Raw genomic sequence first — 72089 nt, 5'->3', positions numbered from 1 at the left:
ACAGGGGAGAATCTTTTCCTGGACCACAACAAACTAGTAAGACAGGTGGTCCAGAGATTGTTATGCCACCAATAACATGACCCTGTCTAGTAACAGCACATCGAGTGGCCAATCAATGAAATCCTCCCCTGATGTAGGAATGAGCCTTGCTAGCACCACGGGAGAAAACGGTCATGAAATGCCTCCCAAACCTCTGTCAAATTTGTGACCAAAGGGGGAAATTGTAAAACAAAGAATGTTGCTCACCATCCAGTTCTGCAAGGATAAAGTCATTAGCAATGCGGTCACTTACCAACAGTGCACCCTGAAAAAAATTCAGGACAAAAACCAGGATAAGGCACTCTGTGCTTTGGAAAAAAACCAGCCTCTTAGAAAGTTAAAGATACCTTGGGAAAGAAAAATTAACGAACCCCAATTCTTGCATCTTCCCATACCCAGAAAAGCACTAACATCATTAACAGAAATACCCGTTCCTTGTGACTAGCAGTAACTTTTATTGAGATGTGTTTGACTGCACGTATTCCCCGGCTAAAATCATATATATATATGATATATATATATACTGGCCACTTTCCCTGCCTCTTGGGGGCAGTTCCTCAGAGCTGTCTGCGAGGCTGTCCTCAGTAAGACACTGAATGAAACTCAACTCACAACTCTTCAGTTGTGTGTTTCTTTCAGTGGATATATGTCACATATGTGTAGCCTTCTGAGAAAGGAAGGCAATATTTAGACTAATAGTGAACGTGCAGCAATCAGAATAGTTTATGGTTGAGAAAAGCAAGAAACCGCTGTCTATCAGAATAAGCAAATATTAGTTTTGAAAATGATTTTATTGTCTCCAAATAGGCAAGCCTTGTTGATTGAACCTGCTTCTTTTTAGTTGTACACACAGTTATTGCTTTGATCCTGGTCAGTGGTGTCATTTTTAAAATAAAATGGATATGTTGAAGGTTTACAAACAACATTTACGTCATAGTGATTTGCATTAAGCAACCACATTTATGCCTTTTCCCACATCACTCACTTATCATTCAGGCAAATACAATACACTGAATAACGGCAGGTCTCTACCCAAATGCCAATTCTATCATCGCCACTGAGCTATTATTCATAAACCTTTATACCGTTCTCTCTTTTTCCCCCAATTTCAATTTTTTTTCCTAGGATAAAGTAAATACTAAGAGGTAGGCATATGAAATTTGCTTCAAAGCCATTACCATTTCTAAGTGTAAAGGAACACTATTATTTGATGATTCCTCGTTATTTGGGATGCAGAATATCTGGCAAAAGCTTGAAAATCTTAGTTCTTTTATTTTCTCTGTGATTCTATGTTCCTGATGAGTTCAATAATAAGCTTATTCCGAGTCTTACTTTCCCAATTAAGAGTCCTTCAAGAAACTTTCCAGGCTATACAGATTTATCTCTACATATGTATGATAAGTGGTTTCTTCCCATTGGTTCAAATCTTTTAAAATCTGTATACGTATTGATTTTCTATAGTTGTTGCAACACATTACCAAAGACATGGTGGATTAAATCAATACAAGTTTATTTTACAGTTCTTGAGGTCATAAGTCTAGAATGGATGTGCAAGGCTGTGTTCCTTCTGCAAGACTAGAGGGAAAACCACGTCCTGACCTTCTTCCAGCTTCTAGAGGCTGCCTGCATTCCTTGCGAAGTGGCCCCATTTCTCCCTGACCTCTGTTTCCGTCATAATACCTCCTTCTCTGACTCTGACTCCTCTGGCTCCCCCTCTTAAGGGTTCTACGATTGCACTGGGCCCGCCTGGATAATCCAGAACAATCTCCCCTTCTCAAGATCCTTGGCATGATCAAATCTGTAAAGTCCCTCTTGCCATGCAAGATCATTTTTTCATGGGTTTCAGGAGTAGGACAGAGACCATTGTGTGTGGGGGGACTTATTCGGCCCCAAATAAAATCTCTCAGTAAAGCTTTTACGTTGTTTTCATTCAGGTCCTGTCCTCTTCTTATTTTATTTCTAGTTATGTTATCGTTACTGCTATTATTGCTGACTATGGTTTATACTTAGATTTTCATCTAACATGGGGTCTTTGGTAGCTGGGAAAACATGACTTTCTTCAATGGCAGGATTCTATAAAGATTCTCAATTAAATGCAAGAAATGAGCTGTTTGCACAGAACACTCCTCAAATCCAAGAAAATATTCCCTGAAAATATCTATCATTCCATCTTCATACAGCTCTGTCAGTATTACTTATGTCCTCTGGCTTGAAAGTGTTTCTCTTGTCTCCAAAATACCATTCATCCTCTCTTGGTTTTCCTACTTCACCAACAGCTCCTTCTCTGTCTCCTTTGTCATTTTATCACATCCCCTCTCCATGTGTCTGTACAGTTCTCACATTGCTAATCTCCCTAGATGTATTTATTCACTATCTGGATAATCTCCAATCTCATGGCTTTACACCATCTAGGGGTAGAAAAGGCCTGAATTTATGTGTTTAGCTCTAACCCTCCTTTTAACTTCAGACTTGAAAATTTAGCTGCCTTTTTGACATTTTCATATGAATGTCTAGTTGGCATTTCAAAGCTAAATATCCAAAGTGACACCTCTGAATTTCTATCCAACACTCCTACCAAACCATCCCCCTCCACCCCAGTCCTCCCCATCTCAACAAACGACACTCTCTCTCACCCAGCTAAACACGAACTCACACACACACGTGCACACACAAACTTGGAAACATACTTGACTCCTCTCACATCTTCATCCAATTCAACACCAAATACTGACAGCTTTACTTTGAAAAATATTCAGTGGTTTATCACTTTTCATCGCCTCTATCATTAACATTCTAGTCCAAGACACCATTATCAACCAGTTAGGTTATTGGAATAACTTCCGTGTGCTTTCACTCTTGCCCCCATACAACATCCAGAGTGTTTCCCAAATATTCAACAGGTCATATCATCTCTCTGTCCAAAACCCTCTGGCTTCTAATATCACTCAGGCTAAAAATTCATTCTTTGGTGTGTGGGTATATTTGGTGTATTGACTCTAAGAGGACGAAGAGCCTCCACTTGAGATGATTACAGAGCAAGTAGTATTTTTTTTTTTTTTTTTTTTTTTTTTTGCGGTACGTGGGCCTCTCACTGTTGTGGCCTCTCCCCCCGTTGCGGAGCACAGGCTCCGGACGCGCAGGCTCAGCGGCCACGGCTCACGGGCCCAGCCGCTCCGCGGCATGTGGGATGTTCCCGGACCGGGGCACGAACCCGCGTCCCCCGCATCGGCAGGCAGACTCTCAACCGCTGCGCCACCAGGGAAGCCCTCAAGTGGTATTCTCGGAAAGGAAAATTTTCTAGACAGCAAAAGAAGTATTCCATGAAGAGCCTCAGGATGTAAACAAATGATTTGTCAGGCAGAGTAGAAATAATAGATGAGTTGGGGAAAATATTAGGAGTCTGTACTTGGGTTGTAACAAGTGATGTCAAGAATGTGAAACATGGTGGGGGTAGCTACTTCTGAGACTCCAAATTTAACGCAGATGTCAGTTTAAACAAAAGGTCCACAGATTTAGATTTAGGCTAAGAATCATGGCAAAGGTGTTTGTATGCTAAGTAGAAGCTCTTGGAACCAGCATATTCATGGCAGTGGAATCAAATAGAACCAAAGAGAGAAGGCAAAAATCAAGAGGACATAATTGGTGCCCCTTGGTTCAGAATCTGCTGACTCTCCAGTCAATGCCAGCTGCTGGAAGTTCTGAGTTTCATTTTACTTAAAGGGGTCATTTCATTTCTAAAATCAACTCTTCTTCTTTATTTTCCTTGAACTCTTGTCATATCCATGACCCTTTAAATCTCTTCCTTCATATCCATTTTTCCTTTTAGTTTTTAATTTTAGAATTAATTTGTTCAGAGAACCTCCAATAAATAGGGAAAAATAGGACAGTAGGACCTCTTCCAGTTTTGTGTTTTTCAAGGATGTGGCCTCAGTACTTTATAAGGCCATAATGTTCTTCCCATGTACAAGTGTGTGTGTTGGTCATTTAATAGGCTTTTAAGCCATTAGTACATTAAGGCAGTTCAATTTCTCATGATTCATGTTCACAATTACTGTGAGTATCTTTAACCCTGTCTCCTAGATGGTAAGTTTCCCAGGACAAAATCTTTTTCCTGGAATCTGACACTGTTATATTTAAACAACCCATAATGTTATCTTCATGTAGAGATATCATTGCACTTGTACCCTTTTATGACCTATCTTAATTATAATCTTAAAAGAAAAGTAGTATAGGGAAGCAAACAGAAAAATTATCTGCACAGTAATGCTTTAGGGCTATAAAGCATTTTTCTCATGTACAAATCATTTTCACCTACATTCTCTCTGGAGTTCAGAGTAACACTCTAAGCTAGACCCATACCTATTTAGAGAGAAGATATGAGTCAACAGTGTTTAGTAGCTTGCTAATAAGTGTCAGCAACAGAACCGGAGTCCAGACCTTTTGATTCTTAGTTCATTCTGCTTTACATTTTGTGATAAAATGGCCATTCAATGGTTAGCCAGAAAAATCCATGAGAAGATATAATTTAGGATATAAACTGTATTACATTGTAACTATTATGTTTTTTCCCAGTAGAGATTCCTTTTCAATTCAAACCAAATCAGAAAATTACTCTTATGCCAAACTTCGACATAATGGAAGGGAGGATAAAATGTCTTCTCGTGGCAGCAGCACAGAACGAGCAGAGAACACTGGGGCATCTGGCCAAAGAACAGAAAGCACTAGAAGAGAGAAAACCAGCCAGTCAGAGATGCTTGCAGAAAGCTCACCTGTAAGACTGGCAAGAGGTATTTGCAGAGCATAGTGGAGAAAATGGAAGCCTCACCAACAATACAATAGGTAATGACTGTACTTTAAATGAACTTTGTGTGGTTGCAGGATTATAATCTAGTTATTTTCTGCAGAGACTTAAATAAGCTTTCTCTAAAAGGACATGGCACTCAGGCACAGGCAGGTGTGAGAGAAGAAATGTGGAAAGCACACACAAGAATCAGTGGGGCTCAGAAACAAAAGAAGGAAAATAGGTACTAGATAGAAGCAGAAGTGATTATCATAACCTCACTTGATTAAGGGTTTTCTCAAATTCCTAGAGAAATGGAAATCAGCATTTCATGGTCATTAAATATATTTTGTAGTGATTTTGACATGTGTACCAATCATGTGTTCTCAGTTGGAAGAAAGAAGTCAGCCGAGGATGTGTAACCAAGCAGGACCCTATGGGGCCTTCCTGGGACAAACCCTGCCATCCCCCAATGTCCTCTGCCTGCCTCTTGTCTGTAGAAAAACTTTAGCCTCCTAGGCCTTCCCTGAGTTCCAAAGAGTAAATTTAATCAGAGATGTGAGAAAATGCAGAAAGAAAGGAAAACAGCCAAGCAAGACAAAATAATAATAGTTGAGCCATTAAACACAGTCAAGGACTTTTACTTCCTCCTCAAGGGCTGTAGATAATGTTCTGAGCCACGTCCTCTGAGCTGTTCTGCAGAGACTGAAACCCCCATCAGGTGGGAGAAGTGAACTGTATGCTGCCCACAAGCATGTAGACCCCAGACTGATTGGAACCAGAAGGTTGATGATGTCGACTCCCGATTACCTCACCGCCAACCAATCAGAAGAACTTCCACGAGCTGATCACGCACCCCACAACCCCACTCCTTACCCTGTGTTTAAAACCCTTCCCTGAAAACCTTCAGGGATTTGGGGCCTTTTAAGCACTAGCTACCTGGACTCCTTGCTTGGCACCTGCAATAAACGCTGCACTTCCCTTCACCACAACCTGGTGTCAGTAAATTGGCCATACTGCATGTGGGAAGGTGGATGTAAGTTTGGTTCTATAACAGATGAGCTCTCCCTTTAGTGTTGGCGTGCAGGCTGTGCCCCGCTCGTCTCTAGGGGGCTCCATTTACACAGACTGTGCTGAGACTCAGTTGTGAATGCACTTGCTTAACTGTTTTACAGCTGCTCTTGTACAGCAAGACTTACCTCTCGATCCTCTGCTCATATTAGTTTTATGTGTGTGTGGTGTGTTCACCTTCTTATCCTTGCTTCAGTCAGTTATCATCTCAGAAAGACTTTCTCTCACTACTTGATTGAATATCCTCTCCAACCCCAGCCAAGCTCCACTTTCTCACCCAATTCTATTGCCTTCAAAGCACTGTCCACTACCTCAAATTATCCCGTTCACGCATTTATTGTTATTTTCATTTTCCTGCTCTGTGAGTGCACACTGCATCTCTGTGAATATGCCATAGCTACAGAAGAGTGTTTGGCACAGAATAGTGCTTAAAAAAAAATTGTTGGATAAAATAAGTGAATATCATATCACATAATGTTTTGAAAATTAAATGAGATAATGAAAGAAATCTTTCAGGCACAAAATGTTTGAAACTTACTAAGCAATAATTTACTAATTTATTCAGTTATTTATCTATTTAGCTAATTTTTATCTATTTATTTATTTCTGTGTTCCAACACTCTAACAGCTTCTTTACCTACAATCTCAACCTCTTTACCCGTTTTTGTTTCATCATGCTTCTTGGAAAAATTCCAACACTAGTTAAATCCAACTCTTCCCTGCTGCACCCACACATCTGAGTGTTGCTGGAGAGAATCACACCTCAGGACTACTTGGTCTCTCTCTAAATTCATTACTTAAACTCAAGTAGGGCCCTGGAGGTGCCCAGCAATCCATTCACATTTTCTGGTTTATTTTCTCTCTCTTCTACTCTCCCTAAATGATTTTGAAATTTCTTCTCTCTCCTGAAACCACCACCATCTCTTCCTCCTTCTGCCTCTCAATCAAAAACCTTAATTTATTGAGAAAATAAAAGTTATCGGAAGAATTCCACAAACTCCACTAAGACATCTGCTCATCTGTCTCCATCTGGGCGAGAACATCCTTCATGGGTGTGAGGCCAGTGCAGTCACACAGGGACCCACACTCAGACGGGTCTTGCTCTGGGGCTTTCATGCTCTGTGGTACCTGTCTTAAGACACAGTTCTTCATAATTTTCATCCTTGAATTTGTGTTTTGTAAGTCAACTTCAAAAGGATAATTGAGCACACTTCAGGGGCTCAGAACCTGGGTCCTGACTCTCATGGCCTTTCTGTCTCCTCTAAATGGTTCCTGATCTCTCAGTCCTGCCCCCAGTCTTTCATTACCCCTCCTGCTCTCCTATCATCCTCCTGCCACCACTGCTTCCATCCTCAAGCTAGGGCTGCAAGTTGTGTTGAGCTGGCAGTCTGCAATCCACCATCAGCCTCTACCCCAGGCAGAACACCTGGCATTGGGTCAATGTGGGTCAGGGCTGGGCTCACACCTGTGACATCTTGGGGTAGAGTGAGGCAATGGCTGGTCTGGCAGCTCCTTCAGCAGGTGAGCAAGCAGGAGCCCTCTATCCCATTCCTGATCCCAAGACTGAGCACGGCTCAGGGAGACTGATCTCTTAGTAGTCAACCCATATGATGGTTTAATTTATGTGTCAACTTGGCTGGGCCACGGTGCAGTGAAACATCATTCTGGATGTTCCTGTCAGAATGTTTTTAGATGAGACTAACATTTAAGTGGGTGGACTTGGAGTGAAGTGGAGTGCCTTCCTTGATGTGGATGGGCCTCTTTCTGTCCGTTGAAGTCCTGGCTAGAACAAAAGACTGACTTCCTCCAAACAAGAGGGAGTTCTGCCAGCAGAAGGGCTCCGGCCTTTGTATGGGTCAGGGTTTTCCGGAGGAACAGAACGAATAGTATATATGAAGCTATATGAGGAGATTTATTATGGGACTCGGCTCACGTGATTACGGAGGCCGAGGAGTCCCATGTTGCTGGAGCCTCATGAGAGACGGTGGTCCAGAGCACACTTCTGAAGACCCAGGGGGCTGAAGGCCCAAGAATCAGCTCCGATGTCCAATGTCTGCAGGCAGGAGAAGATATGGGTCCCAGCTTGGGAAGAGAGGGCGAATTCACCTTCCTCTGCCTTTGTATTCTATTCAGTCCTCAACGCACCGGTGGGATGTTACTGGCTTACATTGGCCAAGGCGATCTTGTTTACCCAGTTGACTGATTCAAATGCTAATCTCTTCCAGAGACACCCAGAAATACGTTCCACCAGCTACCTAAGCATCCCCGAGCCCGGTCAAGTCGACACTTTCAACAAACCATCTCAGGCTTGAACTGAAATGTTGGCTCTTTATGGGTCTTCAGCCTCTCAGCTGGGTTACTCTACAGATCTTGAATTTACCAGACTCCATAATCATGTGAGCCTGTCCCTTGAAATAAATCTCTTTATGATTCTATGTATGTGCACACATGCATGCAAACACCCTACTGGCTCTGCCTCTCTGGGCAACCCTGACTACTATGCTTCTTCACCATGGGCTGGAGCCGTCAGCTTCTGGTAAGGGGAGATGGACTTCTCCGTCCTTGGTCAGAGCCCTGCATTTTCATTTTTCACTTGGACCACAAGGTATGTAGCCATCCCTGACCTGGCCGTTCTATTTCCTGCCTCTTTTCTTGTTTCTGTAGATGAATTTTCCCCTAAGGGTCGCCACCCTGCTTGTGCACCAGACCTCACTGTCTTTCATCTTCTCAAGGATGTGGCTTCAACATGTTTTCCACCCTCTCCTGTGTAATTTTCCTCCTCCTGAGTCATCCCATCACCAGGCCAACTTGCTGCAAGTTCCTGCACCTTTGGAAAAATTCCTCTTCTGATTTCATATAGCTCTTCAGCCACACCTTATTCCTCCCTGTCCTTCAGACCGAAGCTTCTTCATGGAAGCATTGATACTGGCTGTGCCAACCCTTCCCTTAGTCTAGAACTAGCTGGCTGGCACAGCGTTAGCTAACCTGCCGGCCTCTGAGGTATCAGGGACGTCCTACAGCAACCAGTGCCGATGACCATCATCTTGTTTCAGCTTGCGTCTTGACCTTCTGCACGTGCTGTCCCAAGGCAGTGAGAGGCAGTGAGTAAGAGCATAGGGCGCTCCGTGGCACAGAACATTCTACAGATACCGACTGCACAGGGAGTACATTGAGAGGAAGACAGTACGTATGATCCCTAGCCAAGCTCACAGCGTACCCCGTCTACGTATCTTACGACAGGATTTGGCGACTTTTCTAAGGCAGTGCAGCGTAGAATCTCAAATCTTCATTTTCTTTATTTTATGAGGCAAAAGGGAAGTCAGTCAGTCCCTACATCTGTAATGAATAGCATCCTATGCGGATCTCTGTTCAGCTGGCATTTTAGTGCTTTCTGAAAAGAATAGCCTGTTAAATTTATCTTTGCTTTTAGATGACTACAGCAGCAGCTGCCAGAATAAATAACGTTTGCACTTTTGTTGGTCAAGGGGATGTCAGTTTTCTATACTGTTTTGTGAGTTGAGAGACCTAAAGCTATAACTGATTTTGGACTGGAGACTTGTTAACGGGTGTTTTATAATGGAGCATTTATTCCTGGGAGCCACATGCCCCAAATCTTCAGGGTTCAGAGTTTACACTTGCCATTTCTTTTCTGCTGGAGAATAGAGACAATGCAAGTACAAAGAAATGAGACAAGCCGAGCTAAAAGCAGGATGCACACTTGGAAAACTACAGGAGCGCATGAAAGGAGACGAGGCAATGAGCAACAGCGATCCAGCAACGTAAAATCTGCTGAGGACACGTACACACTTGGCCTCAAAGGGCAAGTAAATATTGGATAACAATCAGTTATGAAACATCTTTGGGGGAAAATTCCTGCTCCTTTCTTTCTTCTCTATGTCGCTGTATCTGAAGACGTTCCCTCTTTCTGATTATGTTGTTCTTTCCTTTAAATTTGATGATTTAACATCTTGTTCTCAACATTCTGTAACACTCAAGTATACCTATACAAATAGATTTTATTGTCTTGGAACTCCTACTCAGAGGAGAACTGAGATTTCCCTTGTACCCCCTGGGCCTGCATGGACACAGACTCCTCACCGTCAACACCCCCTGCCAGAAACATACATTTGTTATGATTGATGACCCTTCACTGACACCTCATTATCAACCAAAGTTCGTAGTTTACATTAGGGTTCACTCTCGGTGTTTTATATTCTCTGGGTTTTGGCAAATGTACGGTGACATATATCTACTGTTATGGTACCATGTAGAATAGTTTCGTGGCCCTAAACGTTCTCTGTGCTGTCTCCCCCCACCCCATGCCTGGCAACCACTGATCACTTTACTGTCTGACCTTTACCAGAATCTCTTATAGCTGGAAGCAGACTGTATTTAGTGTTTTCAGATTGGCTTCTTTCACTTGGTGATGTGCATTTAAGGCTCCTCCCGATCTTTTCACGACTTCGTAGCTCATTTTTTAGTGCTAAATAATATTTCATTGTCTGGTTGAAGCAAAGTTTATCCATGTTGCTGACTGAAGGACATCTTGGCTGGTTCCAAGTGTTGGAAATTATGAATAAAGCTGCTATAATTATCTATGTGCAAGTTTTTGTGTGGGTATAAGTTTTCACCTCATTTGGGTAAATATCGAGGAGTGTGATTGCTGGATCATACGATAAGCATATGTTTAGTTTTGTGAGAATTTGCCACACTGTCCTCCAGAGTGGCTGTACCATTTTGCATTCCAGCAATAAATGAGAGTTACTCTTTCTCTACGTGGCTGCCAGCATTTGGTGTTACTCCTTCAGGTTTTAGCAATCCTAATAAGTGCATGTAATTCACCCTTTATAGTTTTACAATTTAATTCACTGGTATTAGGCAATTACCTCTTGGGAACAGAAAAAGTTTAATTGCTCTGGTTTGATTTCTCTCTTACGTTTTTTTCCTTCTCTATTTGGGCCTTTTATTCCTCCAAATATAACTCTCAGCAGGGAACTGGTACTTACATTGTTTTTGAATCCGTGTGTCCGTAGGGGAGAAGGAAAGTTCAGGGCTTTCTATTTTGCCATTTTGCTGATATCGTCTCCTCCCCCAAATTAATTTGAACAATCTTCTATTAATGGGCATTTTGATCATTTGCATTTTTAAATTATATACAACTTTCCATGAATATCTTATTATTAGTTTTGTGTACATTCCTGTTTATTTCTTTACTAGAATTTCCTGGAATAAATTTTCTGGATTAAAAAATATAAACATTTCTAAAGTTTTTGAGATGTATTTCCAAATTATACTCCTGAAATCCTGTAAGGATTTATAGACCTTTGAGAAATGCACAAGAGTTAGCAGACAATATTTAAACCATCACCTACTACCTTTTAGGGATTCCTAGGATTAGACACAGGAAAGGCGCCACCATATGGTAGATAAAACAGTTGGGTTGGAAGGAAGGTGGGCAGTGAATCTAAGCCTTAGGACATGTAACTGGTCTTCAGATTGCAGAGAACACAGGCCATACATTTTTTTTTTTTTTTTTTTTTTTTTTGCGGTATGCGGGCCTCTCACTGCTGTGGCCTCTCCCGTTGCGGAGCACAGGCTCCGGACGCACAGGCTCAGCGGCCATGGCTCACGGGCCCAGTTGCTCCGCGGCATGTGGGATCTTCCCGGACCAGGGCACGAACCCGTGTCTCCTGCATCGGCAGGCGGATTCTCAACCACTGCGCCACCAGGGAAGCCCGACCATACATATTTTTACGAATTTATTGTGTTCTTGGATTCTTGTGAAAATCTTGTTCTCCTAACATTCCTACCCTGTAACATCATGAAAATCAAAACGACACCATCCTGGAAGCAAAGGACATGAGCGCTCACTCTATAATTTTACTCTTAATAAACCAAACTATGAGAGTCCTCTTTTCTAATCTACTCCATCAGTAGTGAAACTATTCAGATAAGATGGTGGTTAAGAGTCCATTTAGCTTTTGGCCAAAAGTAATTTGCTGTTGGAATTCAGTGGAGATTCTGCTATAACACAGTCTTTTCCTTAGTGTGGGGAAAATTGGACAATTATCACTTTGGGATGATTTATACAGAGAGCTGCCAGAGAGCTGGTGCCTGCCAGCTTTGCAGTAATATGGCTGTCACAAGCCCAAAGTGCCGCTTTCATCTACCTGGAATTTTCTTTTTCTTTCTCTTGGACCAGGCTGAAATTGTATGTTAAAGAGAAAAAGAAAATATTAATGGGAATAATATACAATGCTGAGGAATGTTTCTGCTTTTTAATCAATAGCTGTTTTTTGTTTTTTTGTGTGTGATACGCGGGCCCCTCACTGTTGCGGCCTCTCCCGTTGCGGGGCACAGGCTCCGGACGCGCAGGCGCAGCGGCCACGGCTCACGGGCCCAGCCGCTCCGCGGCACGTGGGATCTTCCCGGAACCGGGGCACGAACCCGCGTCCCCTGCATCGGCAGGCGGACTCCCAACCACTGCGCCACCAGGGAAGCTCAAGAATCTTTTTTTTTTTTTTTTTTTGCGGTACGCTGGCCTCTTACTGTTGCGGCCTCTCCCGTGGCGGAGCACAGGCTCCGGACGCGCAGGCTCAGCGGCCACGGCTCACGGGCCCAGCCGCTCCGCGGCACGTGGGATCCTCCCAGACCGGGGCACGAACCCGCGTCCCCGGCATCGGCAGGCGGACTCAACCACTGCGCCACCAGGGAAGCCCAATAGCTGTTTTTAGTCTTTCTAATTTTTTGTTCCATGTTTGGTGCAGAAGTGTGTAAACATTTTTGGCTCTAGCCTTGATCTGGAAATTGCAGAAGAAAGGTAAAGAAAAAAAAAGAAAAACAAAAGTGTTAATCCATGATTGGAAACCCTTGGCTGATGGGAAAACACACGTCTGGGACACAGCACCACGAAATGAAGCGCGTGAGAGAGGAAAACGGATGTCTGTGTTATTTGTAAGTATGCCCGTGTGTAGCCACTTCATGTGAGCTCTTGTTTTCTTTAATAAAGAGATCATGTGTGTACTCTGAGGTTGCACTAGCATCGGATGTCTGTATTATTTGTGAGTATGTCTATATATAGCCACCTTATGTGAGCTCTTGTTTTCGTTAATAAAGAGACCATGTGTGTACACTGAGACTGCACTAGCATCATTCAATTTGTAACTTCTTTCTAGGTCACATCCATAGTTTTGTAAGTTCTCAGGCTGTGCCTACTTATATTTATCCTGATGTCATTTGACAGTTACTCAATTTTTTTATTTTTTTATTTATTTTTTTTTTTGCGGTACGCGGGCCTCTCACTGTTGTGGCCTCTCCCGCTGCGGAGCACAGGCTCCGGACGCGCAGGCTCAGCGGCCATGGCTCACGGGCCCAGCCGCTACGCGGCACGTGGGATCTTCCCGGACCAGGGCACGAACCCGTGTCTCCTGCATCGGCAGGCGGACTCCCAACCACTGCGCCACCAGGGAAGCCCAGTTACTCAATTTTTTAAATAAAATGATAGTTTATGCTAATCTAGTAGCTACTTGTACTCTTCTGAGAATAATTAGCTGATCTTGCTGTTGTATGTAGCGCTTTGGGGAAACCCTTCTAGCACCTTTCTTCAGGACCTGGCATTCTTCACTTTTCACCAGGACAACATGACTAGTTAAAAAGAAGTGGCTAGCAATAATAAATCTTCCAGGTGCTGGCTTTGCTTTATTATGTTTTAAGATACATCCCTTCCCTCAAACCAGGTTGCTAGGGTGATATGTGACCTCTTTGTTTAAAAAGTGAACTAAAGCCAGCAAGACTCTTTTTAGAAGAGTACAGGCACAAGAAGAATTTGAAATGAAATGTGCAAGAGAAACAAGAAAACGCTAATGGAGTACAGCTGATGCTCTCTTTTCCCAAATAGATAAAAACATCTACAGTGAATAAGAGGTCTTGCGATAAGCAAGTGATTTATGTCCTCTTGAACTCTTGAATAGATTCTTAATTTTCAGCCATTATATATTTAATTGAAATGTTAGACGTATTAACCATTTGTGTGTATGCACTTTCAAAACCCTATGAATTTGCCTCAGAAGAAAAATAATAAAATAATGTAATAAGGGTGATGTGATATTTATTTTGAAACATTAAGATGAAGTTCACTGCTGAGAAAATCAACTGATAACAATAGTAAAGGAACTGAGAAATTTATTTTTATTTTTAATGAAAACGGCATATTCTCCAAGTCAAGTTTTTATTAAAAAAAGAATAAAAGAATAAAAAAATTCAATATATCTGTACTTCTACTTTGCTTAAAGAACCATCTATTAAAATGGTTTTGCTTAGTCTATTAAAAACAATGCGAACATACTGTATAGCACAGGGAAGTCTACTTAATGTACTGTGGTGACATGAATGGGAAGGAAGTCTATAAAAGAGGGGATCTATGTACATGTATAGCTGATTCACTTTGCTGTGCAGTAGAAACTAATACAACACTGTAAAGCAGCTCTACTCCAATAAAAAGTAATTTTAAAAAACCAAAAATATGACAATGTCCAAACACGAAAGTGCAGATTTTCAGTCAAAAATTTCCATATGGCCATCTGTACTTGGAAATTCATTGGAGAGAAAAGTTTATGATTCTAGAGAAACACAGCATTAAGAGTACTTCTTTGAAAAAGACCAATAAGGGGCTTCCCTGGTGGCACGGTGGTTAAGAATCCACCTGCCAATGCAGGGGACAAGGTTCGAGCCCCGGTCCGGGAAGATCCCACGTGCCGCGGAGCAGCTAAGCCCCTGCGCCACAACTACTGAGCCCGCGTTCTACAGCCTGTGAGCCACAACTATCGAGCCCACTTGCCACAACTACGGAAGCCCACGCTCTGCAACAGGAGACGCCACCACAATGAGAAGCCCCCGTTCGCCGCAACTAGAGGAAGCCAGCATACAGCAACAAAGGCACAACGCAGCCCCAAATATAATTAATTAATTAATTTTGAAAAAGAGTGATAAGTAAATCATGTATTCATTTATTTATTTCAGGTTTTTATGAAAACCATCGGGGAAGCTGTCCCCTGGCATCTCTGTCCTGATGCTAGGACCAGCCAGCATGTCTTGATGACATCATGCACCCAGCTAGCACGCTGGGAAGACCTTCCTCCAGCCCCGGTCCGCCCCTCCCACACCCAGGCGGCACTGCCCCTTCCCCTGCAGTGCTGCTATTTTACACTAATTGATCATCAAGCCCTGGGTCAGAACCTGGGTCGGGTGCAGGGCCTGGTCGGTAATCCCTAGTGTCAATTGTCTCCTCGACGTTTTCTGCCCTTTTCTTTAAACCTGAACGGCCTTCTCAGTCCCGAGCTGATCACTGCAGCAGCAAATTATAAACAACAGTTAGAGTTACAGAGGGGTAGCTCATACATCTTCTCTATCCTAAGAAATGAAGAGAGAAATGTCAGAGCCTCTGGAATTAGCCAAAAATTCTAATGAAGGAATTAAGTCTCCCGATGAAGCATTGCAGTCATCGTAGAATTTCAGCAAAACAGGTGAACAAGTAAGATAAAGGATCTGAAAGAAACCAGAGTAGAGGTATTTCCTAGTTTGATACTCCTGACTGCGTCACTATTTCTCTTTTATTTTTTTTTTGTTTTTGTTTCTTTTTTTGTGTGGTACGCGGGCCTCTCACTGCCGTGGCCTCTCCCGTTGCGGAGCACAGGCTCCGGACGCGCAGGCTCAGCGGCCACGGCTCACGGGCCCAGCCGCTCCGCAGCACGTGGGATCTTCCCGGACCGGGGCACGAACCCGCGTCCCCCGCATCGGCAGGCGGACTCTCAACCACTGCGCCACCAGGGAAGCCCAGTATTTCTCTTTTAAACAAGGTTTATTGCTAATACCAGAGAAGTGCTTTTTATTGTTGTTGAATTTTAAATCAAATATAAGCCTGAGTCCACATATCTCAGGCTTTCCTCAGTGAGGGGCCAAGAGGCACAGTCCAGAAATCCAAGGGTAAGAAAAAGGAAAACTAACACTTAACCGGAGTAGCTTAGGGCACTAATGCCGGTTAATTTGTAACCAACAAAACCTTTCTAGCCTCATTCATTTCATACATAATGTAGTTTGGAGACTTGCAGAGGTTAACCCCTCAAAGTTCACCTAAAGCCACCTGTCCAGTTTTCTCTCTCTCGCTCTTCTTCTCCCTCTGAGGTCAACTTAACCTGTTAGACTTACTTCTGAATTATGCCTTAGCTCTCTTTGCTGTATAGGTTCTGCATCACAAACAAAACCAGGCAAACACAGAATATTACTTGAGTTAGAGATTAGGGCGTACAATATGAGTTAACAAAGACACTCTAAATTGAATTAATGCATCGTTTACCCTCTGTCATCTAAAAGCTGTTATTTTAGGGAAGTAAATACAGCACAACGCTTCAGTAGCGTTTTGCTGTGACGCAAGTTTGGATATCATGGGACTGTCATTTAGTGCACGTCCTTATCCCACATCCATGCTCAAATGGGGATAGGCTGGCCTACGGGGTTGCTTGGAAGTGACTGCCTTGTGGTTATTTGGGGTGGGACTTTCTCAATTCAAGGTGAGGTCATTTGGGGTCACTCACGGTTTTACTGTCTTTACTTTGCACATTTATGACCAGGCAATCCAACTGAAAAATAGTGGGGTTTTTTGTGTGTGTGTGTTTTTTTACTTACCATTTCACTAACATGACATACATTTTAAGAAATTGAATTTTGTGGACCCCATTTATACTGTTATGGTAGGATTTACCTTCAATTGGTTATGTAAACAACACACGCTCATTATGAAGAGTTAGAGTAGTACAGAAAGACAAGAGAAGAGAGTAAAAACTTCACACCAAATCTTATCACCTAGATACAAACAACTGGGATAAGTGTTGACTGAATAGTATCCACACTTCTCTCTATCCAATACCAGGGACTTTATACTTCAAGTAACAAAAAGACTTTTAAATAACATCCTCATAAAGAAAAAGCTACCTGCAATCGATGTATCCTAGGGGTCTTACCTGCACTACGAGGTAATAAACTTCTATCACAGACTGTCGTGTAAGAAGGGTCACGCTCTCTCTGTGAGCATCAGATAAACTCAGAGCTATGGGACGTTAGCTTACAGCCTGGTACCCGGCTCATCTCAATAAAGTGTTTAGGTTGTCAGTGTCAGACTCCAAAATGAGGAAGGCTTCCAGAATGAAGAAGGCATAGGCTCCAAACGAGAACAGAGGCCCAGATGCTCACGCCCAGGAATCAGCAAACCAGCAGAACTGCAGCCCTTGCAACATGGGGCTTGAGCTGGGCCCCTGTGGTCTGGGTGCTGTACCCCTTCCAGCAGGTTCTCCCTGCCCGTGGGGTGAATAATTTGCCACCTGCCCATAATCCTTATGGAGTTTAATTACCCCCCTAAATATGCAATAGTAAATTAGATGGGGATCAACTCAGTTGTTTTATTTAGGACAAGGAGGTACCAGATTTTTCTTAAAAAGTAAACATAGGATGCAACCAAGAGAGAGCAGGGGCCTTGAACTTAGATTGCTGAGTCTCATAGCCCATCTCTGCCATTAGCCAGCTGTTGACATGTGTAAGCAATTTAGTCTTCTAAGTCTCAGCTTCTTCATCTCTAAAATGAGGATAACATCTCATTAAGTTGTGCTACAATCAAAAAATGGGCAGAACACCTAAATAGCTCCAAAGAAGAAATACAGATGGCCAACAGGCACATGAAAAGATGCTCAACATCACTAATTATTACAGAAGTGTAAATCAAAACTACAGTGAGATACCACCTCACACCGGTCAGAATGGCCATCATCAAAAAAATCCACAAACAATAAATGCTGGAGAGGGTGTAGAAAAAAGGGAACCCTCCTACATTTTTGGTGAGGATGTAAGTTGGTGCAGCCTTTATGGAAAACTGTATGGAAATTACTCAAAAAACTAAAAATAGCATTACCATATGATCCAGCAATTCCACTCCTGGGCATATATCCAGTCAAAACTGTAATTCAAAACGATACATGCACCCCTATGTTCATAGCAGCACTATTTACAATAGCCAAGGCATGGAAATAACCTAAGTGTCTCTCTGATGACAGATGAATGGATAAAGAAGATGTGGTGCATATATATAATGGAATACTACTCAGCCATAAAAAAGAACGAAATAATGCCATTTGCAGCAACATGGATGGACCTAGAGATGATCATACGAAGTGAAGTAAGTCAGAAGGAGAAAGACAAATATCATATGATATCACTTATATGTGGAATCTAAACTATGACACAAATGAACCTATCTATGAACAAGAAACAGACTCGCAGACATAGAGGACAGACTTGTGGTTGCCAAGGGGGAGGGACTGGGGGAGGCGTGGAGTGAGAGGTTGGAATGAGCAGATGTCAGATTTTATATATGCAATAGATAAACATCTAGGTCCTACTGTATAGCGCAGGGAACTATATTCAATAACCTGTGATAAACCATAATGGAAAAGGATATAAAAAAAGAATATATATATATATATATAACTGGATCACTTTGCTATACAGCAGAAACTAACACAACATTGTAAATCAACTATACTTCAATAAAAAATAAATAAAATGAGGATAACATCTCATTAAGTTGTTGTCACAATTAACTAGAGCAACAAACGTTAAAATTCAGTTTAATTTCAACAAGTGTTACTATCCCTAGTTCATCTCACTCTCTTTCCCTTTTTTCAGATTTCTGATTAATGCCATTATGCTGCAAGAACATAATATGACATATCTCCGTTGAGAAAGTTAGGTCAGATTACCCAGATGGTTAGGTACGACTGGAAAAATAAACTGTGTCTCCCAACCTCCCTGTCTATTTCTCTATCCTCTGAGGTATATTATTTATTTTAAGGGCCTTTGCACTCTCCTTCAGTCTCTCTTAAGAGTAGGTTCTCTTGTAACTTACTGGTGGAAAAGACTGCTTTTAGCTTCACAGCATGAAAGAGGAAGAAATCTTCTGTGGCTTGCCCAGATAGTGAACCCAGCGGTTTCTCAGAAAAATAATTCAATGTGTCCTAACAGGTAAAATTCATTCATGTGTGTCTAGTCCTCAGGAACTGAAGGTCCCAGATCATTAAATGAGAAGCAGGGAAGCTTACTGGGGTCAGGACAATCTGATTACCAGCAGGTTAAAGATGCTGAAGAGAAGAAAATCCAGGGCTTCCAAATTTCTGAACAGTAAAATTCATAGTCTTGCTGGGTACTGGTGAGGACACCTATGTAGCCAGTTTTTTTTTTTTTTTTTTTTTTTTTTTTTGCGGTACGCGGGCCTCTCGCTGTTGTGGCCCCTCCCGTTGCGGAGCACAGGCTCCGGACGCGCAGGCGCAGCGGCCACGGCTCACGGGCCCAGCCGCTCCGCGGCACGTGGGATCCTCCCGGAACGGGGCACGAACCCGCGTCCCCTGCATCGGCAGGCGGACTCTCAACTACTGCGCCACCAGGTAAGCCCCAAATTCTCTACTCTTAACCAGCATGTTTTGCTCCCAATTCTTCCTTTTTTTTTTTTTTTTTTTTTTGCGGCACGCGGGCCTCTCACTGCTGTGGCCTCTCCCGTTGCGGAGCACAGGCTCCGGACGCGCAGGCTCAGCGGCCACGGCTCACGGGCCCAGCCGCTCCGCGGCACGTGGGATCCTCCCGGACCGGGGCACGAACCGGTGTGCCCTGCATCGGCAGGCGGACTCCCAACCACTGCGCCACCAGGGAAGCCCAAGAATCTTATTCCTCTTTTTTTTTTTTTTTTTTTTTTTTTTGCGGTACACAGGCCCCTCACTGCTGTGGCCTCTCCCGTCGCGGAGCACAGGCTCCGGACGCGCAGGCTCAGCGGCCATGGCTCACGGGCCCAGCCGCTCCGAGGCATGTGGGATCCTCCCGGACCGGGGCACGAACCCGCGTCCCCTGCATCGGCAGGCGGACTCTCAACCGCTGCGCCACCAGGGAAGCCCCCACAGGGAAGCCCCCACAGGGAAGCCCCCACAGGGAAGCCCCCAATGTAGCCACTTTTGAACAGCTTTTTGTAGAAAAATCCAAGTGGTAATTTTGTGATGACAAAGACATGAGACCTTGTTTCTATATATGGACTTAAAAATAACAACTACAAGCACAGAATGCATTTTGAGAAGATAAGGTGATCAATAAGAAGTTAATCCACAGGATCAAGGTGGGTGTACGGAGACTGCAGACACTTTCAGGAATTCTTTTGTCCTATACACATCCTCCATGCACAAATGAGCACAGCTCCTTTGTTCAATTCTGACCTTTAGAAGTTTGGAATTGCAGAGTCCACCTTCTGTAGGAGTAGTGGTGGAGGTCATGGTGGAGGTGGCTTCAATAGTGTTATCATTTCCTAGCCCAGGCACCCTATCCAGAACTTTCCATACCCTCACATATTTAATCTTTACAATGCTTAACAGCAGCGATGAGACAATAGTTACCATAGACTGTAGGCTTCTTACGTACAGAAACTCTGCTAAGTTTCTTCTATACACAATCTCCTTTAATTTTCATTTTAATTCTGTAAGGTGAGTCTCATTTTCTGCTTCACAGATGCAGAGACTTAACTTTCAGAGGTGCTAACAATGTAAGTAACTCACCAGAGGTGTGAACGTATTCTGTGTATTTACAGAGTTTGTCATTGGTGTAGCTGAAATTGAAATGCAGATCCATGTGAACCCGGCCTGAGCCAGGTTTTTGTCATTATGTTAGACTGCGTAATTCAGACATATTTTATTATTGCCTTTGTCATTAATAACATAATTTTTATTTGGGTCCTACTCATTGTAGCTCGCGTATTACTAGATGCTTTATTATGTTATCTTGATTCCTGTTCACACTTACCTATATTATTGCTTTTATCCCTATTTAATAGATCAGGATACTGAGGTTCAGAAAAATGGAGACCTCAGGGCGAGTTTACACATCAGTTGAATGACTCTTGTGAGATACTGATCCAGGCCTGTGTTGGTCCACAGTCTGTGTCCTTTCCACCAAACTTGACTGCTAAACAACCTAAGGGAAAAAAAATAATGGTGACTGCATTCTTTTTTAGGTATAAGATATCTAGTAACATAGTTAAAATAACTGTTAGGTAAATCTCTAAGACTAATATGTCCTATTAATTGTGACTAATATGTCCTATTAATTGTCCTATTAATTAATTATGTCCTATTAATTGTGATTAATTATTAATTAGTCCTATTAATAGGACTGATATGTCCTGTTAATTGTGAAATCACTAAGCTGCACTGACATACAAAGAGAAAGCAAATTCCCAAATGCTGGCACTATCTTTTTAATCCTGCCCTGTTTAGTTGCCACTAATCATTAAAACCTCTGTCTGATTACGTTTAAAATACCCACCCCTCAAATTTCACCTCATAAATTCAGGTGAAGTGAATAAGACATGTATTGTATTTTGTTGGAATGATAACTTAGACACTGTATGTAGTGTTACAGGGGTGACGTGACAAGTCATTTATTTACCTTATTTTAGGTTTTGCGTACCAAAGATAGGTTTGGTTGTGTGCATAGAAAATAAATATGAATACTTGCCCCCTGAGATTGGCAAAAAGACAAGGATGCTTGCAATTGTCGAATCTATTAACATTACACTGGAGGACAAGCTAGTGTCCTGTGTCGAGGACGATAAACAACATGAATGAGGATGGGGAAGGAAGAAATAAAACTGTCGGTATTTGCAGACAATGTGACAGTTGGTACCTCTAGAAAATCCAAAATAATCCACATATAAACCATTAGAATTTATAAGCAAAATTAGTACATTTACTGGTTAGAAAATCAGTATAAAAACAATATCTTTATATACCAGCAATAAACAGTTCAAAAATGAAATGTTTATAATTTTATAATTAACACTGAAAATAACTTTCAAAAACACCAAACACTTCGGGATAAATCTAAAGGAAATCATGCAAAACTTCTATGCTGAGAACTGCAACACGTAGCTGAGAGAATTTAGACTATTTAAGTAAATATGAATTTGAAAATTTAATATTGTAATGACGTCAATTCCACTAAACTGATTTATAGATCTGTTGCAATCCTACTCATTATTCATAATAACATAATAAAATACATTACTTTATTATTGTATTCTGGTGTGGAAGTTCTAACATTTATTATAGAGATAAAAAGGGCAAAGACTAATCAAGGTGAAGGACAAAGCTGAAGAACTTACCGACAAAACATCAACTCTATGGGGAAAGTATGGCCTTTTCAATAGTGTGGGGTCAATGGAATATCCATATGGGGAAAAATAAATCTCAGGCCATACTCAAAAATAACTCCAGGTGAATTGTGGTTGTACATGTGAAAGGCAAATCAATAAAGCTTTTAGATGAAAACATAGAAGATCTTTGTGACCTTAAGGCAAAATTTCTCAATCAGACCATAAAAGCGACTTACCATAAAGGAGAAGATTGATCAATTCAAATTAACTAAGTTAAGAATTTCTATTAAATAAAAGCGTGAAAAGACAAACCACAAAATGAGAAAACAAGGAAGGTATATATTCACAGGAAGAATGTATAAAGAGCAATAACTCAATAAATAAAGACAGACCACCCAATGTAGAAATGGAAAAAACCTGGACAGGCTTTTCACAAAGAAGAATATCCAAATAACTGATAAACATGAAACATGTGTTACTCTGCTAATAGTCAAAGAACTGCAGGTTAAAACGACAATGTAATAACACTAGACACTTTCAGGAATGGCTAAAATTTAAAATAAAAACATAAAAATGAAAAGTCTGACAATACCCAGTGCAGGCAAGGAAGGATCTGGAGCAAATAGAACTCTCAGACGCTGCAGGGCTGGTGGGAAGGTACACCTGCACAATCACTTTGGAAAACTCTTTAGCAATATCAACCAAAGCTGATATGTGTACAGCGTAAGATCCAGCAATTCTATTCCTGAGTATAGACTCAATCAAAAGGTGTAAGATACATTCAGGTGCAAAAATATTCCTAGCGGTGCTATTTGGAATAGTCCAAACTGGAAACAACCCAAATATCCATCAGTTCTAGAATGAATAAATAAATTGCCCTATAGTCAACCAATGAGATACAACAACATTGAAAATAAACCCCTAATACACACAGTGAGATGAATGAACGTCACATGTATAATGTGAACAAAAAGGTAGACACAAAAGAGAAACTATATGATTTCATTTTACAGAGTTCAAAAATTAGTAAAAGTAATCTACAGTAATAGGAGTCAGAATAGTGATTACCTTGGAGGAGAAGGCAGGTGTTGTAACTAGGATAAGGTAAGCTTCTGGGTGCCAGAAAGCTACTCTCACTTGATCTGAGTGGTGGTCCTATGGATGTGCTCTTTGTGAAAATTAATTGAACTGTACACCCATGGTTTCTATATGAATGCTAGACTTCGGCAGCAAATAAGTCAATGGAAACAAACAAAACCAAGAGTTTGGCCTTTTAAGATGGAAAATCCTGTGGAATGTTTGATGTACAATAAACTAGATGAGGTACCTCTACAACATTAGGTAAGGAGATAGTGTAACCAGACTCAGAAAGAACAGGTTTTAATTGTAAGAAAAAAATATATAAATTCGTTTGAATATTTTTTAAACGAGGTATCTTTTTAAAGAAATGTGATTGAGAGAAAATCTGAATAGTGTAAAACCAGAAAAAATATGAAAGTTTGTAGAAAATTAACTCCTTCAAGGGCAAAATATCAACCCCTTCAAGGGTTCTGAGTCTAGATGGATGGAAGGTTTTATACAACCTAAGGTAGCACATTATAAAAAACTATGAAAAGTATTACAACTAATTAATTAATATATTAATAATATAGTTTATATTATTATCAAACATTGATAAATTAAATATTTCTTTCACAGTTTTTTGTCAGACATGATATTTATTGAAACAAAAATAAAATGGAACGAGCATAACATAGGCTAGACAAGTCTAATGAAGTCTTAGCAAACCATGTTCAGCGATATTAATACACTGTGGTAACGCTGGACTCGTTCTAGGATGAAACCAGGAAGGTGCCTCAACCTTAACTATACAGACTGTGAAGATTGTTTCCAAATAATATGAAATTGGAATTCTGCCACAGGGACATTCCCACTTGCCAACTTTTTCTGTCCTCATGCATGGACTTGCCGTTCTGGGACTCTATTTAAAGACCAAAGTCAACTTGCCACATAGCAGCAAGAGGCTGCAGAGCCTACATTCCCACTTTTGAGGTAACCCTTTTCACTGAGAAATACCTGAGCAGTGAACAATTAAATGAGTGAATTCTCTTCTTTGGGGATGCGGGAGAATGGGAAGGATTTAGGCAGCCAATCGTCTCCCTTTGTAGTTACTGTAAATACCCTCAGCTCAGAAGTGAATTCTTATTTCCAGTTACATCATAAAATAAGTTTCAGAGGTGGGTTGGAATCAACCCGTACCATCTCATGAGAACTCACTGTTAAATCTGCAGGGAATTTGGAAGTCAGTTGTTAAAAATAGCCACTTTAAAAAATATATAAGCTTACAGTTAAATCACCTTATAAACAAAGGTGATAAGTCGTCCCCATTTCTCACTTTCTAATTATTTCCTATTTTCTATGCTCTGGAGGTTGTCTACACCTTTGCTGTCTGCATGGTGGGAGTCCTGCATAACGCCGTGCTCGTGCACACCTCACCCCAACCCCGCGTTTAGTGAGGTCGCGCGATAGCTTGAAATCCATCACGGTACATAATCGCGAGCACGGCAAATCAGGGCACTCCCACCCACTTGCAGAAAGTTAATTTTTCAGTGTTTACCAGCACATCCTGAGAGAGTGGCAAGGATGTAAATGTCCTGATCATAATTCTGGGCTGTCAAATCGCTGGCAGTTGTTTTCTGGACGACATGACTACGCATCTTAAATACATCTGCTGTCGCAACCTTGTTATTAACAGTACTCGCTTTCCATTCTAAAAAGTGTCCCAGTTTCGATGATAAATGATGTGGTTACTTACAGAGCTGGCTTGCTGAGCCTCAGCATTATCGACGCATTGGGCTGGATAATGCTTTGTCGTGGGAGGCTGTCCTGTGTGTTACAGGATGTTAAGCAGCGTCCCTGGGAACTGTGCTAGATGCTTGCATTCCCTTTCCCCCGGCTGTGACAACCAAAAATGCCTCCAGGAATTGTAAGAACCGCTGTCCTACAGTGGAAGGGTAAAAACAATTCTAAAGACAGTATGAATTTCCTCTGGTGCCAAAACAGAGAGAAGTCCCCTCTTCCCAGATAAGTTTGTAAAGAACGTCATTGTAAACTCTTTCTCTGTCCCTTTGATTTGTAAGTCTTTCAAGAAGCTAAAAAAAAAGCACCTTGCAATTTTACAACTCAGGGACATTTCTCTTAAGGGCCTTGGAGCCCTCTCTTTGAGTTGAACACATCAAGGATGGCAGCCCACCTCCCCACCTCTATGGGAATTTACCAGAGATACCCGGCTCCAAATCGTCGCTACCTGAGATAGAGGGCACTTTATTTTCTGTTGGATAAAAACAATCAGCTAACACAGATGTCGTGCCAATACCAAGTGACCTTGAGGTGAACCGCACAGAGCAAATGGTCTGTCAAGTCGCCATACCTGTGTGCAAGTTATCACTGGTCCTGAGAACACGGAGGTAATGGATGGCTCATGCCCGGCTGCTTTTATAAAAGCGTGAGACTTTTTTTCCTGTCTTTACAATCTCTTTAGCAAACTGCCGAGATGCTCAAGTCTACTTTAATGCTTATTCAGTAACACAACTGCTAAATTCTCTTCTGCCTTTGCAGAAAGGATTCGCTGGATTGACAGGAGATTTGATTTTATTTTTTTCCCCAGAAGAACAACATCAGGAACGAAGAAGAATGGAGAAAGTTGCAGCCACGTGCGACAGTGGGGTGAGTGGAATTCTATCAGCCACAGAGACGAACACAAGCAGCCCTTAATCTTAAGCGTAACCCTTTTGAGGGCCGCCTCCACCTCTCACCTGGGGGGCAATGTTTCGTTTTCCCGCCCGCACCTGCGCCTAAGTGAATACGCATCCAACACTGCTTCCCATTATGACCTGTGCCCTCACCGGTGTCCTCTGCTCCTGTAGCTTCAACCTCGCTACGTCTGGGGTCCCCTCTCATGCAATAGCATTCCATTCGTTCACCCCCTCAACAAACCCTCAAGCGAGACTACTGCGTCTGTAGCTTTTCACGAGGAGATGGGGAGGTGATACTGAGCAGGAAAGCCGCACCACAGTACCTCGGAGCTTGCAGTAGAGAACGGCCCATGCGGGCAGAGACAGACAAATTACGTGCGGTAACACTTACATGGGGAGCCTGAAAACGGGCTACAAGTGAACTTGTCTACAAAACAGAAATAGAGTCACAGAGGTAGAAAACAAACCTGTGGTTATCAGGGTGTTGGGGAGAGGGGAGGGATAAATTGGGAGATTGGGACTGACATAGTCACACTGCTACGTGTAAAACAGAGCTACGGCACAGCACAGGGAGCCCTACTCAGTACTCTGTAGTGGCCTCTATGGGAAAAGAATCGCAAAAAGAGTGGGTACATGCATATGTATAACTGCTTCACTTTGCTGTACAGCAGAAACTAACACAACATTGTAAATCAATTACACCCCAATTAAAAAAAAATTTTAATTTAAAAAAAAAAAGGAAAACTGACCATGGACGTCATTAGCCTGAAGGTTCTTGTTAACTTGCCACAGGGACTTTCCCACTAGCCAGTTTTTTTTCTCTCCTCATCTGTGGTTTTACCAGCTTGGACCTCCTGCCTCCTGACCCGGGGTAATAAAGGATGCCCTGAACATCTCTTTTGGTGTGTGGCTATTTTGTCAGTCTGCACAGTGCCTAAAAATAGCATGTATCTAGGCAGGTACCGATTGGTCGCAATTATGAAAAAAATGATGCAATTAGCCCTATCAGTAAAGTCAAGAGAGTGCAATTACGAGTTGCCATGTATTACATTTGAGATCCTCAGGTGCCGCTGGGCTTGGGAAAAGGGGTGAGTCATAGCAAGCTGAATTTTGGAGAAAGCAGGAAGGGAACAGATGTACAGAGGAGGCTGGACGCATAAAGAGTTTATAGTTACAGAGAGAGAAGCAGACACATGGAAAATAGTCAGGTCACCTCAGTGGCAGGACCCTAGATTGAAGATTAATAGTGCCTTGTGACTGAGAACCCCAGTGCTTCCTAGACCCTCTTAGTTCTCAAAATGTATTTAATTCTTTGTGAGGATTTACTGTGTGTCTGTTCGTAGGTTTGGTCTTACAACACTTTTTTAAATTCACTTTTTATTGAAGTATAGTTGACAGCCAAGACATGGAAGGAACCTGAATGTCCATCAACAGATGAATGAATATGTATATGTATACCACATGGTATGAGTATATATACACCACATCTTCTTTATCATATATGTTATATATAATATATATGTCATATATATTACAACACTTATTTATTTATCGCCTGTTCCGTGTCAGCGTCGCAGTAGACTTTGGAGAGAGGCTGGTGAATAGTTAAGACAAATCTCTCTTCTCACCGAGCTTTATTCTGAGAGAATATTCTTCAGAGACTCCCTAGCTCCCTCTTGTCACATATGCACCCTTAGAGTGAATCCCATATCATTTAATGTAACTTAGGCTCTTTATGACTAATAAGCCTAAATTAAGCAAGCATTAGACAAAGGTAAAGAGTTGAAGAAAATAAATCTTCTTCTTAGAATAGTCTTAAACTTCTGTACCTTGCCAATATTGGAAAACTTCCTGACTTTTATTTATAAGTTGAAGTTTATGGTGTTACCATTTGTTGTAGGTCAAAATGATTGAATAGTGGCATTTTCATGGCGTTAAACTTAATATAGTCTTCTTTATATCTAAAATACTAAAAGAGGAAATTTCCTCTTTAAAACTCTTATTAACATTAAAATTGATTTTCAATATGATTCTTTGCTTCTGGCTAAGTAATCAAAAATACTTGAATGAAAGTAAAAATTTCCTAACATAAGTAATTTTGAAAGAAAAGAACACAATGTAAGGAATTCCTCGTGCTGAGGAATAAAAGAATGTGAATGAAAATTGACACTGTAAGATATGCATGTGTTCACGTAGCACTTTAGAGATATTAACTTGATCTTAGGGGGTGAAGTGAACCCCCCCAAAATGACAAGGACCGTGAGAATTAGATGGAGCAACCTTAGCACCCCAGTGGTTTCTATAGAATAATGAAAGCAAACATCTGGTTCTTTGGCTACATGGTTTGCTTACACTTAAAAGGAAATCAACTTGCATTAGAAATTCTACTGCCCCTAAATTTAATGGCATTGCATTATAGGCAGTGGATCTATAATTCCAAATGTGAGCATTGAAATAGCACGATTGGGTGCACCTACAGGATGGTGGAAAGCACCTCAAGGAAGACTGGAGTCAAAACAACGACAAGAAGTAAGTCCAAGAGTGCGTTTCCAGGCCCTGAAGAATTTCTCCCTCTCATGGGTCAGTTCAAGGCAGTTCTGGAAACTACGCCTATTTCACGTGTAGTTGACACTGATGTTTGGAGGGAAAAGACAGAGGCTAATGCTCCTGTTCTTCTGGGTGAGATGCCCAGAGCTGGAAGTCTGCTATTTAGCTTGCTATTCCTGCCCTTGTCACACACCAGAGACGCCGGCTTACCCCGAGCAGGAAGTGATCACGAAAATTATTTGGGATTACCAGAAAAGAGGAAATGGTATGCTTCTGTAACACCTAACTTATCTAAAGCCTAAATCAAGGAAAATACACGAAAGATTTCCAAAGTAACAATACTTAGAAGCACAAGGATTAAACGATAATATTGTTTCATAATAAGATGAAATAATAAAAACAGCCTGGGGGAAATGACAAATGTATTAGAGTAGAAAGAATTTTTTAAAACAAGTTTAATTTACCATGAGACCAATATAGGTATAATGAGAGTTCCAGAAACAGAAGAGAGAGCAAAAAATTCACATGTAAATGTAAGAACACAAAATACTCTTGAAAAGGAACAAAGTTGGATGTATATTCCTTAAAGGATTGAGGAATGCAAGGAAGAATCCAAATCCAGGTGTCTGCTGTTTAAACTCTGATTATCAATAAGGTGATCTGGAAAGTGTCGCTGTTTCGGACACAGATCGCCCATGAAAACCGAGTCAGGTTCAAACAAAAACCAAATCTTTCCTTTATCATGTTCTAAGAAGTCATAGAAGGAAACTCTTTCTTAAAAATCCTTAAGGAAAAATCATCAACATGAGGGCAGGGAACAATCTGTCACCGTTTTTTTTTTTTTTTTTTATGTGCTCTAACAGAATCTGTCACTGTTTTAATCAAGATGCATAATAGAATAAGAGGAAAAGATGTAGGAAAAATAGCAGAAAAAAAAAAAAAAACCTGAAGTGAAAGATGCTTGATTAACTCTAGGAGAAAACAGAGGTGAGACAGATTAACTGGGGAAGAGGACTTCAAATCTGTTATTCTTGAGTGTGGGAAGCCAGAAGCAGACTTGAATGGAGAAAAAGAGCCACAAATCAAAAAGCCCAAGATTACGATGAGCCTGTTTGCCCTTTTCTTTTCTATCTTCTGAATTGTCACCAAAACTTTTAGCTCAGCACTATAGAGACTGCCAAAGCTGCTGCTTAACATAATACAATATATAATATAATATTTTATTTTATGGGCAGGGGAAATACTATTTTAAAAGATCTTTAACAATATTTGCTATATCTCTAGGGAGATTTAGATTTTTTTATATCTACCAAATAATACTTTAACTTACTTTAAAATAACTTGGAATATCTTCACAAATTAAAATAATATTTTTTGATGATAGGTGTATGTTAAAATACAGATTTAAATTCAACTAAATAGTTATGAAGTCGATAATATGTTTTAAGGGCTCCCCTGGTGGCACAGTGGTTGGGAATCTGCCTGCCAATGCAGGCGACACGGGTTTGAGCCCCGGTCTGGGAAGATCCCACGTGCCACGGAGCAACTGGGCCCGTGAGCCACAACTACTGAACCTGTGCCCAAGAGCCCGTGAGCCACAACTACGGAGCCCACGTGCCACAGCTACTGAGCCTGCGTGTCTGGAGCCCGTGCTCCACAACAAGAGAGGCCGTGATAGTGAGAGAGGCCTGCGCGCCGCGACGAAGAATGGCCCCCGCTCGCCACAACTAGAGAAAGCCCTCGCACAGAAACGAAGACCCAACACAGCCAAAAATAAATAAATTAATTAATTTTTAAAAAATAATATATTTTTTTAAAAACCCGCTTTCATAACCTGATGTCTGGAATTGTTTCAATTTGCACTTCATATATTCAACTTTTTAATAACAATACTTTTGTGTTTTGATTCTAAATGATTAAATATATTAGAAATTTAGGCTTCTATTTATAGAGCACTTTACTCCAAAGCTTTAGCATGGATTTGGATCATCTTTATTCCTAATAAATATCAACCAGGCCCAGTTACTTTCTCATTTTACTAATGTTTTCATTAGGTTTAGAGACACCGTAATGTGCCATATAGATTTTGGAATTAGATGGCGAAAACTTCTAAAGCTGCCAGTAGCATCCTGAGACATATTTGCAAACTTCTCGTCGTGTTTCTCCTCCTCATTACCTTGTAGTTTAACACAGTGTTCCTTCTGCTTCCTATGAAACAACGGCCCCGATTAAACAACGTAAGTCTCAAAACAAACTTCATAATGGTCCAAGCACCCCTGTGGTTTCGAGTGTTCAGCTAGGCACTTTATCAGCTGAGCGACTGTGTCACCAGCAAGCTCTTCTGGCCTGAACTTGTGCTCAGAGCTCATCTACGAAGAGAAAGGAGGTTAAATAATAAATATTATTTAAATGGACTTGTGTGTGTGTGTGTGGAGGAGGAAACACGCTATTTATTTACAATTCCTTCACTTTATCCACGATGTCCCATGCACACATGAAAACCGAAAAAATAAAACCATCCCTCGGGAGCACAGGTGTCTTTCTTTAATTCGTCCTGTTGAGGGAGGGTCACAGCCCTCTCACGCTGTGAAGGAACTCTCGAGGCTCACTGGAGGGGGAAACGAAGAGAGCTAGAAAGAAGCGGCTCCAGACTCGCCAGCGTGGTGGCCTCACCCACAGGGGACGCTGCCTGGCTTCCCGAGAGGGGGCTGGCTGCTCGCCACCACGCGCCACCACGCGCCACCTCTGCGCCACCCAACACCCAGCACGGGTCGCACACCCTCTGAGCGGCGTGGGGTGTGATGCTGAGAGTGGGGGACGCCGAACGCCTCTCCCTGGGAAGCGCCCCCAACCTCGTGGACACACAGGAAACCCGTTTCCTTGGCACTGACAGCCAGGCGCAGCTTCTGTCTTGAATACGGTGCTGACTTAAAAACTGTAAAAACAAAAGCCCTCCCCAGATTCCAGGGAAAGGCAGGGACGAAAAACATGCAGAAGGACTTCTGCCTCTGTAGTCTTCTCTCTGCGAGGCTGCTAGGGGTGAAGGGCGGACTCCCATTCGCTTCCCTAAAGGGAGGGTGCCCAGAAAGCAGCCTGCAGGCGTGGAAGTTTCCCGTCTGGCCACTTCATCTGCGCTAGTGACCTAGATGGCTTTCGCATGTTGATACACATGGTGACTATAAAATCACATCTGCTACAAAGAGGACATACATCTACCTCTTTACCCATATACCGAATAACGCAATGTACACATAATATCTTGGAGTGGGTCGTTATGGAAAAAGGGTTTGGAGAGGTAAAAAGCCCCTTCTCCCTCCCCTGCCCTGATGCTGCTCAAGGGATGCTTGTGTACTTGGTCACCGGGGCCCTTCCCAGCTGGTTGCCGTGGGGCTAGTCTGGACACAGATATTCAGATGTGCAACTAACTGCTGCTGGGGGTGTATACCCACATACACACACAGATCCGGGCATACCTGCAGACATCTGGTGAGAAAAGGAAACATAAAATTCCTAGCCCTTGGGTGTAGGTCTCTTCTCAAGAGTTATTAGCATCAGGGCCTCCTCCTCGTGAGAACGATGGTCTTAAGAGGCTGCCCCCCACTGGCTCAGCCTTGGGCAGAAGGGGAGGGGCTAGGAATTGGGGGCAGAGGGGAGGGGCCAGGAGTCTTTTGAAAACATAAGGTGTTTTTGACCCGTGATCAAATCAAACTATGTCACAAAAAAGCAACTGTATCCGCTGAAGCTGGGAGGCAAGAGACAGCCAGTCCAGAGCAGGGCGATGTGAGCTGAGATCTGAGCTTTCCCCTCCTTTCGTCCGGTTTCTTTTAAAGGGGCAGACAACCTGTACCTCCTTTTCTGTCCTCTCCCAGAGCTGGGCCCATCCACAAGTCATGGATTACTGATAGCGGTCCAGGAGACCCATCTGGGGACACGGAGGGGCGGACAGGCTCGCCAGAAAGTTAAGACCCGGGCTGTGGATCTGGGCTTTTGACTGCAGGAGTGGCTCCCGGCCGGGGTCCGTGGCTCGCACGGTGGCCACAGGGATCACAGTGTCATCAGAGATGGGGGCAGTCCGGGTCCTCGTGGGGAGGCAGCACGTATCTGCGGTAGAGATTGGGGGCACCCGTCAATACGCCTTGGCAAGGAGCCCCCCAGTCTCCGTTGCCCCGTTGTATCGGTCGTAGGTAGGGGGACGACGGACTGGAGAGGGAGTGACTGCTGTTTGTGGAGTGCGTTCCTCAGGCACGTATCCCTGGAATTTCTGGACAGCTGGGCATCACTACTGGACTTTATGACCTTGTAGCCGGCAGGAACTTCGGATATCGTCGCCTGGGACCGTTCCGCTTTCACCCTCAGCTCGCTATGGTTTTCCAGCACTTGGGCAGCGGTTGCCAAAGCAACCTTTGAGTTCAGAGTCTGGAAAGAAGGAGAGGAAGAGTCCTCTGCCTCATCATCGCCGATGTCGCAAGCATCACTGGTGTTCCAGGCAAACTCATGAAAAGCTGGAGGCCTTGGGACTTTCCTGGAAGTCCAGTGGTTGGGACTTCGCCTTCCAATGCCCGGGATGCCGGTTCAACCCCTGGCCTGGGAGCTAAGATTCCCACATGCCTCGGGGCCAAAAGAAACCAAAACCGAAAACCATAAAACAGAAGCCACATTGTAAGAAATTCAATAAAGACTTTAAAAATGGTTCGCATCAAAAAAAAAAAAAGAAAAAAGAAAACTGGAGGCTTTCTTAATTCTTCAGAGTAACTGTGCTGACTTTTGACCATTCCTTAATGAAGATTTTGATGAGCCGAGAGGGTCCAGAGAGGGTGCTGTGCTCCTTACACAGGCTGGATGCTCCCCGGAAGCTTGGTGCCCCCCTTCCAAAACTGCTTGCTGTTCTCCACGGCCACTGCTCCGGCCCGGGGAAGGCCTGGCAGGCAGGCCAGGGCGGGGACCCAGCAAGACACACCCAGGACCTCACAAGCCCAGGCCGCTTCCCCCACGGCCGGCCACCCGCTCCCAGCTCCGGGGCACGGGGCAGCTTGGATCTAAACAGACATTTAAACAGCACCTGTTTGTACCTATAGTGATCTTAATGGCCCCAAACACCTCACGAGCTCTGTGAAGGCCCGTAGACATGGTAAGGAGACACTGAACCAAAGCAGTATCAGGTAGTACTGTTCTTTGTTTTTTTCTTCTTCTTCTTCTTAAGAGCTGCTTTATTTCTTTATTTTTATACAATTTTTATTTTTTATTCATTCAGTTTTTTTTGATGTTTTAAAAGTCTTTCTTGAATGTGTTACAATATTGCTTCTGTTTTATGTTTTGGTTTTTTGGCCACGAGGCATGTGGGATCTTAGCTCCTGGACCAAGGATCGAACCCGCAACCCCTGCATGGGAAGGTGAAGTCTTAACCATTGGACTGCCAGGGAAGTCCTTTTACAATTTTTAAAGGTTACACTCCATTTACAGTTATTACAAAATATTGGCTATATTCCCCGTGTTGTACAATATATCCTTATAGCCTATCTTACATACCCAAGAGTTTGTACCTCCCACTCCTCCACCCTATATAAGCTCCTCCCCTGCTGTTCCCACTGGTACCACTAGTTTGTTCTCTGTATCTGTGAGTCTGCTTCTTTTATATTTTATTCACTAGTTTGTTGTATTTTTTAGATTTTACATATAAGTGATATCATACAGTATTTGTATTTCTCTGTCTGACCTATCTCAGTACAATGCCCTCCAAGTCCATCCATGTTGCTGCACATGGCAAAATTTGATTCCTTTTTATGGCCGAGTAGTATTCCATTGTATATATGTACCACATCTTCTTTATCCATTCATCTGTCGATGGACACTTAGGTTGCTTCCTTGTCCTGGCTATTGTAAATAGAGCTGCAATGAACATTGTGGTGCACGTCTTTTTTGAATCATGGTTTTCTCAGGGTATGTGCCCAGTAGTGGGATTGCTGGGTCGTATGGTAGTTCTATTTTAGTTCTATTTTTTAAGACACCTCCATACTGTTCTCCATAGTGGCTGTATCAATTTACATTCCTACCAACAGCGTAGAAGGGTTCCCTTTTCACCACACCCTTTCCAACATTTATTGTTTCTAGCTTTTTTGATAATGGCCACTCTGACCTGCATGAGGTGATTTTGATTTGCATTTCACAAATGATTAGTGATGTTGAGCATCTTTTCATGTGCCTCTTGGCCATCTGTATGTCTTCCTTGGTGAAATGTCTGTTTAGGTCTTCCGCCCATATTTTAGCTGGATTGTTTGTTTGTTTTTATATTGAGCTCCATGAGCTGTTTGTATATTTTGGAGATTAATCCTTTGTCTGTTGTGTCATTTGCAAATATTTTCTCTGGGTTGTCTTTTTGTCTTGTTTATGGTTTCCTTTGCTGTGCAAAAGCTTTCAAGTTTAATTAAGTCACATTTGTTTATTTTTGTTTTTATTTCTGTTACTCTGGGAGGAGGGTCAAAAGAGATGTTGCTGTGGTTTATGTCAGAGTGTTTTTCCTATGTTTTCCTCTAAAAGTTTTATAGTGTCTGGTCTTACATTTAAGTCTTTAATCCATTTTGAGTTTATTTTTGTGTATGGTGTTAGGGAGTGTTCTAATTTCATTATTTTACATGTAGCATAGACATTTTCACAATATTGATTATTCCAATCCAAGAACATGGTTTATTTCTCTATCTCTTTATGTCATCCTTGATTTCTTTCATCAGTGTTTTATAGTTTTCTGAGTACAAGTCTATTGCCTCCTTAGGCAAGTTTATTCCTAGGTATTTTATTCTTTTTGTTGCCATGGTAAATGGGAGTGTTTCCTTAATTTCTCTTTCTGATTTTTCATTGTTGGTGTATAGGAATGCCAGAGATTTCTGTGCATTAATTTTGTTTCCTGCAACCTGACCAAATTCATTGATTAGTTCTAGTAGTTTTCTGGTAACATCTTTTGGATTTTCTATGTATAGTATCATGTTATTGGCAAATAGTGACAGTTTTACTTCTTCTTTTCCAATTTGTATTCCTTTTATTTCTTTTTCTTCTCTGATTGCTGTGGCTAGGATTTCCAAAACTCTGTTGAATAACAGTGGTGAGAGTGGACATCCTTGTCTTGTTCCTGATCCTAGTGGAAATGCTTTCAGTTTTTCACCATTCAGTATGATGCTTGCTGCTGGTTTGTCATATATGGCCTTTATTATGTTGAGGTATGTTCCCTCTATGCCCATTTTCTGGAGAGTTTTTATCATAAATGTTCGTTGAATTTTGTCAAGAGCTTTTTCTGCATCTGTTGAGATGATCATATGTTTTTTATTCCTTAATTTGTTAATGTGTGTATCACATTGATTGATTTGCATTTGTTGAAGAATACTTGCATCCCTGGGATAAATCCCACTTGATCATGCTGTATGATCCTTTTAATGTGCTGTTGGATTCTGTTTGCTAGTATTTTGTTTAGGATTTTTGCATCTATCTTCATCAGTGATATTGGTCTATAATTTTCTTTTTTTGTGATATCTTTTTCTGGTTTTGGTATCAGGGTGATGGTGGCTTTGTAGAATGTATTTGGAGTGTTTCTCCCTCTGAAGTTTTTTGGAAGACTGTGAGAAGGATTGGTGTTAGCTCTTCTCTAAATGTTTGATAGAGTTTACCCGTGAAGCCATCTGGTCCTGGACTTCTGTTTGTTGTAAGATTTTTAATTACAGTTTCAATTTCATTACTTGTGATAGGTCTGTTTATATTTTCTAATTCTTCCTGGTTCAGTCTTGGAAAATTGTACCTTTCCAAGAATTCATCCATTTCTTCATGGTTGTCCATTTTATTGGCATATAGTTGTTTATAGTAGTCTCTTACAATCCTTCGTATTTCTGCAGTGTCAGTTGTTATTTCTCCTTTTTCATTTCTATTTTGTTGATTTGTGTCTTCTCCCTTTTTTTCTTGATGAGTCTAGCTAAGGGTTTATCAATTTTGTTTATCTTCTCAAAGAACAAGCTTTTAGTTTTATTGATTTGCTATTGTTTTCTTTGTTTCTATTTCATTTATTTCTGCTCTGATCTTTATGATTTCTTTCCTTCTACTGACTTTGGGTTTTCTTTGTTCTTCTTTCTCTAGTTGTTTTAAGTGTAGGCTTAGATTGTTTATTTGAGATTTTTCTTGCTTCTTGAGGAGAGGTTGAATTTCTATGAACTTCGCTCTTAGAACTGCTTTTGCTGCGTCCCATAGGTTTTGGGTCATCATATTTTCATTGTCATTTGTTTCTATGTATTTTTAAATTTCTTCTTTGATTTCTTCAGTGATCTCTTGGTTATTTAGTAGTGCACTGTTTAGCCTCCATGTATTTGTGTTTTTTACAGTTTTTTTTTCCTGTAATCAATTTCCAATCTCATAGCGTTGTGGTCAGAAAAGATGCTTGATATGATTTCAGTTTTCTTAAATTTTCTGAGGCTTGATCTGTGACCCAAGATGTGATCTATCCTGGAGAATGTTCTATGTGCACTTGAGAAGAAAGTGTATTCCGCCACTTTGGGGTGGAATGTTATATAAATAGCAATTAGATCTATCTGGTCTATTGTGTCATATAAAGCTTCTGTTTCCTTATTTATTTTCTGTCTGGATGATCTGTTCATTGGTGTAAGTGGGGTGTTAAAGTCCCCTACTATTATTGTGTTATTGTCGATTTCTCCTTTCATGGTTGTTAGCATTTGCCTTATGTATTCAGGTGATCTGGGTGCATAAATATTTACAATTGTTATATCTTCTTCTTGGATTGATCCTTTGATCATTATGTAGTGTCCCTCCTTATCTCTTGTAACAGTCTTTATTTTAAAGTCTATTTTATCTGATACAAGTATTGCTACTCCAGCTTTCTTTTGATTTCCATTTGCATGGAATATCTTTTTCCATCCCTTCACTTTCAGTCTGCATTTGTCCCTAGGTCTGAAGTGGATCTTTTGTAGACAGCATGAAGTCTTTCTTTTTGCATCCATTCAGCCAGTCTGTGTAACTTGGATGGGGCATTTAATCCATTTACATTCAAGTTTATTATCGATATGTCTGTTCCTATTACCAGTGTCTTAATTGTTTTGTGTTTGTTTTTGTGGGTCTTTTTCTCCTCTTGTGTTTCCTGCTTAGAGAAGATTCTTTAGCATTTGTTGTAGAGCTGGTTTGGTGGTGCTGAATTCTCTTAGCTTTTGTTTGTCTGAAAAGCTTTTGACTTCTCCATCAATCTGAATGAGATCTTTGCTGGGTAGAGTCATCTTGGTTGTAGGTTTTTCTCTTTCATCACTTTAAATATATCCTGCCACTCCCTTCTGGCCTACAGAGTTTCCACTGAAAAATCAGCTGATAAACTTATGGGGATTCCTTTGTATGTTATTTTTTGTTTTTCCCTTGCTGCTTTTAATATTTTTTCTTTGAATTTAATTTTTGTTAGTTTGATTAATGTGTGTCTTGGTGTGTTTTTCCTAGGGTTTATCCTGTATGGGACTCTCTGTGCTTCCTGGACTTGGGTGACTATTTCCTTTCCCATGTTAGGGAAGTTTTCCACTATAATCTCTTCAGATATTTTCTCAGACACTTTATTTTTCTCTTCTTTTTCTGGGACCCTTATAATTTGAATGTTGGTGCATTTAGTGATGTCCCAGAGGTCTCTGAGACTGTCTTCAATTCTTTTCATTGCTTTCTCTTTATTCTGCTCCTCAGCAGATATTTCAGCCTTTTTGTCTTCCAGCTTACTTATTCGTTCTTCTGCCTCCATTATTCTGTTATTGATTCCTTCTAGTGTATTTTTCATTTCAGTTATCGTGTTGTTCATCTCTGTTTGTTTGTTCTTTAGTTCTTCTAGTTCTTTGTTAAACATTTCTTGTATTTTCTCAATCTGTGCTTCCATTCTATTTCCAAGATTCTGGATCATCTTTACTATCATTACTCTGAATTCTTTTTCAGGTAGATTGCCTATTTTCTCTTCATTTATTTGGTCTTGTAGGTTTTTACCTTGATCCTTCATCTGTGACATATATTTATGCCGTCTCATTTTTTTTTTGTTTTTAATGAGTCGGATTGTGCTCCTGTCTTACTGGTTGTTTGGCCTGAGGCTTCCAACACTGGAATCTGTTAGCTCTTTGGTAGAGATGGTCTTGGTGCTGAGATGAGGTACACTGTGAGACCTCCCTCCAATGAATGTTCCCTATGGTCTGAGGTTCTCTGTTAGTCCAGTGGTTTGGACTCAGAGCTCCCACCGCAGGAGCTCCTGCCCAACCCTGTGTTCGCAAATCAAGATCCCACAAGCCACGTGGGGTGGCCAAAAAAAAAAAAGGAGAACAATAACAAAGTAAAAACTAAAATTAGACTAGGAAAATAACAGATATGTTAGAAAGAATGTAAAAATAAAAATATAGATGAATCAATAACCGGAAGGTACATCAGTACCACAATAGTAAAAAAGTGGAGGGAAAAGAAAAAAAAAAAAAGGAAGGGGGAAAGGCCTTGGCTGTGGAGAGGGGGGTCTAAGCAAGTGTGAAGTTTGGGTGGTGGGTGGGGCCAATGCTCAGGACCCACAGGGCTGGAAAAGGCCCTGGGGGCCATGGGGAGTGGGGCTTAGGCTCAAGGAACAGAAGGGGCCCAGGCGTGCCCCCCAGCCCTGGTCTCAGAGGACAGGGGACCTCACATGGAAGCCCAGCAGGCTTCCTGGGCTCAAGCGGGCAGGGCAATCGCCCTACTCTCTCCCACTCCTCCTGGAGGGCCCCTCCTGCCTGCCTCTCCTGATCTCCCCTCAGCCTCCTTCCTATGCCCCCAGGACCCACACAACCTGGAGGGGGCTTGGAGGGCAGGGAATCGGCCTGGGAGCTCAGCAGGCTCCCCGTGCCTGAGTGTGCAACCAATCGCCCTGGTTCCCCTCCTGCTCCTCCTGCAGGGCCCCTCCCTCCTGCCTCTCCTGATCTCCCCAGCCTCAGGGGCACCAATCTTGTCTGGTCTCCACTTCTCCTCCCCCCTCGGTCCCCCTACATCCTACTGGTTCATTCTGGGGTTCCTCCCGTCTCCTTGGGTGTCAGAGTTCCCCCCAGCTGGCGGCAGGCACCCTAGTTGTGGGCAGACGCTAACCCCGCATCTTCCCATCCTGCCATCTTGACTCCTCCCGGGTAGCACTGTTCTTGATGGTGATGTTGCAAACAGAATCATTCATGTAAAGAGCCTCCAGTGGTGTTTTGTAACTAATAAGTGTCTATTGTTGTTGACGATGATGATGAAGAAGATGACGATAAATGTGCACTCTGCTTTTTAATTACTAGAGTGGTGCTTTCTAAGTGTTAGGTTTAATTCAATTGTTTGTCTTTAAAATTTTTATTGGAGTATGATTTACAATGTTGTGCTAGTTTCTGTGGTACAGCAAAGTGAATACACATATTTGTATGTGTATACATACACATATATCCACTCTTGTTGGTTTCTTTTTAAGAGATACTACAGATTGTGCCTGAATTAGAGGACGAACCAGAGCACAGTCAGCAATAATGCTCCTCTCTGTTCCGGCTTCTTTTCCCTCCAGGGAAGGTGCTGCAAGGTGTCTGAGCCCCCAAGACTAATCAGAGTTGTTATGCCTGCTGAAAACTACTGCTGCTCTAGAGGTCTCATCTTAAGGATTAGGGAGTTTAAATGGCAGTGGTTGCCCAAGCTCACATGCAAGAGAAGGATGTGAAGTTTAAAACAAGGAGAGAACCAAGAAATTTAGAATTGTGTGCTGGATCTACTAAGACTCCCTTTAAATACATACATACATACATAAGGGATAAAGAGATTATTCATAGAAATGATTTGCTAAATAAATATTTGCTAATGTGGTTGATGGGGAAATCAAGTAAGTGGTAGATGCATAGATTATATATCCACAAAACAATTCAAAATCTGGGGTCAGATGTGTTTAGAAAAATAAATATTAGAATATCTATACCATATATTATTTACTGACACCAGTATGGTCTGAGGTAGCATTCTATAATAAAAATATTAATATGCAAGACTATATCTGTTAAATGGTATATATAAAACACATAATTAGTTTCATGTAAGTTTAGATCATTTCAGGTCTGAAATTCTAGATAAGAATTCGTTGACACCTATTTAGGATGGAATACTAAGAATAAGAAGAATTTTATTGTATGATGTACAAGAGTTCAGTTGTAATATTTTGGTATCTTTTATCACTGTGAAATAATAAGAAATATATATTTGGTCTCTGTCCTGGTTTCTGACACAGAGCTCCTAAATCCCTTGGAATTTCTTGCATTATAGAAGCACCTTTTGTTCCAATGAGGTAGTTTTGGGTGGGCTCCTGGTTAGCTTTGGGATGGGGCTAGTCAACAGAAAGACCAAGCCATGATTAGAAGCCTGGAACTTTCAGCCTCATCCGCCCCATCCTCTGGGGAGGGAAGAGGGGCTGGGAACTGAGTTAATAATAGATGATGCCTACATGAGGAAGCCTCCGTTAAAAAATCTGTAAGTCACCAGGTTTGAAGAGCTTCTGGGTTGGTGAACACGTCCACATGCTAGGAGGTGGCGCGCCCCAACTCCACAGGGACAGATGCTCCTGAACTTGGGACCATTCTGGACCTTTTCCTACATATATACCTCTTCCTGTGGCTGTTCATCTGTATCTTTTATAATATCCAACCAGTAAGTGTAAAGAGTTTCCCTGAATTCTGTGAGCCATTACAGCAAATTAGCAAACCTGGGGGAGGATTGTGGGGACCCCAGGCACACAGTCAATTGGTTGACAACTGGAGGTTTATGACAGTGTCTGAAGCTGAGGCAGCTTTGAGGGACTAAGCCTTTGCCTGTGGGATCTGCGCTGACTCTAGGTAGTTAGTGTCAGAATTGAATTAAACTATAGGGTACCCAACTTGTGTCCCAAGAGGTGGAGAATTGCTTGCTGGTGTGCAAGAGAACCCCACACATTTGGTGTCAAAGTCTTCTGTGAGTAGAGAAACAGATTTCTTTAAATCACTATCCTCAAAAACACTTCTATGGTAAATTTGAGAGTAGTGAGGACTCTGGCCACCACACCATGTGAAAAGGTTCCTTCCTCAGTTGTTTCCTTAACATCCACTATCATAAAGTTCTGGATTTTAACTCTTTGAGAATGTGTCTAATTTACATTGAACTGGGCCTCCATTCAGTTTGCTCATAAGCCTGACTTATGAGCAAATTAAATGGAGTACAAGGAAGTTGGTTAAAGCATTCAAGGTTATCTAGGTCCAATATTTTACTGCCTAGCTCTTGACATTCAATCCTTTAGTAAACTAACTGAGAGAAAGGGAGAGAGATTTGGAATCCCATGGATGAGAACTCGAATTTTCTCAAGTCTTCTCTTTATCATGTATGATTTAGAATGCACGTAATGGATTCCCACGTATGATTTGTATAAATAGCTTCTATTGGACCTGACCTTCCCACAGATAACAATTATAAATTCTAGACCAAAAAAAGAAAAAATGACCCAGAGCCAACTTGAAGAGGCTTCCACCTGCCAAAGATGAAACTATTTGATCTTCTTCAATAATAACATTAAAGCCAATGAATCAAAACCCATCAAATGTGTTTAAATCCATGAATTGATCACTTTTTGACAATCAGTAAATAAAGAGATAGTATCAAACATTCATCCTGTGTTTCCTGAGAAAACTGTACCATTGGTTAACCAAAGAATGCATAAAGGAGAGTATCTTTTCATTAATGTACTTAACTAATACATATAAAAGAGAAAATAGAATTAAAACATCACCATTTTACAGCCCTTTATAGCCTTTTAAAGCATCTATATAAATATATACATTTACTGTCAAAATATACTACACAGTATATATATATATATATGTGTGTACAGTATATATATGTGTGTGTGTATACAGTATATATACACATATATGGTGTTAGGAAAAGGGGAAATGCTTAATGTCCCTCTCTCTCTCCACACATATACACACACATGCACATGCTTAATGTCTATATATGTATACACACATATACATGCTTTATGCTTCTCTCTCTCTCTCTCTCTCCATATGTACACACACAGTTGACCCTTGAACAATGTAGGGGCTAGGGGTACCAACGACCACGTAGTCAAAAATCTACATGTAACTTGACTCCCCTAAAAGTTAATTATTAATAGCCTGCTGCTGACTAGAAGCCTTATGAATAACATAAAACAGTCAATTAACACATATTTTGTATGTTATATGTATTATATACAGTATTCTTCAAATGAAGTAAGCTAGAGAAAAGAAAATGCTATTAAAATCATAAGTAAGAGAAAATATCAATCCAGCTACAGTACTATATCGTATTTATTGACAATGTAAGTTTACATTGTCTGTTTACAAGATGAACCATCTGTCAATACCTACGTCAATATTGTCTTATATGATACAAAACACTGTAGATGTTGTACATACTACTAACACTGGACATCAAAAATGAAAAGATGATGTGAAAAAGAAATTCCTATTTATGTACAGGTATGAGGATTCATGCGCTGGTAATGAAGTAGTATAGTGTATAGTAGTATAGTGTATAGTAGTATAGTGTATAGTAGTATAGTAGTATAGTGTATAGTAGTAGAGTAGTAGAGTAGTAGAGTAGTATAGTGTATAGTAGTATAGTGTATAGTGTATAGTAGTATAGTAGTATAGTGTATAGTAGTATAGTGTATAGTAGTATAGTAGTATAGTAGTATAGTGTATAGTAGTATAGTGTATAGTAGTAGAGTAGTAGAGTAGTATAGTGTATAGTGTATAGTAGTATAGTGTATAGTGTATAGTAGTATAGTAGTATAGTGTATAGTAGTATAGTGTATAGTAGTATAGTGTATAGTAGAAGCCTAGTGTAATCAATTGCTTCATGGTAGCCATTAGTGTAGCCTACACACTAATGAATGAATCTTATAAAAATGTATAGCATACAGTAGCAGCCATATTTATAATATATATTGGAGACTATGTTACATTTTTTTAAAAAGCCACTTACCTGTGACGACAGGCAGAGATGCAGCTTTTCCAATTATGAGAGAGGCATATTGTATAGTCATGTAACTCGTTGAAAGCAAAGTTATAAAACGGTAAGAAAGCTACCCATGATTAATTTTATACTAAATATCACTCACCTTATGCCTCTGTAAGGATAAGTTACACACTTCAGTACAAGGCTTTCACACGATGTTCAGTGCGATGTGTACTCAGGCAACGATGACGGTGGTGACACAGACATGTCTCACACTTCTTGCCATATGGTTACTAGATTTTCACGTAAAGACACGCACACATGCATGAGATGTCAGTTTACTAACTGCACGGCATGATGGTTATTTAGTACTCGGTAAAAAGAAGTGGATCATCATGAAAGTCTTCATCCTCGTCCTCGTCGCGACGAGCAGGCCAAAGAGAAGGAGGGAGAGGAGGAGGAGGGAGTGTTTTGCTGTCTCAGGGACGGCAGAGGAGGTAGAAGGAAAGGCAGCCACCTTGCTGAAATTTACAGAAATACATCATAATTTACATCTGACATTTTTCTTTTTCATTTCTCTAAATACATTTCCATACAAATTCCAATCCTTCTTCCACTGTTTGCTTTAGTTTCATAGAAGGGTCCATGTCATAAAGAAGTCCAGAGCAGTCTAGAATAATCACAACTCTTCTGACAGCTTGTCTGACGTTGACTTGTTTCCTGGCACCGCTTCTTCCAAATCTTCCTCCTCAACGTCTGGCACTGGTTTGCAAGCTCTCATCTCTGTCCAGTCATCTCTGTTAATTCCCCTCGTGTGGTGGCTATTAGCTCGTGAATTTCTCCAAGATCCGTATCTTGAAACCCCTCCCCCTTATTTTTTATTTTTTTATTTTTTTTTGCCATATCTACAGTCTCTCTCATGATTTCCTTGCTTGGCTCTGCCACAAATCCTGTGAAGTCATGCACAGCATCTGGATATAGTTTTCTCCAGCAGGAATTCATTGTTTCAGGCTCAAGGACTTTCGCAGCTTTTACTGTAACACCAACAGCCTCTTCCATGGTGTGATGCTCCCAGACTTCCAGAATGTTCTCTCTATCACGGTTCTCTTCTATACCATTGAAAATCCTTTCCACAGAGGACCGTGTGTAATGAGACTTAAAGGTCCTTATCACCCCCTGATCTAGGGCCTGAACTAAAGATTCTGTGTCTGAGGGCAAGTAGACCACTTCAGTGTTGAACTCACGGAACTCTGGGTGGGCAGGGACGTTGCCCCATATCAAAAAGAACTTTAAAAGTCAGTCTGTTACTCACAACGTACTTCCTGACTTCAGAGACAAAGCGTCAATGGAACCAATCCAGAAAAAGTGTTCTCGTTGTCCAGGCCTTCTTGTCGTCCAACCTAAAGATGCATAACTGGTGTTTGTTTTCCCTTCAAGGCTCGGGAGTTAGCAGCTTTATAGATAAGGGGCGTCTTGATCATAAACCTGAAAGCATTTGCACAAAACAGCAGACTTAGGCTATCCCTTTCTGCCTCAAATCGTCGTGCTTCCTTAGTAATGAATATCCTTTATGGCATTTTTTTTTCCAGATTAGGACACTGTTATCTGCATTAAAAACCTGTTTAGGCAGATACCCTTTCTCCTCAGTGATTTTCTTAATGATATCTTGGAACTCATCCACTGCCTCTTGGTCAGCAGAAGTTTCTTCTCCTGTTATCTTGACATTTTTAAAGCCAAACCTCTTTCTAAAATTACCAAGCCATCCTTTCCTGGCATTAACTTCTCCAGTTTTAGATGCTTCACCTTCCCTTGGCTTTAACTTCTCATATAATGACTTCATGTTAGTCTATAGCTGTGCCTTCCCTTTTATTTATTTATTTATTGTTATTATTTATTTTTGGCTGCGTTGGGTCTTTGTTGCTGCCCGCGGGCTTTCTCTAGTTGTGGCGAGCAGGGGCTACCCTTTGTTCTGGTGCACGGGCCTCTCACCGCAGTGGTCTCTCCTGCCGCGGAGCACGGGCTCCAGGCGTGCAGGCCTCAGCAGTTGTGGCGCGTGGGCTCAGTAGTTGTGGCTCGCGGGCTCCAGAGCACAGGCTCAGTAGTTGTGGCGCACGGGCTTGGTTGCTCCGCGGCATGTGGGATCTTCCCGGACCAGGGCACGAACCCGTGTCCCCTGCATTGACAGGCGGACTTCCAACCACTGCGCCACCAGGGGAGCGCAGGTGTGCCTTTCTTATAGCAATCTTACACCCACAAAAAAGCTGTATTTTTAACATGAGATAAAAAGATACTTCATAAAAAGTGCAAATTTTGTATGCCTGTTGACATAGCTGTAACAACGGCCTCGTGAATTTCCTTTTCTTTTTTTAAAAAGGTCCTTAAACTGGATTCATTTATCTTGAAATGGTGGGTAACCACAGCTGCAGATCTCAATCTATGGTACATATCAAGTAATTCAACTTTTTCTTATAGTGTCATGACTTTTCTCTGCCTCTTGGGAGCAGTTCCATTAACACTAGCGGTACTTCGTATGGGTTTACGGGGTTTACGGTTATTCATGGTTTATGCTATTGCACTAAACAAGATGAAAAACATGCGAGAACTGTGATCGATCACTTTTTACTGTGATATGCAGTTTACTGGACAAAAGAACTGCTCACATGGCGATAATGAGTGTCACATGGTTAAGAGGACAGTGGCTGCAGAATTGCTACATGTGCACCGTGGTTAATTTTGTGCAGTTATGATTTAAAACTGCATCTTTACCTTCATTTACATTTCTCTCGACTATGAATAGTGACGTGTACAGTCTGTGTTTGTGTGCATCGGTTTTGATAAATTTTAACTCTTTATAATAAATTTGTGTGTATTTTATGGTAGCAAATGATAAAATAGACTAGTATCTACATATATTTTATGCATTCATGACACCTAACTTTTTTCTTAATTTTTTTCTTTTTTTTTTGCTATTTCTATCTAGGGTGTGCAGTTCATCTGTGACTTTATTCAAATTGTCACAAAATTTTTTCCAATATATTTATTGAAAAATATCTACATATAGGTGGATCTCCAAAAATTTTTGCAGTATATTGACTGAAAAAGTCCACATATAAGTGGATCTGCTTAGTTCAAACCTGTGCTGTTTGGAGCACCTGTATCCATGGAAGAAATTATTATTCATAATAACCTTCTAAAACAATTAGTCCCCCTCTTAAAGACTTCTGTTCACCAATCCATTCAAACTTCTCTACTTTCAGTTATTAGGAACATTCAGTCATTTCTGGTTAGGGAAGATAAATGGCTGCCTTTCAGTTCAATAGTTTAAGAGCCCCAAATTAGTTTATCCAGTTTAACTAAACTCATTTATCAGCAACCATAAAATCTGTGGAGTTTGACACTTATTGTACATTTGCTAGTGTAAGTCATTCTAACTGGATAAAATACCTCTTTATGTGTTTCTATTTGCCCTGTGGGTGAGTTTTCCCCCTTTGGCCACTAAAGTTAAACCTTGAAGTCGACTGCCCTAGTGAAAACGAAAATAGCTATTTCTTTTAAATAAGAAGTCATTCTTCAACTTAGACTTTTTTGTTTTGGGTCTGGGGTGAGACAATAGTCGTAGATCCAAGCATTTAAAGGGGAAAAGGATTTTAAATCACAAAAGCTTCCTTTCCCAAAAACAAACCTTGATATTCTGAACACAGTTTTACTGTAAGCCACAGTGCAGAGACAAATAAAGATTTTATCAGCAAGGGGCATTCTTAGTAGGCAGAAAGCAGCAGAAGCCCTTAGAATAAGAAGAAGGAAAGAAAGAGAAAAGCAAAAGTGAACCAAAGTTTCTTCACTTTTTTTTTTCTGCTATCCTATCAAAACTGGGGGCGGACACTCGTATAACCCCGGGCAGATTAGAGGGAAGGTAAAAGCAGTGGTGGCTTTACCTAGTTCCACGTTTGAAAATCTAGAAAGGAACTGGAAAGCAGATGCTTTGGTAGCAACAGGAAGTGAACAACACCGTGGACAGGGCGGCTTGTAGCGCTGGGGCAGAGACGGCCCGGGGAAGTCCGTGCTGCCGCAGTTCTAGGTGGGCAGTACGCGTTCATACAGAGAGCTGGAATATTTGCAGCCACCTCAGTAAACAAAAGATGTCACAGTCATCAGTGATTGCAGCCACGCCTACAGTGAGCCCTGAGGGAACTCACAAGGGAAGAATACCTGCCATTTAGCAGCCATCAGGCTGCAGCCACCGTGAGCCCCCGAGGAAACTCACTCAGGATGTGAAAACACAGGATACGTACGGCCCCAGCGAGCTGAGATGCATCTCAAAGGAAGGATTTCCGTGAGCCCAGACGCTTGCACGTTCCCATATACAGATAAGCGCTAAATTCCTTAACTTGAGATGTCTGGTTTTCTTTAATTAACAATAATATTTTTATGCTTCTGACTACCTGCCCTTTGCCGCAAACCTCCTCTATATCCTAGCTCTTCGCCCACCGCCTCCTGAGAGCGGTTCTCCCAGGGTTACTTGAGATGCTGCCTCCCGGGCTTGAGGTCCTAAAACTTCCCCGCCGAATAAAAGAGAACCCTCAACTCTCAGGCTGTGAACATGTGTAGAGTCGACAATAGCTTTCTGGAGCGTTCTTGGTGATAAAGTTCCTGCAGTGTCCCCGGGCTTGGCAGGGACAAGAGCCCGCAGAGCAGACAGCGCAGGCTCAGGAGAAACCGGAAAACGTGGTGCAGATTCAGAGGGGCGACACAGCCAGTGAGGTGACATCAGCAGGGGTGGAGACTGCCGGGGCTGGGCCCTCACGCCTGGACCCTGCTGAGAACAGACCATGCATCCTACAACACGCGCAGAAGCTGATGGAACAGAGACCAGGCAAGACGGTTGCCTCTCACCTGGAGCTGGGCAGGCGTCAGCAGAGGACACGTGGCGACCAGTGCCATCTTCCGCTTCTCCTAGGTGTAGGCCTTGCCTAGGGAAGCAGGAGGGGCCCGAAAAAAAGCCCCCGTAGAGAGTCTGGACTTTCAATTGACTAAACAACGACAGGAGTCACCTACTCTTTGAAAATTTAAACGGTTTCTAGTTCTGCTCACTTGTTTTCCCTTATGAACAGGAATCCATACAGGAGATGGTTAAATCAGAGAAAGGAACTGAAGACAGCATTATTATTTTGCACATCTGAGCCTCATGGGAAAACATTCATTATTTTCAGGGACTTAGTTCTATAAAAAACTGGCTAAAACAAGTAAAAAACTCCAGTTGAAAAGATTGACCTCAATCTAGTAAGATAGCATATGAGACCTCAGTACTGAAATAGCATAAAGTATATTAATCATTCTACATCTTGGCCAGAAAAATTAACTAACCTTTTTTTCCCCCTGTAGACACTTCAAGTATTCGTTACAATTATTTCATACTTGGAAATATAGATACCATTTATATTTCACATTTTAGAATATAAAAGATGTATAGGAAAGCAATCCTTATTTGATAGTTTAATGTCATGGTATAAGTCTAGAAAAGGTTTAAAATCTATTTTTATTTGATAAATTAACTGTGTATTACTAGGCTGGTGGGGAATAAATTGACAATCTGACCGATCACCAATAACAGGAAATTAAAATTTTCCTTTAGAGCTTCTATTTTTTTTTTTTTTTGCGATACGCGGGCCTCTCACTGTTGTGGCCTCTCCCGTTGCGGAGCACAGGCTCCGGACGCGCAGGCCCAGCGGCCATGGCTCACGGGCCCAGCCGCTCCGCGGCATGTGGGATCCTCCCGGACCGGGGCACGAACCTGCGTCCCCTGCATCGGCAGGCGGACTCTCAACCACTGCGCCACCAGGGAAGCCCTAGAGCTTCTAAAACTGTACCCAATGTTGACATTTAATTTATGGCTTAGGCATATATCTGTCACTTAGTTATGGTTTGCTGGTCATATTAAAGTTTTCTGTATTGTCAGAAACTAACTATTAAGAAATCTGTGAAGTAAAAATGAAGATTATTAGATGTTCCTCATACCTGAAATTAAATGTCTTAGGAGAAATATTTTTGCTTATAATTTTGAACAAAAAATACTGAGATGGTTAAATATAACTTTTATTTTAAACAAGAACTTACAATTCATTGGTTGACAAGACAAGCTGACATGGAAGGTAATATAACTACTCTTTAAAATGAAATTACAGATTGGATTGACAATGACTTTATACAACTAACTGAATTTATCATATTATAACACGTTAAAATTATCTCCCATATATTAGGAACTGATATCCAAATCCAGAGCTCTTACACATAAATTAAATTCCGTAACATTATTATAACAAATATTTGTTATAACACAAATTATATAACACAAATTATAACAAAATTTGTTGATTATACATATATAGTTACTGTGAATATATTTTAGATGATCCCCGTACTTGTACTTTCCTTGGCAAACATTGAGAATTATGCCATATGAAGACAGCGTATAAGGGACCTTAAGTCAGCTTTGATCCCATTGTTAAGAAATCCATATAGAATTGGATTAAGACAGCAAGACATCATGCCTAGCAAGTGACAGATGCAATACACCAACTTGAAATGCCTGTTTGAGATCAGGCTGTCGTTAAAGTCGGTCACCACGTGGAAGAGGTGCAGGGGCATCCAGCTCACAGCAAACACTAGTATCAAGATGGTCAGTCTGTAGAACACACTCCGAGATCTTTTTTTTAATCTCATGATCGAACAGTTTACTCTCATCTCATGAACATCTGAGTTTTCTTCCGGTTTCACCTCAAAGCAAGTGGGGACCCCTGGTATAAACTTACGGGACGAAGGGGGCTGACTTTTCCCAGAGCCCGAGTGTTCTGGAAGCCTTCTTGAGCGGTTCTCTGGAGGAGGTCTCGCTGGAGCAGGCAGCACGCATGCCGTCTTCTTGCTGTACCTCCTTCTGTGCTTCCTGATGAATGAATAGCTCCATTTCCGGCTGCTGGAGCTCCTCACCTGAGGCCCACTCCTTTTGGAAGGATGGAGAGTTAAGTTGATCATCTCATTTTCTTCGAGTTGGTTTTCTTGGCTGGACAATCCACAGCTTATACTCCTGCAGACACTGGTATGACTTACAGTTAGACAAACTAAGGGCAGAATATACTGAACGAGCAATAAAGAGATAGTGAAAGCAATTCGGTATGCATCGGACGGCCATGACTCGACACATAAATACCTGCTGCTGAGCAACGCTGAGCCAAACGTCTCCTGAAGTTCCACGAGGCTGTGAAACACTGGGAGGGGAGAACACATCGCAAAGCCTAGAGTCCAGACAGTAGCGATCAGGAAATAGCCATGGTTTGCTGTTAAATGATTAGATACAGGATGTTTTATCATATGATACCTGACGATGGCGATTGATATTAAAATTAAAGTGGAAACCAGAACTGTCACACATTGAAGGAAAGGCATAATATGACACATGACCCGGCCAAACATCCACTGATCCAGCAAGACGGAAGTCAGCGTGAAAGGTGAGCAAAACAGCACAACCAAGATGTCGGAGAAGGCCAGATGCCCGATGAGGAAGTTGACTGTGGTCTTCTGACTTCGCTTCCTCATGAGAGCCATTAAAATAAGGAGATTCCCCATAAAACCAAGAAGACTTACAAATGTATAGAGTCCAATCAGAAAATACTGCAAGTCATCGACACTGCTTCTATAGTCATCCCAGACCGGGAAATCAGAATTCCGAGTGGCAGCAGTATTGTTCTCTGCAGCAAGTGTCTTGTTATAATAATCCTTGAGCTCTGAATCCATATTATTCTCCTGCTTGGAATAAAAAGACATTAGTTAGCAACTTGAAAAAAAATTCCATGACTATTATAAATTAATCCACTGAGAAGGAAACACTTTACCATTTGTTCCCATTACCTTATTCATTTACTAAACAGTTTAGGGAAGTCTTTAACTGGCAACAAGTACAGTGTAAATGTCAACCAATAACAATTACAGTACGTTTAAATCTATCATCACTTCTATGGTGCGTTGACTCGTGTTAAAATAGCAGAACTTTTTTTTTTTTTTAATTTATGTATAAATAATGTAAGGGACAGAAAAGACAAATGTGGATAAGAACTTCAAGATTATAATAGCTAATTAATATGGTTCTCCAGTCAAGGCACCTGATACATGTTGTAGTCATATAATCTTACCTTAAACATTCCTTCCTCTCTTACATCAATCAAGGTCGAACTTAAAAGTCACCTTCCCTAAAGTGTTCCTTCATCTAGTCAACTGGATGTGATCTCCTTTTGGAACGCCCATGTATTTCTGTGTATAGCTGTCTGATGCTACATGACACCATTTGCTTTGCCCCTAATAAGTCTTTTCACCTCAAGGAAATTAATAATGTAATATTAATACCACAATGATATTACTTTTATTTTTACTTTTTAAAAATTGCAGTATAATTGCTTTACAATGTTGTGTTAGTTTCTGCTGTACAGTGAAGTGAATCAGCTATATGTATACATATATCCCGTCCCTCTTGGACCTCCCTCCCACCCCCCACCCCATCCCACCCCTCTAGGTCACCACAGAGCACCGAGCTGAGCTCTCTGTGCTATGCATCAGGGAGCTGTACATTCCCACTAGCTATCTAGTTTACATATGGAAGTGTATTTATGTCAAACCTAATCTCCCAATTCATCCCATTCTCCCCTTCCCCCTCTGTGTCCACATGTCCGTTCTCTACCTCTGTGTTTCGATTCCTGCCCTGCAAATAGGTTCATCTGTACTATTTTTCAACATTCCACATATATGAGTTAATACACAATATTTGTTTTTCTCTTTCTGACTTACTTCACTCTGTATGACAGATACTGTGTCCATCCACATCTCTACAAATGATCCAATTTCATTTCTTTTTATGGATGAGCAATAGTCTATTGTATATATGTACCACATCTTCTTTATCCACTCATGGACACTTAGGGTGTTTCCATGTCCTGGCTATTGTAAATAGTGCTGCAATGAACATTGGGGTACATGTGTCTTTTTGAATTATGGTTTTTCTCAGGGAATATGCCCAGTAGTGGTATTGCTGGGTCATATGGTATTTCTATTGTTAATATTTTAAGCAACCTCCATACTGTTCTCTACAGTGGCTGTATCAATTTACATTCCCACCAACAGTACAAGAGGGTTCCCTTTTCTCCACACCCACTCCACCCTTTGTAGAGTTTTTGATGATGGCTATTCTAACCAGTGAGAGATCATACCTCATTGTAGTTTTGATCTGCATTTCTCTAATAATTAGTGATGCTGAGCATCTTTTCATGTGCCTCTTGGCCATCTATATATCTTCTTTGGTGAAATGTCTATTTAGGTCTTCTGCCCATTTTTTGATTGGGTTGTTTGTTCTTTTGATATTGAGCTGCATGAGCTGTTTGTATATTTTGGAGATTCATCCTTTGTCCATTGTTTCATTTGCAAATATTTTCTCCCATTCTGTGGGTTGTCTTTTCATCTTGTTTATGGTTTCCTTTGCTGAGCAAAAGTTTTTAAGTTTAATTAGGTCCTATTTGCTTATTTTTGTTTTTATTTTCATTACTCTAGGAGGTGGGTCATAAAAGATATTGCTGTGGTTTATGTCAAAGAGTGTTTTTCCTATGTTTTCCTCTAAGAGTTGTATAGTGTCCAGTCTTACATTTAAGTCTTTAATCCATTTTGAGCTTATTTTTGTGTATGGTGTTAGGTAGTGCTCTAATTTCATTCTTTTACATGTAGCTGTCCAGTTTTCCCAGCACCATTTATTGAAGCGGCTGTCTTTTCTCCATTGTATATTCTTGCCTTCTTTATCATAGATTAGGTGACCATAGGTGTGTGGGTTTATCTCTGGGCTTTCTATCCTGTACCATTGATCTATATTTTTGTTTTTGTGCCAGTACCACACTGTCTTCATTATTGTAGCTTTGTAGTATAATCTGAAGCTGGAGAGCCTGATTCCTCTATTTTCTGATTCCAGTATTTCTTTCTTAATACTGTTTTGCCTATTTGGGGTCTTTTGTGTTTCCATACAGATTGTAAAATTTTTTGTTCTAATTCTGTGAAAAATGCCACTGATAATTTGATAAGGATTGCACTGAACCTGTAGATTGCTTTGGGTAGTATAGTTGTTTTCACAATATTGATTCTTCCAATCCAGGAGCATGGTATATATCTCCATCTGTTTGTGTCATCTTTGATTTGTGTCAATAGTGTTTTATAGTTTTCTGAGTACAGGTCTTTTGCTTCCTTAAGTAGGTTTATTCCCAGGTATTTTATTCTTTTTGTTGCAGTGGTAAATGGGAGTGTTTCCTTAATTTCTCTTTTTGATCTTTCACTGTTAGTGTATAGGAATCCAAGAGATTTCTGTGTATTAATTTTGTATTCCTGCAACCTTACCAAATTCATTGATTAGTTCTAGTAGCTTTCTGGTGACGTCTTTAGGATCTTCTATGTATAGTATCATGTCATCGGCAAATAGTGACAGTTTTACTTCTTCTTTTCCAATTTGTACTCCTTTTATTTCTTTTTCTTCCCTGATTGCTGTTGCTAAGACTTCCAAAAGTATGTTGAATAATAGTGGCAAGAGTGGAAATACTTGACTTGTTCCTGATCTTAGAGGAAAGCCTTTCAGTTTTTCATCATTGAGAATGATGTTTGTTGTGGGTTTGTCATTTATGGTTTTTATTATGTTGAGGTAGGGTCCCTCTATGCCCACTTTCTGGAGAGTTTTTATCATAAATGTTTGTTGAATGTTGTCAAAAGCTTTTTCTGCATCTATTGAGATGACCATATGGTTTTTATTCTTTGTTTATATGGTGTATCACATTGATTGATTTATATATATTGAAGAATCCTTGCATCCCTGGGATTAATCCCACTTGATCATGATGTATGATCCTTTTAATGTGTTGTTAGATTCTGTTTGCTAGTATCTTGTTGAGGAAGTTTGCTTCGATGTTCATCAGTGATATTGGCCTGTAATTTTCTTTTTTTGTGATATCTTTGTCTGGTTTTGGTAGCGGGGTGATGGTGGCCTTGTAGAACGAGTTTGAGAGTGTTCCTCTCTCTGCAATTTTTTGGAAGAGTTTGAGTAGGTTAGGTGTTATCTCTTCTCTAAATGTTTGATAGAATTTGCCTGTGAAGCTATCTGGTCCTGGACTTTTGTTTGTTGATTTTTAATTACAGTTTCATTTTCATTACTTGTGATCAGTCTGTTTGTATTTTCTAATTCTTCCTGGTTCAGTCTTGGAAAGTTGTACCTTTCCAAGAATTTGTCCATTTCTTCCAGACTGTCCATTTTATTGGCATATAGTTGCTTGTAGTAGCTCTTATGACCCTTTGTATTTCTGTGGTGTCAGTTGTAATTTATCTTTTTTCATTTCCAATTTTATTAATTTGACTCCTCTCTCTTCTTTTCATGATGAGTCTGGCTAAAAGTTTATCAATTATGGTTATCTTCTCGAAGAACCAGCTTTTAGTTTTATTGATCTTTGCTATTGTCTCTTCATTTCTATTTCAATTATTTTTGCTCTGATCTTTATGATTTCTTTCCTTCTACTAATTTTGGGTTTTTCCTTGTCTCTTGTAACAGTCTTTATCTTAAAGTCTATTTTATCTCATATGAGTATTGCTACTCCAGCTTTCTTGTGATTTCCATTTACATGGAATATCTTTTACCATCCCCTCACTTTCAGTCTGTATGTGTCCCTAGGTCTGAAGTGGGTCTCTTGTAGGCAGCATATATATGGGTCTTGTTTTTGTACCCTTTCAGCCAGTCTATGTCTTTTGGTTGGAGCATTAAACATTCTACATTGAAGATGATTTTTTTTTGGGGGGGGGGGTATGCGGGCCTCTCACTGCTGTGGCCTCTCCCGTTGAAGAGCACAGGCTCTGGACGTGCAGGCTCAGTGGTCATGGCTCACAGGCCCAGCTGCTCTGTGGCATGTGGTATCTTCCCAGACTGGGCCACAAACCCATGTCCCCTGCATCAGCAGGCAGACTCCCAACCACTGTGCCACCAGGGAAGCCCGAAGATGATTATTGATATGTATGTTCCCATTACCGTTTTCTTAATTGATTTGTGTTTGTTTTTGTGGGTCTTTTTCTTCTCTTGTGTTTCCCATGTAGAGAAATTCCTTTAGCATTTGTTATAAAGCTGGTTTGGTGGTGCTGAATTCTCTTAGCTTTTGCTTGTCTGTAAAGCTTTTGATTTCTCCATCAAATCTGAATGAGATTCATGCTGGTAGAGTGATCTTGGTTGTAGATTTTTCCCTTTCATTGCTTTAAATATATCCTGCCACTCCCTTCTGGCCTGCAGAGTTTTTGCTGAAAAATAAGCTGATAACCTTATGGGGATTCCCTTGTATGTTATTTGTTGCTTTTCCCTTGGTGCTTTTTTATATATTTTCTTTGAATTTAATTTTTGTTAGTTTGATTAATATGCGTCTTGGTGTGTTTCTTCTAGGGTTTATCCTGTATGGCACTCTCTGCACTTCTTGGACTTGGGTGGCAATTTCCTTTCCCATGTTAGGGAAGTTTTGACTATAATCTATTCAAATATTTTCTCAGACCCTTTCTGTTTCTCTTCTTCTTCTGGGACCCTTATAATTTGAATGTTGGTGCATTTAATGTTGTCCCAGAGGTCTCTGAGATTGTCTTCAATTCTTTCCATTCTTTTTTCTTTATTCCATTCCTCAGCAGTTATTTCCACCATTCTACCTTGCAGCTCACTTATTTGCCTTCTCCCTCAGTTATTCTACTATTGATTCCTTCTAGTGTATTTTTCATTACAGTTACTGTGTTGCTCATCACTGTTTGTTTGTTCTTTAGTTCTTCTAGGTCCTTGTCAAAATTTCTTGTATTTTCTCAATGCGTGCCTCCATTCTATTTCCAAGATTTTGTATCATTTTTACTATCATTACTCTGAACTCTTTTTCAGGTAGTTTGCCTATTTCCTCTTCATTTATTTTTTCTTGTAGGTTTTTACCTTGCTCGTTTGTCTGTAACATATTTTTTTGTCTTTTCTTTGATGGGTAGGGCTGTATACCTGTCTTACTGGTTGTTTGGCCTGAGGCACGCAGCACTAGAATTTGGAAGCAGTTGGTCAGAGCCAGGTTGGTGCCGATATGAGGACCTCTGGGAGACCTCAGTCTGATTAATATTCCCTGGGATCTGAGGTTCTCTAGTAGTCCAGCAGTTTGAACTCAGTGCTCTCACCACAGGAATTCAGGCCCGATCCTCGGCCTGGGAACCAAGCTACCACAAGCCAGGCAGCACAGCAAAAGAAAAGAAAAAAACAAAAAAAGCAGTACAATAACAAAGAATAAAAAATAAAATAAAATTAGAAAAATTAAAAATATATTAGGAAAAATAAAAATATAAGTGAAACAACTACACCAAGGTAAAACAGAACCACAACAGAAAAAAAAAAAAAAAAAAAAGGTGGTGGGAACAAGCCCAAAGGCTCAGAACAGTAACAAATTCTAAAGAGTAAAATAAAATTAGAAAAATTAAAAACTTATCAGAAAAAATAAAAATATAAACAAATTAACAACAAGGTAAAACAGAACCACAACCTAAAAAAAAAAAAAATAAGGCCAGAAAAAGCTTGGGCTGTGGGGGGTGGAGCTTAGGCAGGAGCGGCGTTTAGGGCGGGGGTCAGGGCCCAGGCTCAGGACCTCCGCTGCTGGGAAATGTGTGCCTTGGAGTGCGGAGTTCCGAGGTAAGGCCCTGGGCGGGGGGGGGGGGGGGGGGGGGGGGGGGCGGTGCGGGGGCAGAGCTTAGGCTCAGCGTGAAGGGAGGGAGCCTCCGAGGGCAGAGGTTTAGTCCTGGGACCTCAGCAGGCTTTCCAGGGCCCAGGTGGGCAGGGGAAGCACTGGCCGCACTCACTTCTGTTCCTCCGCTCTTCCGAGGGTTTCCCCCATCGCCGTTCATCCCCCGACTGTGGGTGGGCGCTTCCGGGCATGGGAACCCTGTCCCTCCCCCAGCCGCCCCTCAAGGGTGACGGTCCCATCCTGCCTCAAGTTCTCCTCCCCCCTCCCTCCCCACCTCATCCTACCCAGTCGCTCGGGGGTTCCTCCTGTCCCCTTAGGTGTCCGTGGTCCCCCACCAGGGCCTGATAGGTGCCCTAGTTGAGCGGAGACATGAACTCCGCATCCTCCCAGTACACCCTCTTGACTCTGCTGATATTACTTATTTACTGTTACATATTAGAGATTTGACAGTTTTGCCTAATGAAGTACACAACTGCCTATAATATATCAAGAAGAGGCAAAAGGAATGCTTTCTCCCCTTTAAAAAAGCAAGCACTTCCATTTTTTAAAACAAGAATATCCTACAGCATACTCAGGACAGCAACAGTTTGTTAATTCTGATGAGTATACGTTGTTATAGAGATCCTGATAGCTTAAAAAGGCATTTTCACTACATATTAGTGTAGGTTTATCAACCTGTTTCTAGATCTATAGTTGGGTAATTATACTTAAAACTATAAAAATACATATATATTTAAATTAATAGTAAACCTTATTACTTTCCATTTATAAGGGAAGTATAGGTCCTGGTCCAATAAATTTCCAAGTAGAAAATGTTACTGTGTACACACATTCATCATAAATAACTTTAAGTTTATATATAGCAATTTTCAAATAGGATGATATAAGCATTTTTGTGCTATAAGAAAATTTAAAAGTGTAAGTTTTTTACAACTTCTATAACCGATTTTATATTGATTGAATTTCTGAAAGCTAAGTATCAATACATCCCTTTAAAGATAAATGACTTCAAAAGCTCAGGATCTTACTCATTTATTCTTAGGCTCTAACCAACAATTTACACTGATGTTGCCTCAATTTTAAAAAGAAAACTGGTACAAAGTGACTCACCAGGGTTCCTGATCCATAACACTCATCATATTCCCAGTCAGTGGCCTTCCTGCTGCTCCCCTGGACAGCTCAGTGAGCTCCTAATCAGGGAAGCCCAGACTGGCTTTCTTGTCTCATTTCCTGAGATCCGATGATCCCCTGGCTCCATCTCGCTTGTTCATAATCCTCTTTACACTCATGATCTGTACAAGCTGTTTGTTACCATGATCCTTGTATACATATATATATATATATCTTATTCTTCTTTGGACTCACTTTTTGGAAACAATCCTCTTTTGTTATACATCAGTAGTTACTGACTGCCTCCCCTACAACCAAGGCAAGGACAAGAGAGAAACTGGGCAGTTGATTCTATAATGGTTTTGTGCTTTCTTTGAGTTTCTTGACATGTAACTATAGGATGACATTCCCGAGAGTAAAATATTACTGTTCCAAATTTGAAGTAAGAGGATATGCAGCACAATTGGTGGTAACAGAAAGAATGTGGTTTTGAGTCTAAAACTCAGTGCCTCCAATGCATGGTCAGTTATCTCTGCTAGACTCTAATGGAGAGAAGGAAAAATGTTTTAATTATGTTCACAATTTTAATGATGCTTAGTAGAGTATGTTGCACATAGTGGATGCTAAGTAAATATCTGTTACTTAATAATTTTAGAAAAGTACTTTAATTTTTCCAGCTTTAAAATAACAGAAATGAATCATCCTGGGAATATGGGCAAATTCAGGGTAAAGTATAACTATATGTGTATATAAGAATATATGTGTATATATATATATGTGTGTGTGTGTGTATGTCTGTACATATATACATATATTAGAACCATTGAAAGTAGACAAGGTTTCAGATGGTCCCAAAATGAAATGAAGAGTGCCTACATAAACAATTGTGATGATTTACCACTTTATAATTTTAAATTACAAGCAGGCCTCATTTTATAGTTCTTCACTTTATTTCACTTATTGTGGTTTTTACCAATTGAAGGTTTGGGGCAATCCTGTGTAGAGCAAGTATATCAGCACCATTTTTCTAACAGCATTTGCTCACTTCGTGTCTCTGTGTCACACTTCAGTAATTCTCTCGATATTTCGAATTTTTCATTAATATTTTCTTTGTTACGTTGATATGTGATCAGTGATCTCTGATGTACTATTGTAATAGTTTGGGGCACTACAAACTTCCCCACGTAAGATGACAACTTAACCCGTAAACGTTGTGTGTGTTCTGACTGCTCCACTGACTGGCCGTGCCCCCATCTCTCTGCCTCTCCTTGGGCCTCCCTGTTCCCTGAGGCACAGCAATATTGCAATTAGGCCAGCTGTTAATCCTACAATGGCCTCTAAGTGTTCAAATGAAAGGAAGAGTTTCACGTCTCTCACTTTAAATCAGAAGCTAGAAATGATTTAGCTCAGTAAGCAAGGCACGTCAGAAGCCGAGATAGGCTGAAAGCTAAGCCTCTTGCACCAAACAGTTAGCCAAGTTGTGAATGCAAAGGAACAGTTCTTGAAGGAAATTAAAAGTGCTACTCCAGTGAATACATGAGTGATAAGAAAGAGCAACAGCCTTATTGCTGATACGGAGGAAGGTTTAGTGGTCTGGATAAAAGATCAAACCAGTGACAACATTCCCTTAAGCCAAAGCCGCATCCAGAGCCAGACCCCAACTCTCTTCAATTCTGTAAAGTCTGAGAAAGGTGAGGAAACTGTAGAAGAAAAGTCTGAAGCCAGCAGAGGTTCATGAGATTTAAGGAAAGAAGCCGTTTCCATAACAGAAAAGTTCAAGGAGAAGCAGCAAGTGCTGATATACAAGCTACATTAAGTTACCCAGAAGCTCTAGCTAAGGTATTTCTGAAGGTGGATACACAAAAGAACAAAAGAAAAGATTTTCAATATAGACTAAACAGTCTTATATTGGAAGATGCCACCTAGGACTTTCATAGCTAGAGAGGAGAAGTCGATACCTGGCTTCAAAGCTTCAAAGGACAGGCCGACCCTCTTGTTAGGGGCTAATGCAGCCAGTGACTTTACGTTGAGCCAAAGCTCATTTACTATTCTGAAAATCCTAGGGCCTTTAAGAATTATGCTCAATCTACTCTACCTGTGCTCTATATATAGAACAACAAAGCTTGGATAACAGCACAACTATTGACAATAGGGTTTACTGAATATTTTAAGCCCACTGTTGAGACCTACTGCTCAGAAAAAAGGATTCCTTTCAAAGTAGTACTGCTCGTTGACAATGCACCTGGTCAACCAAGAGCTCTGACGAAGGTGTAAGAGATTAATGTTGTTTTCTTGCTCACTAACACAACATCCATTCTGCAGCCCATAGATCAAGGAGTAAATTCGACTTTCAAGTCTTATTATTTAAGAAACACCATTTTTGTAAGGCTTGAGCTGCCATAGACAGTGATTCCTCTGATGGATTTGGGCAAAGTCAATTGAAAAACTTCTGGAAAGGATTCACCATTCTAGATGCCATTTAGAATATTTGTGATTCATGAGAACAGGTCAACATATCAACATGACCACGGGTTTGGAAGAAGTTGATTTCAACCATCATGGATGACTTTGAGGGCTCAAGACTTCTGTGGAGGAAGGAACTGCAGATGTGGTGGAAACAGCAAGAGAACTAGAATTAGAAGTGGAGCCTGAAGATGGGACTGAATTGCTGTAATCTCATGATAAAACTTTAACGGGTGAGGAGTTGCTTCTTATGGATGAACTTAGAAAGTGGTTTCTTGAGATGGAATCTTCTCAAGAAGATCCATCTTGAGATGTTAGAAATGCTGTGAAGATTGCTGAAATGACAACAGAAGTTTAAGGAAAGGAAAAAAAGCACACAGGATTTCTTTCCTTCAACTAAGCCCTTCACGTCCTTTTTTCCTGAAAAGTACAATAAGGAAGCTTATAATGGAAATGTAAAATCTCTTTAATAATGATCTGTTTTGCAGCAAGTGTCATAATGAACGTTGTACAATTTTATGCAACATAAATATTTTATACATAATAAAAAATAATGTTAAATGTGAACTTCATCTCAGCTCACTAGAGAAATTATGAAATAGAGAATGTTTTTAAAAGGAAATATTACTTTAGGAGAAATCTGATATTGACTGTGTGAAACCTTTGTGGTGCCTAATTACAAGATTTCGTTTTTCTCTTTGATATCTAGTTTTAACCCCTCTACCCTCAGAATTCCTAGGCTGAAACACCAAACTTTAATCCTCAGAGTAAAAGTGAAAAAAAAAAAATTCCTGGTTAAACTGTGGTGACTGTTTTTTAAAAGGCAATGTTTTGTAAAGACATTATAATTTTGTTATATTGTAATTGTTTATAAAAATTGATCTATATGTAACGCCAAGAGAAATGAAATCTCGTGAATAGACTTTAGGTATTGTTGAATAGATAGTTCTTAAAAAAGAACTGCGTGAACTCAGAGGACAGTGAAGGACTGAGCGTATACATTTAAGTAAGGTCCCTTTGTTCGGCTCGTTACCTGCCTTATGTACATGCACATCTTTCATCTCAAAAAAGATGCCAATCACACAAAAGAATAAAATCCATGTAATTTTTTTTTCCCTCCAGCAATGATAACATATCAACTATTGCCTACTTTGCTGTGATCCTGGAACAATGGCGAGATTCCACGTTCTAAAATATTCCCACGATTTATTTTTAAAGCCAGAATCTGGCAAAATTTAAATCGGAAAGAAATACTGCTCCGCTCAGCTGATAAACACGCAGGCACAGCCACCCTCTCTTCCCATTTCTAACAGTAGTTTCTCTTCCCTTGAGAAATCTGAAATTTAAAATTTCATTCGGGCTGCAAATTCCGCTGAGAGCGCCTTAGGCATTTCCACGGTCTGTCATAAAGTCTCCGGGCTTCGATCCAACGCGGTGGTTCGGTCCCTTTAAAAAAAAGGTAACCGAAAGGTCCGCAAGCTCGGGGATGAATCCCCGGGGTCGGAAGTCGAGGCGCAGGGATGTGTCCCCGGAGCGCAGACCGGGGCGCGCCGCCTCGGGGTCCCGGGCATCAGCGGGAGGCGGGGCAGGTGCTCGACGCCCCGGGACCCCAGCCCCGGACGCCTCCGGGCCGCCGCGGGCTCGCCCTCCCCGGAGGCGGCGTCCTCCCCGCCCCGGCTCCGGCGGGACCCCCGACACTCTCCTCCGGCTCAGCTCCGCGCGCCCACCCGGGGGTCTCCTGCGCCGCACGGGAGCCCCGCCGGGTCCCTCCGCTCTCCCTCCGCGCCCCGAAGTCGCCCGGACCCCCGCTTCCAGCCCCGGCCCTCCCCGTACCTCGGGGCGCCCCGGCTCCCGGGATCGCGGCCGCTCCTGCGCCCGGTGGCGGCGGGGACGGGGGCAGGGGGCGCCCGGGCACACGACTGCTCCCCGAGCCCGCCCAGGGCGCCCCCTACCTTCGCGTGGGCCGGGGAGAGGCGGCAGCCCCCGGCTCCCCGTCTCCCGGGCCGGGCCCGCCGAGGCCGCGCAGGGAAGTCGGGGTCCGCGGCCGGCGTGGGCGCCCGGGGAACGCCGCAAGGCCCACGTTTTCTCTTTGTTCGAAAAATAATCATAAAAACCAAACCGAGGCAGCGCGCTGGTCTTTCTCGCACCTTCCGGAGGGCGGCGGGGAGGCGTCTGGGCGGGGGTCGGCCTGACCTGCGGGGACGCGGGGACGCGGGGTGGCGGAGGCGCTCGGGCGCAGTAGGCACGGGGTTCCTGCGGGCGCCGCGGGGACCGGGCGTGGGCGCGGGGCCCGGGAGGCTGGAGCGAACCCACGCTTCCCAGGCTGCGCGTGGCAGCTAAAGCGGGCTGGCATGAAAAGAGTTGTCGTAGGTGAAAAAGTCCCAAGCAGAGAGAACTTGTCCTCTTTTTCTGCTCAACGTGATTTCCACCCCCAGGGCGTCCAGATCTGTATCGCGCTGGTTTGCCTTATTTTTAGTTATTAGTTGTCAGGTGCTTAATGCCTTTCTGCGTGTGTGTGTGTGTGTGTTTGCGCGCGCGCGCGTGAGAGAGGGAGGCAGGGAGAGAGAAAAAAAAAGAAGAGAGAAGAGGCAAGAGAGATTGGGATGAAACCGTGTACAAGCCCCTGGGTCCCTGTCTTTTGAAGTAAAAGGCTTTTGCTTTCGTCTCTGGAGCCTCCCCTGAGTCTCTAAAGGCTGCTCCAGAGTTAATGATTGGGAACGTGCACACGCAGAAACGAAGAACAGCTGTTGGGTGGAGAAACTGGTGACCATTTAGACCATAAACCAGCCACAGCAAAATCACCGAACTCCCCGTTCCCTGAAAGATACAGATAAAGGCCCCGCACACATTCCTCAGTTGCTTTTACGGGAAGCAGAGCCCCAGATGGAAACTGCTGAGCACAGTCCCTTAGACTCCAGACCGGTTGAAACCAGACGGTTGATGGTGCTTGAAACTTCGCCTGGATGCCAACCTGTCCAAGAACTGTGCAGGAGCTGAGCGTACCCCCTGCCGCCCCCCCGCTTCACGCTGCCGTTACATCCCCTCCCCTGACAGCCATCGGGGAGCTGGGGTCTCCTGAGCTCGAGCTACCTGTTCCCCTTGCTTGGCGCCTGCAGTGAAGGCTGGTTTCCTTCACCACAACCCAGTGTCAGTAGATTGGCTTTACTTCCCCGGGGGGCAAGGGAACCCAAGTTTGTTTGTGTAACAGGGAGAGGTCCATGTGTCGTTGACTACAGCCGAGACTGAGAAGGGGTGTGTCTATCGGACACTTTCAAACTAAAGACGGCTGTGTGATAGTCACAGCATCGCATATGTGTGGGTATGAGTGCAATTCTGTAGGACTAGCCCCCTCTAAGCTGCAGAGGACTGTATCCCTTGGGAGTGATACTACTTGTAAATCTAAATTCTGGGGGCAGTAAATGCTAGCCGTTACCCCAGAAGCCAGAGAAAAATGTCCTATGGCCCTTTTCTGCTGAATTTTAGCATTTGCTACTCGGGGGACCTGTAGAGATTGTTGTTGCCTCAGCCAGAGTCATCCAAGAGCTTTAAATACCCAAGTATATAAACCGCCTATTCCATTCATCGCTGTTTTAGCACAATAGGCATTCTGAGAAGGCCCAGGGGATTCTGCCGTGGCTGAGGGGCAAGATGGAAGTGTCAAGAAGCAGTGCCTGGGGAGAGAAGAAAGCTTGGTTCTTAGACTTTCTTAACTCCAGCATCTGTACAGTGAAGCACCACACCTACCACATACATTTCTACCCTCCCATACCCCGTACAGTTACAATACACGCCTACTTCTAGGACATATTGGCTTTAAAACAACTTCCAAATGAACCCCATTGTGACTGTGGTTTGGGAGGGGGAAATTTCCCCCTGTCCCCTCCCGGAGTTCTTGTGGCTGGACTAATGATAAAATAGACACAAGACAGATTAACAGGAGAAAGATAAACACATTTTAATTCATATGCATGGAGGTCTCATAGAAATGAGACCTAAGAAGTGGCCAAAGCAGGCAGCTTTTACAGTTTTTAGGCAAAGAAACAATAAATTTGTGAGCAATTGACAGGACAAGGGAATTTAGGCTTTGGGTGCTTAATTAGCAAGGAATCTCAACAGAGTTTGGGCTTGGGGTAGTGAAGAAGTAACACGCTTTGTTTATACAGGCTTCTCGGCCAAATTCCGGATCTCTGGCAGTGAGGGAGTCCTTCCACCTCCAGATGCACGGACAGCCCCTTTCACGTGGGATATTTCTTTGCTGCCTTCAGAGAGACAGAAAGGAGGGTCAGAGTGTCCCTGTTGCACTGGTCATTTCTTAAGTAACTTTAATGCAAAGTAACCAATATGCCATCATGGCATATTTTGGGGTGGCCCACCCTGAGCCCTAACAGTAGCTTCCAAAAACAAATACAACTAGGCTATGCTACAGGCTTTTGTATATGAAAAATACAAGATGAACTGTATTTTTTTCTTTTCCGCCAATTTGGGGTTTTTCTTTCGATGATATGCATTTCGGTTTGAAGTAACTATCATTATTAGAGTAAAAATAAAAGGCCACCATGTTATTGAGATGAAGATTTTGGTTAACCCGCCATTTCTCTTCTCACCACACACACAACCATGCAAGCCTCAAAAGGGGAGTCAGAATTTCTTCTTTAAATACGCGCTTGCTACACATGGACTGAACACATTGTCAGGATTTTTTTTTTTTGAAAAAATTGTCAAGTTGAAAAATTCTAACAATATGGTACATAAAGAAGAAAATATGAAGATAACAGTGCTTTTATCTTCAAATTTCCCAGGAGAGATTCAAGACTCATCATCACTCTTTATAGAACATAATAATTTCGTTTCTATTTGATGGAGTGACATTCAAAGAGAGGAAGTACCACCACGGGAACAAAAATAGTAGTGTCCACCTCTGCTCTATTTATTTTTCCCTCTCACTATTTGCAAAATGCTCATTTGGGAAATTAAGTTGGGTTTTATGTGTGTTACAAAATTAAACTGGCTATTTTCCAGTTCCCATAGTTCTTTATCAGTTATGGAAGGAAGCATATCTGTAAAGGTAAGACTTAAAATCTCTCGGTAACTCCTAAGACAAATTATTGAATAATAAAACACTCTGCAGACAATGCCTAGGGTAACATTTCTCTGAGAAATGTCTGTTGTTTTTGTCAAAGTTATTGCTTCATTTTAATAACAGCTACCATTTGTGGAGGCCAGTTACTAAAGTGCTTTGATGTAATCTCAAATGATATGTGATCTCGAATATTAGTTATAGTGGGAGTGAATAAACTAAAGAAAATATTATTTTAGTTGGTGCATTCTTTTCCTCTGAAGATTTTTGTTATATTCACGAAGAGTAAACATTTCTTTGTCCACTGTTTCTACCATGATCAATTTAAATCTTTAATTCTTAAAAGGTATGGAAAGGGCCATCTCTGTGTGTTACAAATATTTTTATGATGCTCATTGCTGCATTGATTTCTTTGGAATCATAATAATTTGTTATATAATCAATATTCAGGACTTAAAACAAGGAACTAACTTATACTTGTGAAATACAAGCAATTTTTTAAGTAGCAGAAGATATTTTATTTTATTTTATTTTTTTTTTTAATATTTATTTATTTATTTATTTGGCTGCGCCGGGTCTTAGTTGTGGCAGGTGGGATCTAGTTCCCTGACCAGAGGTCGAACCCAGGCCCCCTGCATTGGAGCACCGAGTCTTAACCACTGGACCACCAGGGAAGTCCCAACAGAAGATATTTTAAAAAAATAAGTTAACCGAAAGTATTTGCCTGCATAGAGTCATTTTTTCCAGGGAATTCAATCATAATTTTGAAGTGCTAAGGGAGAACTATAAACATTTCATTGCCTTCTTCTGACCGACACTGTGGTACTTAAGCAAAACTTTATCTTTCTCTTTGATGCCCTAATGATTAAAGAGTTCACTATGAAGCAGTGACTGATTCCAGTTCTTCTTCTAAAGTAATTTTTTTCACGTTAAAAAATATACACACTTATGTGTGATACCCACGTATATAGTTATATAATCACATATCACATACGTATTTGTGTAATGGTCGTTTGTCAAAACACCTGGATTGCAGCCAGGTTTTATCCCAAATTAATGGTGTGGCTTTAGACAAAGCACTTGATCTTTTTAGTCCTTACTTTCTTTGTCTGTAAAACAAAATATTTTGACTAGCAGATCTGGAGCCCCCTTTTAGCTCTGAAAAACCTATGACTTTATGCCATTAACAAGCACATATTACAGATATATGGATAGAAAAATAACTTTTTTGGATCTTCGGAAAAATTTGATGGTGATAAACATTGTTTGTTTTCCCTCCATATTAGGGGGAGAAAAAAGAAGAAAGAAATATTGTTGATAAAGCTCCCACTATTAGTGTACATTCTCTTCCCTGCAGCTAGTAGTAACTATATAATGATATTTAATTCATTCTTTTTAAAAGTTGTGGGTGTCTTAAAGCAAATCATTCTATATCTAATTACATTATTTAAAATTTTTATTACAAAATATATAAGGGAAGAGAACATTGATTCCTTTGGAGACACAATATTCTATCATACAAATTCATACATAGGTCATATGTTCTTCCCTTCTGTAGGTTAAAACTCCACACAAAAAGTGTTGTTGGGCTTCCCTGGTGGCGCAGCGGTTGAGAGTCCGCCTGCCGATGCAGGGGACGCGGGTTCGTGCCCCGGTCCGGGAAGATCCCACATGGGCCCGTGGGCCATGGCCGCTGAGCCTGCGCGTCCGGAGCCCGTGCTCCGCAACGGGAGAGGCCACGGCAGTGAGAGGCCCGCGTACCGCAAAAAAAGAAAAAAAAGAAAGTGTTGTTGATAAATATCACCTCAATCGCATCTTAAGATAAATTTCCATTGCTTAGCTAATTTTTCAAGGTTAAAAAGTTAAATCTAGTTATAAAGCTAAATATAGCTTTGTTATATTTAAGTGGAAACAAAAGGGAAACAGTTTATTTATTTTTGGTATGTCAGTTTGTTTTTAATAGTCTTTAAAAAGGATGTTTAGAGAACTGTTCAAAGCATAAGTTCAGAATCAAAAGCGGATATGGTTGAATAATATGCTCTTTAAAACTGCATCTGTTACCATATTCTTACTCTTATGCTCATAGGTAATTCAGCTTTTAAAAGTATGTTATTCAGCAGGTAGAAAAATATATGAGACATATTCTCTACTAGACATTGCATGCATTTTCAAAGGCAGTGAGGTCCATTACTCAAGCTTACACTGAATGGGGAAAGCAGAATTCAACACATAACAAAATCCAAAAATATAAGAATCAAGAGGAGTATAATAGTAATATGTATAAATATATACATGTGTTATGCATATGTATAAAAATAACAATAATCCATCATTGCTACAAATGCCAAAGATATTTTTTAATGTTTGAGATGAACAAATGGGCTTGATTTGTGATGTTTATAATTTATATAGTCCTATCCTATTTCTTGTTCTTCAATCCCTCAACAAAACTGTTTTCAGTATCTTATGATATGCCAAGATATTATTCTAGGCTCTAAGCTTTAAGAGGTGAAAAAATAATAATCACTGCCTTCCAGAGATCCCAGTGTAGCTGTGCAAATACATAACTGAGTGCAATATAGTGTGGTAATTTCTGTGTTAGAAATAAACTCAGAGACCAGTACGAATAAAGATAGGAATGTAAATACAAACTCGGCCTGTGGGGTGATCTGGGGAGATGGAGAGATAGACATTAGAGAGGGCTTTGTAGTTAGGAAGGTACTCGAACTGAAGTTTGAAGAATTGGTGAAAGTTAAACCAGCAGAGTAAGAAGTGGGGGAAAACATGAAGGCGATAGAGAGTATTATTCAGAGACCTGCAGGTAGTTCAGTTTGATTGAAGTCTGTGTGGAAATGGGTAGACGATGCTACTGAAAAAGTTGGTCCACAAGGACATTGTTCGCACTTTTCCTGAAGGATCTGGAGAGCAACCAGATGATTTAAGCTGGGCGGTGACATCACTGGATGACCGCGACAGCAGTTGGTGGCAGAGAGACCGTTGAGTAGAGAATTAGCTAGAGCTTGATGGATAGAAAAGAACACATTTGAGAGATATTATGCTGTGAATTCAGTGGGAATGTGTGACCGATTCCCAACTGACCCGATGAATTTGAGACCAGTTGAATTTGAGGGTGTGAGCGAGGGAAATACTTGGATGATCCTCATGTTCCGGCTTGAGGGGTGCAGATGATGACGCTGGTTCGTATCGGGTCCACCAGCTGTGAAGCACATTTGCCAAGGAAACCTGGGAGAGGTCCGCACTTTACATGGAGACTTAAGGTTACAGACGTACAAGCGTGTCAGTGACGGCAGAGGGTATGATTCGGTTTGAAAGTGCAAAAAGGGAGAAGATGAAGAATGAGGTCCCTGGTAAACTTGGGAATTTCAGGGCTGATCGGGGAAGAGAGAGGATCACGAAAGGCAGGACACACAAGTTTTATCTGGGCGGTCCTGGACAGGCTTGCATGACAGGGAAGTTTCTCCCAGAAAGAGACCTTCCAGAGACAGTAGTGTGAGCTACCATTCAGCAGGGGGGTGGGATAAGGGAATCCCCGGGGAGGAGAAAACAGAGGGAGACTTAGTGTCTAGGCGACGCCACTCAGCGTCAAGGTAGGGAGACGGGTCAGAGAGCTCCGAAGGGCAGCATCAGGCAGGTGTCTTTTTAGGCTACAGGATTTGTCTTATCCATGGTTAGCAGATGTTTGGTGCAGTTTCTCAGAGTGTATAAAGTAGGTAGGGTCTAAATAACTAAAAATATATTTATGTGGACTGCATATAAAGCAATTCGATTTGTGAGAACTTGAGGTTGATGCAGTCTGGCGTTTGTGTCCTGCCAGCTGTGAAGAAGTCAACAATACGGGGACCATTTTAGGCTAATACACAGGGGCCATCTCTGGCCGATCGATTATAACAGTATCCTAGGGAGCAAATCACCTAAGGAGGAGATGGAGACAGTAGATCCTTGGGAAGAAGACTGAGAAACAGCCAGTAAGGAAAGAAAACGATCTGAAATGTAGTTATAGGGAAGTCAAAGGAAAAGAAGATTCCAGGAGAGGATGGTCAAGGGAGTCAAAGGCAACATGAAGACTGAAAGTCTGAATTGTATCCACTGGTTTAGTCATTGTTTTCCCTGGCAGAAGCAGGTTCCAGTGGGCCATACGAGAAGCAACGAGAGGACTGGAAATGTGCCTTATTCGTGGAGGAGCGACCAGGACAGAGAAGGCAGCTGGAGAAGCTATAACAAGGGTGAGGGGGTTACAGTGAGGAAGAGTGAGCGATTTTGTCTTGTTGTCTTTGTTTCCAGTGTTGAGCCAAGGAAAATGAATTGTCAAATACACAGGTATTTTTGTTGTGTTATCGTGGTGTAAAAAACTTCCCAGAACGTAATGGAAAACCAAAAACTCGCGGACTCTGTGCTCATGGATTGAGTGGGTCAGCCCCTCAGGAGAGCACAATGACAATGGCATGTCTCTGTCACATGGCATTTGGGGCGTCAGCTGGGAAAACTCAGTGGGCTGGTGCGACTCAGTGCCTGGAGACTGGGCCCGCTGGGCTGGAGAATTCATTGCCAAAATGAGGGACATGAAAGGGAATAAGTACCCTATGGCTAATGGCATTATTTCATTCTTTTTCATGGCCGAGTAGTATTCCATTGCATATATGTACCGCATCTTCTTTATCCTTATATCTGTCTGTGAACATTTAGGTTGCTTCCGTGTCTTGGTTATTGTAAATAGTGCTGCCATGATATTGGGGTGCATGTATCTTTTGAAATTCTGGTTTTCTCTGGATATATGCCCAGGAGTGGGATTGCAGGATCCTATGATAGCTCTATTTTTGCAATGCAGATGGACCTAGAGATTATCATACTAAGTGAAGTAAGCCACACAGAGAAAGACAAATATCATACGATATCACTTACATGTGGAATCTAAAAAAAAAAAAGATACAACTGAACTTTTTTACAAAACAGAAATTGGCCCACAGACATAGAAAACAAATTTATGGTGGCCAAAGGGGAAAGGGGGTTAGGGATAAACTAGGAGTTTGGGGTTAACACATGCATACTACTGTATATAAAATAGATAAAACAGATCATCAACAAGGACCTACTATACAGCACAGGGAAGGATGCTCAATATTTTGTAATAACCTGTAAGGGAAAATATTCTGGAAAAGTATATATATCTGAATCACTTTGCTGTATACCTGAAACTAACATAACATTGTAAATCAACTATACATCAGTAAAAAAAAAAAAAAAATACCCTATAGCTTTTACTCCCTTCAGAAGGAATGAGGAGTCCACTGAGGCTGAGGGTATAAGGTGGGGGGCTGGGGAGAGGGGGGGCTATTTGAAATATCTTCGAAGAGGAAAGGAATTGGGGGTCACCCAAGCCTGAGAATTTCTGAGTGACATGGAAGGCTCAACTGAGGTTTTGAATTTGTAGTTGCAATAACCTGCACAGTTGAGTAATTTCCGCCAATACGCTATACTAGCAGAGAGTAGCAGCTAAGCAGTCTCTTAGGATGAGAAGGATCGGGTTATACCACAGACCATATTTGGCTATATAACCTCTTTCTAGATATATATGTATCTGGGGAAAGAAAAGCAACAGCTAGGCCTTAAATACAGGGATGAATAAGGGATAGTTACCTAAGCAAAGTGATACCCGGCCTCTGTGCCCATCTGCCATATTATTTAGGTGCACATAAGACATCTTTCTCCCGTCTTTGGGAAATATTGTCCCATCTCAGGATGGGAAATCGCTCTACATCACGGGGCCAAGTCTGGTCTGCCGATGTTGAGATGGGGTCTAAAGTCAAGCCTGAGATTTCAGGGCTGGGGTGGAGGGGGCTGGAGAGGGGCGGGATGTTTGTCATGGATGAAGGAAGGTCAGTGGTGGCATTCATATTTGCCCTCCTCACCAGCTAGCTATGCCGACGCCTAAGAGGGGAGAGATAATCATTATAATCAAAAATAATAGTAGCAAAGGTCTTTCCATTATACCATGCAATAAATACATAACATTACACTTTTGTCCAATAACATTACACATTTGTTGAACGTCTAAAGGGTGTCAAACAGGATGAAATCTGCAGGAAAATGTTTGAATACTTCCTAAGTAATTTTAAGATCCTGGTCGTATGGAATCTATTCTGACAGAGTTGTATAACAAAAGCTCTAAATTTGTAGACTATGTAACCAGATGAGAACTTTCTTGAAGTGC

General features: G+C 41.4%; 1 protein-coding gene across 4 annotated transcripts; it reads right to left on the bottom strand.

Moving 5' to 3' along the window:
- Nucleotides 1-49489: 49489 nt before the first annotated feature.
- NPY5R (neuropeptide Y receptor Y5) lies at nt 49490-63308 on the bottom strand. Of its 4 annotated transcripts, none has more exons than XM_067036889.1 (2): nt 62931-63308; nt 49490-51214 (listed from the first exon to the last, which is right to left on the bottom strand). In XM_067036889.1, exon 2 carries the CDS (start codon nt 51203-51205, stop codon nt 49865-49867), a length of 1341 nt encoding a protein of 446 aa, XP_066892990.1. In that variant the 5' UTR covers nt 51206-51214; nt 62931-63308; the 3' UTR covers nt 49490-49864. The 4 variants fall into 4 exon arrangements, with proteins under 4 accessions (XP_066892990.1, XP_058922510.2, XP_066892991.1 ...); XM_059066527.2 differs by having other exon boundaries at nt 49496-51214; nt 62903-63302; XM_067036890.1 differs by having other exon boundaries at nt 49496-51214; nt 62977-63031.
- Between the last annotated feature and the right edge of the window lie 8781 nt (nt 63309-72089).

This window comes from Kogia breviceps, chromosome 6, assembly GCF_026419965.1.
Source record: "Kogia breviceps isolate mKogBre1 chromosome 6, mKogBre1 haplotype 1, whole genome shotgun sequence".
Lineage (NCBI taxonomy): Eukaryota > Metazoa > Chordata > Mammalia > Artiodactyla > Physeteridae > Kogia > Kogia breviceps.
Note: the sequence above shows the minus strand (reverse complement) of the source record. Positions and strands in the feature narration are given on the sequence as shown.

Coding starts and splice junctions, on each gene's coding strand:
- NPY5R (XM_059066527.2), bottom strand. CDS start 63,136: ATGCCAGCCCGCTTTAGCTGCCACGCGCAGCCTGGGAAGCGTGGGTTC. Junction 51,215..62,902: donor AAGACCAGCGCGCTGCCTCG/GTTTGGTTTTTA, acceptor TATTCCAAGCAG/GAGAATAATATGGATTCAGA.